The 68,386-nt window shown below is 45.4% G+C and overlaps 2 protein-coding genes across 2 annotated transcripts; both read left to right on the top strand.

The window, feature by feature from the left end:
* Window positions 1-30,775: 30,775 nt before the first annotated feature.
* LOC109754873 (disease resistance protein RGA5) lies at window positions 30,776-34,216 on the top strand. The gene is made up of 2 exons (XM_020313766.4): window positions 30,776-31,823; window positions 32,266-34,216. Exons 1-2 carry the CDS (start codon window positions 31,024-31,026, stop codon window positions 33,875-33,877), a joined length of 2,412 nt encoding a protein of 803 aa, XP_020169355.1. The 5' UTR covers window positions 30,776-31,023; the 3' UTR covers window positions 33,878-34,216.
* Window positions 34,217-35,207: 991 nt separating this feature from the next.
* On the top strand, window positions 35,208-40,974 carry LOC109754963 (protein INVOLVED IN DE NOVO 2-like). Its single transcript, XM_073504531.1, has 3 exons — window positions 35,208-35,299; window positions 38,617-39,767; window positions 39,842-40,974. Exons 1-2 carry the CDS (start codon window positions 35,208-35,210, stop codon window positions 39,404-39,406), a joined length of 882 nt encoding a protein of 293 aa, XP_073360632.1. The 3' UTR covers window positions 39,407-39,767; window positions 39,842-40,974.
* Window positions 40,975-68,386: the final 27,412 nt, after the last annotated feature.

Below are 68,386 nucleotides of genomic sequence, written 5' to 3'. Positions count from 1 at the left end.
GTAAGTAAGATGATCCCTTATAATAATTTCAAGAAAGTGTTCACCCTAACTGTGCACCGTTGCGAAGGTTCGTTGTTTCGAAGCACCACGTGATGATCGGGTGTGATAGATTCTAACGTTCGAATACAATGGGTGTTGACGAGCCTAGCATGTACAGACATGGCCTCGGAACACACGCGATACACTTAGGTTGACTTGACGAGCCGAGCATGTACAGACATGGCCTCGGAACACGGAGGACCGAAAGGTCGAGCATGAGTCGTATAGAAGATACGATCAATATGGAGATGTTCACCGATCTTGACTAGTCCGTCTCACGTGATGATCGGACACGGCCTAGTTAAACTCGGATCATGTTTTCACTTAGATGACTAGAGGGATGTCTATCTGAGTGGGAGTTCATTAAATAATTTGATTATATGAACTTAATTATCATGAACTTAGTATAAAATCTTTACACTATGTCTTGTAGATCAAATGGCCAACGTTGTCCTCAATTTCAACGCGTTCCTAGAGAAAACCAAGCTGAAAGATGATGGCAGCAACTATACGGACTGGGTCCGGAACCTGAGGCGCATCCTCATAGTAGCCAAGAAAGATTATGTCTTAGAAGCACCGCTAGGTGAAGCACCAATCCCAGAGAACCAAGACGTTATGAACGCTTGGCAAACACGTGCTGATGATTACTCCCTCGTTCAGTGCGGCATGCTTTACAGCTTAGAACCGGGTCTCCAAAAGCGTTTTGAGAAACATGGAGCATATGAGATGTTCGAGGAGCTGAAAATGATTTTCCAAGCTCATGCCCGGGTCGAGAGATATGATGTCTCCGACAAGTTCTTCAGTTGTAAAATGGAGGAGAACAGTTCTGTTAGTGAGCACATACTCAGAATGGCTGGGTTGCACAACCGCTTGACTCAGCTGGGAGTTAATCTCCCGGATGACGCGGTCATTGACAGAATCCTCCAGTCGCTTCCACCAAGCTACAAGAGCTTTGTGATGAACTTCAATATGCAGGGGATGGAAAAGACCATTCCTGAGGTATATTCAATGCTGAAATCAGCGGAGGTGGAGATCAGAAAAGAACATCAAGTGTTGATGGTGAATAAAACCACTAAGTTCAAGAAGGGCAAGGGTAAGAAGAACTTCAAGAAGGACGGCAAGGGAGTTGCCGCACCTAGTAAGCTAGTTACTGGGAAGAAGTCGAAGAATGGACCCAAGCCTGAGACAGAGTGCTTTTATTGCAAGGGAAGTGGTCACTGGAAGCGGAACTGCCCCAAATACTTAGCGGACAAGAAGGCCGGCAACACCAAAGGTATATGTGATATACATGTAATTGATGTGTACCTTACCAGTACTCGTAGTAGCTCCTGGGTATTTGATACCGGTGCGGTTGCTCATATTTGTAACTCAAAACAGGAACTACGGAATAAACGGAGACTGGCGAAGGACGAGGTGACGATGCGCGTCGGGAATGGTTCCAAGGTCGATGTGATCGCCGTCGGCATGCTACCTCTGCATCTACCTACGGGATTAGTTTTAAACCTCAATAATTGTTATTTAGTGCCAGCTTTGAGCATGAACATTGTATCTGGATCTCGTTTAATTCGAGATGACTACTCATTTAAATCCGAGAATAATGGTTGTTCTATTTATTTGAGAGATATGTTTTATGGTCATGCCCCGCTGGTCAATGGTTTATTCTTGATGAATCTCGAACGTGATGTTACACATATTCATAACGTGAATACCAAAAGATGTAAAGTTCATAATGATAGTCCCACATACTTGTGGCACTGCCGCCTTGGTCACATTGGTGTCAAGCGCATGAAGAAGCTCCATGCAGATGGACTTTTGGAGTCTCTTGATTACGAATCATTTGACACGTGCGAACCATGCCTCATGGGTAAGATGACCAAGACTCCGTTCTCCGGAACAATGGAGCGAGCAACCAACTTATTGGAAATCATACATACCGATGTGTGCGGTCCAATGAGTGTTGAGGCTCGCGGAGGATATCATTATGTTCTCACTCTCACTGATGACTTAAGTAGATATGGGTATGTCTACCTAATGAAACACAAGTCTGAAACCTTTGAAAAGTTCAAGGAATTTCAGAGTGAAGTTGAGAATCAACGTGACATAAAAATAAAATTCTTACGATCAGATCGTGGTGGAGAATATTTAAGTCACGAATTTGGTACACACTTAAGGAAATGTGGAATAGTTTCACAACTCACGCCGCCTGGAACACCTCAGAGAAATGGTGTGTCCGAACGTCGTAATCGCACTCTATTGGATATGGTGCGATCTATGATGTCTCTTACCGATTTACCGCTCTCATTTTGGGGCTATGCTTTAGAGACTGCCGCATTCACTTTAAATAGGGCTCCGTCGAAATCCGTTGAGACGACACCGTATGAATTATGGTTTGGGAAGAAACCTAAGCTGTCGTTTCTAAAATTTTGGGGATGCGATGCTTATGTCAAGAAACTTCAACCTGAAAAGCTCGAACCCAAGTCGGAGAAATGCGTCTTCATAGGATACCCTAAGGAAACTATTGGGTATACCTTCTACCTCAGATCCGAAGGCAAGATCTTCGTTGCCAAGAACGGGTCCTTTCTGGAGAAGGAGTTTCTCTCGAAAGAATTGAGTGGGAGGAAAGTGGAACTTGATGAGGTGATAGTCACCCCTTCCGAACCGGAAAGTAGCGCAGCGCGGGAAGATGTTCCTGTGGTGCCTACACTGACTGGAGAGGAAGTTAATGATGATGATCATGAAGCTTCGGATCAAGTTACTACTGAACCTCGTAGGTCCACAAGGACACGTTCCGCACCACAGTGGTATGGCAACCCTGTCCTAGAAACCATGTTGTTAGACAACGGTGAACCTTCGAACTATGAAGAAGCAATGGCGGGCCCGGATTCCGACAAATGGCTAGAAGCCGTGAAATCCGAGATAGGATCCATGTATGAAAACGAAGTATGGACTTTGACTGACTTGCCCGATGATCGGCGAGCCATAGAAAACAAATGGATCTTTAAGAAGAAGATAGACGCGGATGGTAATGTGACCATCTACAAAGCTCGACTTGTCTCTAAGGGTTATCGACAAGTTCAAGGGGTTGACTACGATGAGACTTTCTCACCCGTAGCGAAGCTGAAGTCCGTCCGAATCATGTTAGCAATTGCCGCATACTATGATTATGAGATATGGCAGATGGACGTCAAAACGGCATTCCTTAACGGCTTCCTTAAGGAAGAGTTGTATATGATGCAGCCGGAAGGTTTTGTCGATCCTAAGAATGCTAACAAAGTATGCAAGCTCCAACGCTCAATCTATGGGCTGGTGCAAGCATCTCGGAGTTGGAACATTCGCTTTGATGAGATGATCAAAGCGTTTGGGTTTACACAGACTTATGGAGAAGCCTGTGTTTACAAGAAAGTGAGTGGGAGCTCTGTAGCATTTCTCTTATTATATGTGGATGACATATTGTTGATGGGAAATGATATAGAATTCTTGGAAAGTATAAAGGCCTATTTGAATAAGTGTTTTTCAATGAAGGACCTTGGAGAAGCTGCTTATATATTAGCCATCAAGATCTATAGAGATAGATCAAGACGCCTCATTGGTCTTTCACAGAGTACATACCTTGACAAGATATTGAAGAAGTTCAATATGGATCAGTCCAAGAAGGGGTTCTTGCCTGTATTGCAAGGTGTGCAATTGAGCACGGCTCAATGCCCGACCACGGCAGAAGATAGAGAAAAGATGAGCGTCATCCCCTATGCCTCGGCCATATGGTCTATTATGTATGCCATGCTGTGTACCCGACCTGATGTAAACCTTGCCGTAAGTTTGGTAGGAAGGTACCAAAGTAATCCCGGCATGGAACACTGGACAGCGGTCAAGAATATCCTGAAGTACCTGAAGAGGACTAAGGATATGTTTCTCGTTTATGGAGGTGACGAAGAGCTCGTCGTAAAGGGTTACGTCGACGCTAGCTTCGACACAGATCTGGATGACTCGAAGTCACAAACCGGATACGTGTATATTTTGAATGGAGGAGCAGTAAGCTGGTGTAGTTGCAAGCAAAGCATCGTGGCGGGATCTACATGTGAAGCGGAGTACATGGCAGCCTCGGAGGCAGTGCAGGAAGCAGTCTGGATGAAAGAGTTCATTACCGACCTAGGGGTGATTCCCAATGCGTCGGGCCCGATGACTCTCTTCTGTGACAACACTGGAGCTATTGCTCTTGCGAAGGACCCCAGGTTTCACAGGAAGACCAGACATATCAAGCGTCGCTTCAACTCCATTCGTGAAAGTGTTCAAAATGGAGACATAGATATTTGTAAAGTACATACGGACCTAAATGTAGCAGATCCGTTGACTAAACCTCTCCCTAGAGCAAAACATGATCAACACCAGGACGCAATGGGTGTTCGATTCATCACAATGTAACTAGATTATTGACTCTAGTGCAAGTGGGAGACTGTTGGAAATATGCCCTAGAAGCAATAATAAATGGTTATTATTATATTTCTTTGTTCATGGTAATCGTCTATTATTCATGCTATAATTGTGTTATCCGGAAATCATAATACATGTGTGAATACATAGACCACAACGTGTCCCTAGTAAGCCTCTAGTTGACTAGCTCGTTGATCAATAGATAGTCATGGTTTCCTGACTATGGACATTGGATGTCGTTGATAACGGGATCACATCATTAGGTGAATGATGTGATGGACAAGACCCAATCCTAAGCATAGCATAAAGATCGTGTAGTTTCGTTTGCTAGAGCTTTTCCAATGTCAAGTATCTTTTCCTTAGACCATGAGATTGTGCAACTCCCGGATATCGTAGGAGTGCTTTGGGTGTGCCAAACGTCACAACGTAACTGGGTGACTATAAAGGTGCACTACGGGTATCTCCGAAAGTGTCTGTTGGGTTGGCACGGATCGAGACTGGGATTTGTCACTCCGTGTGACGGAGAGGTATCTCTGGGCCCACTCGGTAATGCATCATCATAATGAGCTCAATGTGACTAAGGCGTTAGTCGCGGGATCATGCATTGCGGTACGAGTAAAGAGACTTGCCGGTAACGAGATTGAACAAGGTATTGGGACACCGACGATCGAATCTCGGGCAAGTAACTTACCGATTGACAAAGGGAATTGCATACGGGATTGATTGAATCCTCGACATCGTGGTTCATCCGATGAGATCATCGTGGAACATGTGGGAGCCAACATGGGTATCCAGACCCCGCTGTTGGTTATTGACCGGAGAGGTGTCTCGGTCATGTCTGCATGTCTCCCGAACCCGTAGGGTCTACACACTTAAGGTTCGGTGACCCTAGGGTTATAGAGATATGTGTATGCGGAAACCCGAAAGTTGTTCGGAGTCCCGGATGAGATCCCGGACGTCACGAGGAGTTCCGGAATGGTCCGGAGGTGAAGATTTATATATGGGAAGTCCAGTTTCGGCCACCGGGAAAGTTTCGGGGGTTACCGGTATTGTACCGGGACCACCGGAAGGGTCCCGGGGGTCCACCGGGTGGGGCCACCTATCCCGGAGGGCCCCATGGGCTGAAAGTGGAAGGGAACCAGCCCTTAGTGGGCTGGGGCGCCCCCCTTGGGCCTCCCCCTGCACCTAGGGTTGGAAACCCTAGGGGTGGGGGGTGCCCCCCTTTGGCTTGTGGGGGAAGCCACCCCCTTCCCCCCTTTGGCCGCCGCCCCCCCCCTTGGGATCCCATCTCCAGGGCCTGCGCCCCCCCCCCCCCCCAGGGGGCCTATATAAAGGGGGGGAGGGAGGGCAGCAACTTGACAGCCTTGGGCGCCTCCCTCCTCCCCTGCAACACCTCTCCCTCTCGCAGAAGCTCGGCGAAGCCCTGCCGAGACCCGCTACATCCACCACCACGCCGTCGTGCTGCTGGATCTCCATCAACCTCTCCTTCCCCCTTGCTGGATCAAGAAGGAGGAGACGTCGCTGCACCGTACGTGTGTTGAACGCGGAGGTGCCGTCCGTTCGGCACTCGGTCATCGGTGATTTGAATCACGGCGAGTACGACTCCGTCATCCACGTTCATTGGAACGCTTCCGCTCGTGATCTACAAGGGTATGTAGATGCACTCCTTTCCCCTCGTTGCTAGTATACTCCATAGATGCATCTTGGTGAGCGTAGGAAAATTTTAAAATTATGCTACGATTCCCAACAGTACACGCGCGCTCCTCCTCCGCCGCCGCCTGCCTCGTCTCGCCACGCCTCACCTCGTTACGATGCGCGCACGCCGCGGGTTGCGGGAATGAGCCGAGCCGAAGCTTAGTTTTTTACCGGTGAGGATTGGTTAATTAATCTCGGATTAATTAACGAGTCGCTTACGGAAGTGTCACTGTCCGAGACGTTGGACCGTGGGCTGTTCGCAGACTCGGTCGTGGGCCTGAGCCCAGGCCCATCTACCCGACGGCCTATATAAGAAGGCGCTGGCCAGTGAAGTGAACCGTAACTCAGTTCACTCACTCCCTCTCGCACAACCCCAGCCGTTATCTACTGTTCGTCTCACTGTGCTGCTTCCGGCGATCCCATCCCGACGACCGCGTGCACGGTTGGTCGGGAGAGCAGGTGCCTCCAGAACCCTGTCATTCGAGATCCTGCCCGGGAGAACGGCAATAAGGTTTTTGGGGAGCGTCTCGACGCGACTGCTCCCGATCCGTCCCCGTCTCTGTCCGCCTCTGCTTCCACTACTTCCCCTGCATCGACTCCGTGGCTGACGACGAAGCCGCCAAGAAGAAGGCCTCGGCCGATGCCGAGGCTGCCGCTACCGTCGCCGCGTTGTCCTGGAGAACCGGAGGGTATGACTCGTTCATCCCCTATTTGCTCGTTCATGTGCTGACCGTATATATGATGTTGATAGATGTTTCGGTTCTATGTACTATACGCGCTCACATGCTTAGGTATTGGTATGAGGTGTATACCGTATTTGCTATGCTTACTGTTTATTCACGCATTAGATTAGTTGAAAAAGTGCTAATATTTCCAACACTTAAGACTGATTTCGCTTAGTTATCTTGACATAGGCAGTGCACCCATATGTTCAAGTGTTGAATCTTAGGCTTTTTGTTGTACCAGGCTTCGTATGGTGTCATATTTGTTACACTTTTTGTGCGAGATCTACTCAGTAAGTACACAGCTGTACTGATAGCCTCTCCCCTAAATATACTTGGAACACCTTTGCTCTTCAACGGGCTTCTTGCCATTGATACAACAGTTTGGTTCCGACGCTCTACAACGCAGTTCTGCTGTGGTGAGTACGAAGCAGTGAGGATATGCCTAATGCCATTTTCATCACAGTAGTCGATGAATTTATTTGAGGTGAACTCCCCTCCCCTGTTAGTCCTCAAAGTCTTCAGATCAGAATTCACTAACTTCTCTGCTAAGTTCCTGACCTTGTGAGTGCACGTAAAGCTTGATCTTTTGTTTTCAACAATTCTATCCACATAAATCTATTGAAATCATCTACTACCAACAGGAAATACCAAGTTCAAGCTTCACCTGCACTGCACAAGGTCAGGAAATTAGCAGAGAAGGTGTTAGTGGATGCTCAGCTCTGAAATAGGTTGTAAAACAGCTGAAATCATTCCAGAAGCTTTTCAACAATTCCAGCCACATAAATCTACTGAAATCATCTAATACACTACTAACTTCAGAAACACAAATTTTCAGTTACAGGACAGCAATAAGTTCAGAAACACCAAGTTTTAATTACAGGACAGCAACAAGTTCAGAAACACCAAGATTCAGCTACAGGACATCAACAAGTTCAGAAACACCAAGATTCAGTTACGGGAGAGCAACAAGTTCAGAAACACAAGATTCAGTTACAGGACAACAACAAGTTCCAGAAACTCCTGCGGGTGCCAAGTTACATTCACGGTGCCCGGTGTGGGTGCTCGTCGAGGAATTTGGTAGCGGCCAGCATTAGTCGACGGGTCATGAGGTGGCGCGGCAGGCGTAAAACACGGAGGAGCATGGCGCGCCCATCCAGCCCCCCATCAAGTTATTCGAGGTCTTGCTGCCCAGGCAGCCGCTCCCTGATCATCTCGGCAGCTGCTCTGAACCTGGCGTCGTCATTGTCTGGCCGTGGGAGGACGTCCCTCACATGCTCTTGGAGCGCAACCCGCAATTCTTGTTCCCGAGGTTTATCCGGGTATGTTGGAATAAAATTACCATAAATGCAGTCAGTGTTTCTAAAAAAGTCTGATTAGGAAATTCTGATCACAACCAATTTTACCGTGGCCCAGCCACTACAGCAGCTCGCTAGACGAAATCTCTGCGCATGCTGGGGGAAGGTCGTCCCACTGCAAGGGATGAGGACAGGGCCTTGAGGTGCTGAAGGGAAATCAACATGCAGGGATTCATTACTGTATTTCTCAAAAGTTTAGGAAATTCGTTTGGCTATTGCAAGTTACCTGTTCCATAAGGCTCCGGCCAGTATTTCAAACAACCGACGTGGAGGCCAGCAGGCACAAGATCTGCTGGGCGGATGGTGCCGGAACCTGCCGTCGAAGGGGGTCTCTGAAACACTGGAACCAAATGAGCAGCAATCAACAATTCAGTCACTGAAACGAAAATCAATCGACAAATATTCAGAAATTCACAAGTCATACCTTCGCCCGCAGGTGCCGGAGCTGCTGGCCGGAGGTTGTTGCCCGGTACTTCTGTTGACTGCTGGAGCCAGGGGAAGGCCGTCCCACCGCAAGCTGCTCGGGATTATGACCGGAGCAGGAGGTACTGAAATGAAATAATGGCGGAGCAATTCAGTGTTACTGAAAAGAATATGGATTCAAAAATTCAGCCTTACCGCCGGGGCTGCTGGGCGAAGGTTGTGCACGATGAGAGAAGGCGAGGCTCGGTTGGCCTGGAGGCCAACAGGCAAGGGATCTGCCCGGCGGATGATGCCGAAAATCAATCGACAAATATTCGGAAATTCGCAAGTCGTACCTTCGCCGGCAGGTGCCGGAGCTGCTGGCCGGAGGTTGTAGCCGACGGTGGCAAATGGTGCTCGAAGCCGAGGTGCCGGCACTGCTGGGCAGAGGTTTTGGGCGATTGCGCTGCGCGGCAGAGGTTGTTGCGAAGGCTGCATTGAAATGTTCCACCGAAAGTTTAGAACAGAGTTCATTGTGTAGTACGCTACATACGTCAACGGCAAGAAATAAAGAAAAGGAAAGGAGAGTTCGTCGTGTGGTAGCGCCGGAGGCGGGAGCCACGGTGGCGATGGAGTCACCACCATCATGGGCGAATTAAGAACGAGGTCACGCAAGAACACGAGACTCCATGAACGCCAAGAAAGAAAGAAAAGAACAATTAGTGGTGTTTTACCGTAGGAGTAGGGAGCCGAGGCGGTGGCGCCACCTCCGCTGTCAAACGCGCCGCCGTTGCCGCCGCAGCGGCTCTGCTTGCAAGGGGTTGCTGCTCGCTTCGGACCATGGACGGAGCTAAATGAGGACATGGGTGTACAAATGTACACTCATTATTTCTTTAAAAAAAATTAGTACATAAGTACAGCGTTTAAACAATATTCTGTTAAATTCTTACATTGTGTGTCCCTCACATATATTATTAGATATATTGTCAAATTTGTACAAGGATGCTCCAAAAACAAGTATATTGTACTTTAGAATTTTCTACAGATATATTTTTCTAATCATATAATACAACCGCTATAATTTTCTACAGATATATTTTCGTAGTCATATAATACAGCCACTACTACAATTTTTGTGAAATCATATGTTTTAGAGATATCTAACATATCTATGTATAAACTACATAAATTACGCAAGTATAAAAAATCATTAGAAAGCAGAATTAAATTCAGCGCAACACTTCAGAATTTTTCAGTGATATACAATACGAATATATGATAATTAATTAAATAATATTGTTAAGTATGCCAAATCTATAAGAAAATATAATCCTTCTATAAGAAAATATGCTCCTTAACACATTAGTGTAGTAAGTATAAATTTTCAGTATAAAATATGTATATATCAAGAGGAGCGGGGCAATAGGGAAACTAAAATTAATGACTCGAGTTATTTTTTGGAGACCTGTACATCCAAATTCGAAATGTTCTCCGCCACTTCTTCGGACCCGTCCCTTATGGGTTGTCCAAGCTCCAATCACGGTTCTCCTAGTCCTCCATATTCTGTGGGTTATCATTCATCGGCCTGCAACAAACCAAGAAAGTCGAAGAAATCAGGAAGGAAGAAGTCGAAGAATGGAGCTTGGTGAAAGGCAAAATAAACCTATCAAGTTGCTAGTACGCGGATTAGATGCGTCCCTCCGTCTCGGGTGGGCGTCTTCCTTCTCGTGAGTCGAGCTCTCCGGCAGAGGATGGTTCTGGGGAGAGAGGAGGAGAGAGAAGGCGCGGAGGAAGAAGAAGAAGCTGTTTAAAAGCTGATCGCTCGGGCTGGATATAAATGGTCTGGCCCAGACAAATTCTTCATCATTTTTCCTGTTTTCTCCTTTGTCCTACCCATATAAAAGATTACATACTTATGTATCTGAAAATGTTAAACATGCCTAAAAACATGTTCCTAATGTAAAAAAAATGTAAAATATATTAAAAAATGTACACATAAACATTTATCTGATATAACCATGTTAATCATGTATTCTTAAATTGTTGAATGTGTAGAAAAATGTTTCTACTATATATGGAAAATGTATTTTGTATATAAAAAATATAGACATCACAACATATATTTTAAAAAATGTCGATCAATTATTTGCAAAATATTAATCATGACTAAAAATGTATCACAAATGTGGACATAAACATTTATTTAAAAACTTTGATCTTGTATTTTTATAATGTAAATGTGTATAAAAAAATTTCTTGGCGTATGAAAAAAGTAGACATGTGTTGGAAAAAGAAAAAAGAAAAACAAATAAAGAAAGATTAAAGAAAAGAAAAACAAATAAGAAATGAAAAAGCCAAAACAACATAGGAAAACAAAAGAAGCCGATGTGAAACACAATAATATAGTGAAAACAAAAAAAACGATGAAACCATAAAGAAAAACATTGCAATAAGAAAGAAATAATAAACCGGAGGAAAAAAAAGAAAGACACAAAAGAAGTCCGAAGAAAATTAGAAAAAAGAAAAAGGCGTCCATAGTTCTTTGTTGATATTTTTGGTTTTAACAACCACGTCATCTATGTGGGCTTCCATAGTTTTACCAATCTGTGGTTCTAGACATGTTTGAATCATGCGCTGGTATATTGCGCATGTGTTCTTTAGAACAAAGAGCATTGTGTTGAAGCAGAAAGGCCCGTATGGAGTTATGAAGCCTGTTGCAGCTTGATCAGACTCTTTCATCTTTATTTGATGATACCCCAAGTAGCCATCCAGGAAATATAATGAATTATGTCCTGCTGTGGCGTCGATGGTCTAATCAATACATGGTAATGGGAAAGGGTCATTTGGGCAAGCCTTATTGAGGTCCTTAAAATCGACACAAAGGCTTCATGATATATCCTTTTCGGGAACCATGACCAAGTTAGCCAACCACTCGGGGTGTTTGATATCTCGGATGAATCCAACCTCCAATAGCTTGACCAGTTCCTCACCCATGGCATGTCTTTTCGGCTCGGAGAACCGATGAAGCGCATCTTTAACGGGTTTGAAGCCCTCTATGAGATTCAGGCTGTGTTCGTCTAGGTGTCTTGGAATCCCTAGCATATCCCAGGGGGTACCAGGATAAAATGTCCCAGTTTTCATGGAGGAAGGAACACAAAGCCTCGTCCACCACTGGGTCCAGTTGTGTTCCGACGGATGTCCTTTTGCTAGCATTTGTTGGGTGCACTTGAAGTTTGACTATTTCATCAGTTGGATTGAATGAGGTTGGTTTGGATCTTTTGTCAAGGATTACATTGTGTCTATCAACAGTGGCCCATAGAGCAATTAGTTCTTCGGCCGCGAAGGCTCGGCCAACGATTCCAGCTATACATACAACATAAGGATGCTGATTTTAGTTTCAAAGTAGTAGACTAATTTTCCCTTTCTTGATGTGATGTTATGTTGTCTTGAGCTTAAGTATTAATCCAAGTGATTATCTTACTTCTGTGCCAATGAATTGTTCAGAACTGTACATTTACTTTAGAACCTGCATTGTGCAAACCTTTCCACACAAAAATTATGCAGGAAAGCTTGTTATTGGCTATTTTTTGTCTCTCTTGCAATGAGCCTGTGTGTGGTATCCCTGTTGGTATGTATGTATCCCTGTTGTCTTGTCTTGTGATGCAGCTAATGATGGTATTGACTATAATGCAGCTACTAATGTAGCTGCTATGATTGTTTAACAGGACATGCCTTATGGAGATAAGGCAAACTGACACGAGATAAGAGTTGGATGGATAAGGAAAGAGATTCTATTCAGTGGCAAACTAGCATGAGGAATTTCTTGAATTTTGCTTTCGATGGTGCTCATCCAAACTCAACTGTACCATGCCCATGTAGGAAATGTCTGAATAGTGCCCAGAGAAATAAAAAGGATGTTCATACTCACTTGATGTACCATGGGATGGATCCGACCTGCACTCACTAGATATACCTGAAGGAAATATGCCCTAGAGGCAATAATAAAGTTATTATTTATTTCCTCATATCATGATAAATGTTTATTATTCATGCTAGAATTGTATTAACCGGAAACATAATACATGTGTGAATACATAGACAAACATAGTGTCACTAGTATGCCTCTACTTGACCAGCTCGTTGATCAAAGATGGTTGAGTTTCCTAGCCATAGACATGAGTTGTCATTTGATTAACGGGATCACATCATTAGGAGAATGATGTGATTGACTTGACCCATTTCGTTAGGTTAGCACTTGATCGTTTAGTTTACTGCTATTGCTTTCTCCATGACTTATACATGTTCCTATGACTATGAGATTATGCAACTCCCGAATACCGGAGGAACACCTTGTGTGCTACCAAACGTCACAACGTAACTGGGTGATTATAAAGGTGCTCTACAGGTGTCTCCGATGGTGTTTGATGAGCTGGCATAGATCGAGATTAGGATTTGTCACTCCGATTATCGGAGAGGTATCTATGGGCCCTCTCGGTAATGCACATCACAAGCCTTGCAAGCAAAGTGACTAATGAGTTAGTTGTAGGATGATGAATTACGGAACGAGTAAAGAGACTTGCCGGTAACGAGATTGAGCTAGGTATTAAGATACCGACGATCGAATCTCGGGCAAGCAACATACCGATGACAAAGGGAACAATGTATGTTGTTATGCGGTTTGACCGATAAAGATCTTCGTAGAATATGTAGGAACCAATATGAGCATCCAGGTTCCGCTATTGGTTATTAACCAGAGACATGTCTCGGTCATGTCTACATAGTTCGAACCCGTAGGGTTCGCACGCTTAAAGTTCTGTGACGATCGGTATTATGAGTTTTTGTGTTTTAATGTACCGAAGGTAGTTCGGAGTCCCGGATATGATCATGGACATGACGAGGAGTCTCGAAATGGTCGAGACGTAAAGATCGATATATTGGACGACTATGTTCGGACACCGGAAGTGTTTCGGGAGGTTTCAGACATATACCGGAGTACCGGGGGTTTACCCGAAACCCCCCGGGGAGTATAATGGTGAAGGAAATATGCCCTAGAGGCAATAATAAAGTTATTATTTATTTCCTCATATCATGATAAATGTTTATTATTCATGCTAGAATTGTATTAACCGGAAACATAATACATGTGTGAATACATAGACAAACATAGTGTCACTAGTATGCCTCTACTTGACTAGCTCGTTAATCAAAGATGGTTGAGTTTCCTAACCATTAACATGATTTGTCATTTGATTAACGGGATCACATCATTAGGTGAATGATGTGATTGACTTGACCCATTCCGTTAGCTTAGCACTTGATCGTTTAGTATGTTGCTATTGCTTTCTTCATGACTTATACATGTTCCTATGACTATGAGATTATGCAACTCCCGTTTACCGGAGGAACACTTTGTGTGCTACCAAACGTCACAACGTAACTGAGTGATCATAAAGGTGCTCTACAGGTGTCTCCAAAGGTACTTGTTGAGTTGGCGTATTTCGAGATTAGGATTTGTCACTCCGATTGTCAGAGAGGTATCTCTGGGCCCTCTCGGTAATGCACATCACTATAAGCCTTGCAAGCAATGTGACTAATGAGTTAGTTGCAGGATGATGTATTACATAACGAGTAAAGAGACTTGCCGGTAACGAGATTGAGCTAGGTATTGAGATACCGACGATCGAATCTCGGGCAAGTAACATACCGATGACAAAGGGAACAACGTATGTTGTTATGCGATTTGACCGATAAAGATCTTCATAGAATATGTGGGTGCCAATATGAGCATCCAGGTTCCGCTGTTGGTTATTGACCGGAGACGTGTCTCGGTCATGTCTACATAGTTCTCGAACCCGTAGGGTCCGCACGCTTAAAGTTCGGTGACGATCGGTATTATGACTTTTTGTGTTTTGATGTACCGAAGGTAGTTCGGAGTCCCGGATATGATCAAGGACATGAATAGGAGTCTCGAAATGGTCGAGACGTAAAGATCGATATATTGGATGACTATGTTCGGACACCGGAAGTGTTTCAGGAGGTTTCGGACAATTACCAGAGTACCGGGGGGTTACCGGAACCCCCCGGGGAGTATATTGGGCCTAATGGGCCTTAGTGGAGAAGAGGAGGGTCAGCCACGGCAAGACGCGCGCCCCCTCCCCCTCTAGTCCGAATTGGACAAGGAGGGGGGAGGCGCCCCCCTTTCCTTCCCCTCTCTCTCCTCCTTCCCCCTTCTCCTACTCCTACTAGGAAAGGAGGAGTCCTACTCCCGGTGGGAGTAGGACTCCCCCCTTGGCGCGCCTTCCATGGCCGGCCGCCTCTCCCCCTTGCTCCTTCATATACGGGAGCAGGGGGGCACCTCTAAACACACAAGTTGATCTGTTGATCTCTCCCAACCGTGTGCGGTGCCCCCCTCCACCATATTCCACCTCGGTCATATCGTAGCGGTGCTTAGGCGAAGCCCTGCGTCGGTAGCAACATCATCACCACCATCACACCGTAGTGCTGACGAAGCTCTTCCCTGAAGCTTTAATGGATCGTGAGTTCGCGGGACGTCACCGAGCTGAACGTGTGCCGAACGCGGAGGTGCCGTACGTTCGGTACTTGGATCAGTCGAATCGTGAAGACGTACGACTACATCAACCGCGTTGTCATAACGCTTCCGCTTTCGGTCTCCAAGGGTACGTGGACAACACTCTCCCCTCTCGTTGCTATGCATCACCATGATCTTGAGTGTGCGTAGGAATTTTTTTGAAATTACTACGTTCCCCAACAGTGGCATCCGAGCAAGGTTTATGCATAGATGTTATATGCATGAGTAGAACACAAGTGAGTTGTGGGCGATACGATTCATAATGCTTACCAGCATGTCATACTTTGGTTCGGCTATTTTGTTGGATAAAGCGGCCCAGACCGACATTACGCGTACACTTACGCGAGACTGGTTCTACCGATGTGCTTTGCACACAGGTGGCTGGCGGGTGTCAGTTTCTCCAAGTTTAGTTGAACCGAGTGTGACTATGCCCGGTCCTTGGGAAGGTTATAACAGCACTAACTTGACGAACTATTGTTGTGGTTTTGATGCGTAGGTAAGAACGGTTCTTGCTCAGCCCGTAGCAGCCACGTAAAACTTGCAACAACAAAGTAGAGGACGTCTAACTTGTTTTTGCAGGGCATGTTGTGATGTGATATGGTCAAGGTATGATGCTATATTTTATTGTATGAGATGATCATGTTTTGTAACAGAGTTATCGGCAACTGGCAGGAGCCATATGGTTGTCGCTTTATTGTATGCAATGCAATCGCCCTGTAATTGCTTTACTTTATCACTAAGCGGTAGCGATAGTCGTAGAAGCAATAGTTGGCGAGACGACAACGATGCTACAATGGAGATCAAGGTGTCGCGCCGGTGACGATGGTGATCATGACGGTGCTTTGGAGATGGAGATCAAAGGCACAAGATGATGGCCATATCATATCACTTATATTGATTGCATGTGATGTTTATCCTTTATGCATCTTATTCTGCTTTGATTGACGGTAGCATTATAAGATGATCCCTCACTAAATTTCAAGGTACAAGTGTTCTCCCTGAGTATGCACCGTTGCCAAAGTTTGTCGTGCCGAGACACCACGTGATGATCGGGTGTGATAAGCTCAACGTTCATCTACAACGGGTGCAATCCAGTTTTGCACACGCAGAATACTCGGGTTAAACTTGACGAGCCTAGCATATGCAGATATGGCCTCGGAACACTGAGACCGAAAGGTCGAACGTGAATCATATAGTACATATGATCAACATAGTGATGGTCACCATTGAAAACTACTCCATTTCACGTGATGATCGGTTATGGTTTAGTTGATTTGGATGACGTGATCACTTAGATGATAAGAGAGATGTCTATCTAAGTGGGAGTTCTTAAGTAATATGATTAATTGAACTCAAAATTATCATGAACTAAGTACCTGATAGTATTTTGCTTGTCTATGTTGTTGTAGATAGATGGCCTGTGCTATTGTTCCGTTGAATTTTAATGCGTTCCTTGAGAAAGCGAAGTTGAAAGATGATGGTAACAATTACACGGACTGGGCCCGTAACTTGAGGATTATCCTCATTGCTGCACAGAAGAATTACGTCCTGGAAGCACCGCTGGGTGCCAGGCCTGCTGCAGATGCAACTGACGACGTTAAGAAGGTTTGGCAGAGCAAAGCTGATGACTACTCGATAGTTCAGTGTGCCATGCTTTACGGCTTAGAATTGGGACTTCAACGACGTTTTGAACGTCATGGAGCATATGAGATGTTCCAGGAGTTGAAGTTAATATTTCAAGCAAATGCCCGGATTGAGAGATATGAAGTCTCCAATAAGTTCTACACCTGTAAGATGGAGGAGAATAATTCTGTCAGTGAACATATACTCACAATGTCTGGGTATAACAATCACTTGATTCAACTGGGAGTTAATCTTCCGGATGATAGTGTCATTGACAGAATTCTTCAATCACTGCCACCAAGCTACAAAAGCTTCGTGATGAACTAGAATATGCAAGGTATGGATAAGACGATTCCCGAGCTCTTCGCAATCCTAAAGGCTGCGGAGGTAGAAATCAAGAAGGAGCATCAAGTGTTGATGGTCAACAAGACCACCAGTTTCAAGAAAAAGGGTAAAGGGAAGAAGAAGGGGAACTTCAAGAAGAACGGAAAACAAGTTGCTGCTCAAGAGAAGAAACCCAAGTCTGGACCTAAGCCTAAGACTGAGTGCTTCTACTGCAAGCAGACTGGTCACTGGAAGCGGAACTGCCCCAAGTATTTGGCAGATAAGAAGGATGGCAAGGTGAACAAAGGTATATGTGATATACATGTTATTGATATGTACCTTACTAGAGCTTGCAGTAGCACCTGGGTATTTGATACTGGTTCTGTTGCTAATATTTGCAACTCGAAACAGGGACTACGGATTAAGCGAAGACTGGCTAAGGACGAGGTGACGATGCGCGTGGGAAATGGTTCCAAAGTCGATGTGATCGCCGTCGGCACGCTACCTCTACATCTACCTTCGGGATTAGTTTTAGACTTGAATAATTGTTATTTGGTGCCAGCGTTGAGCATGAAAATTATATCTGGATCTTGTTTGATGCGAGACGGTTATTCATTTAAATCTGAGAATAATGGTTGTTCCATTTATATGAGTAACATCTTTTATGGTCATGCACCCTTGAAGAGTGGTCTATTTGTGTTAAATCTCGATAGTAGTGACACACATATTCATAATGTTGAAGCCAAAAGATGCAGACTTGATAATGATAGTGCAACTTATTTGTGGCACTCCGTTTGGGTCATATTGGTGTAAAGCGCATGAAGAAACTCCATACTGATGGACTTTTGGAATCACTTGATTATGAATCACTTGGTACTTGCGAACCATGCCTCATGGGCAAGATGACTAAAACACCGTTCTCCAGAACAATGGAGCGAGCAACAGATCTGTTGGAGATCATACATACTGATGTATGTGGTCCGATGAATATTGAGGCTCGCGTTGGGTATCGTTATTTTCTCATCTTCACAGCTGTGATTTGAGCAGATATGGGTATATCTACTTAATGAAACATAAGTCTGAAACATTTGAAAAGTTCAAAGAATTTCAGAGTGAAGTGGAAAATCATCGTAACAAGAAAATAAAGTTTCTACGATCTGATCGTGGAGGAGAATATTTGAGTTACGAGTTTGGTCTACATTTGAAACAATGCGGAATAGTTTCGCAACTCACGCCACCCGGAACACCACAGCGTAATGGTGTGTCCGAACGTCGTAATCGTACTTTACTAGATAAGGTGCGATCTATGATGTCTCTTACTGATTTACCGCTATCGTTTTGGGGTTATGCTTTAGAGATGGCTGCATTCACGTTAAATAGGGCACCATCGAAATCCGTTGAGACGATGCCTTATGAACTGTGGTTTGGCAAGAAACCAAAGTTGTCGTTTCTTAAAGTTTGGGGCTGCGATGCTTATGTGAAAAAGCTTCAAGCTGATAAGCTCGAACCCAAATCGGAGAAATGTGTCTTCATAGGATACCCAAAGGAAACTGTTGGGTACACCTTCTATCACAGATCCGAAGGCAAGACATTCGTTGCTAAGAATGGATCCTTTCTAGAGAAGGAGTTTCTCTCGAAAGAAGTGAGTGGGAGGATAGTAGAACTTGATGAGGTAACTGTACCTGCTCCCTTATTGGAAAGTAGTTCATCACAGAAACCGGTTCCTGTGACACCTACACCAATTAGTGAGGAAGCTAATGACATTGATCATGAAACTTCAGATCAAGTTACTACCGAACCTCGTAGGTTAACCAGAGTAAGATCCGCACCAGAGTGGTACGGTAATCCTATTCTGGAGGTCATGTTACTTGACCAAGGCGAACCTACGGATTATGAAGAAGCGATGGTGAGACCAGATTCCGCAAAATGGCTTGAAGCCATGAAATCTGAGATGGGATCCATGTATGAGAACAAAGTGTGGACTTTGGTTGACTTGCCCGATGATCGGCGAGCCATAGAGAATAAATGGATCTTCAATAAGAAGACTGACGCTAACGGTAATGTTACTGTCTACAAAGCTTGACTTCTTGCAAAAGGTTTTCGACAAGTTCAAGGAGTTGACTACGATGAGACTTTCTCACCCGTAGCGATGCTTAAGTCTGCCCGAATCATGTTAGCAATAGCCGCATTTTATGATTATGAAATTTGGCAAATGGATGTCAAAACTGCATTCCTGAATGGATTTCTGGAAGAAGAGTTGTATATGATGCAACCGGAAGGTTTTGTCGATCCAAAGGGAGCTAACAAAGTGTGCAAGCTCCAGCGGTCCATTTATGGACTGGTGCAAGCCTCTCTGAGTTGGAATAAACGTTTTTGATAGTGTGATCAAAGCATATGGTTTTATATATATAGACTTTTGGAGAAGCCTATATTTACAAGAAAGTGAGTGGGAGCTCTGTAGCATTTCTGATATTATATGTGGATGACATATTGCTGATTGGAAATGATATAGAATTTCTGGATAGCATGAAAGGATACTTGAATAAGAGTTTTTCAATGAAAGACCTCGGTGAAGCTGCTTACATATTGGGCATCAAGATCTATAGAGATAGATCAAGACGCTTGATAGGACTTTCACAAAGCACATACCTTGACAAAGTTTTGAAGAAGTTCAAAATGGATCAAGCAAAGAAAGGGTTCTTGCCTATGTTACAAAGTGTGAAGTTGAGTCAGACTCAATGCCCGACCACTGCAGAAGATAGAGAGAAAATGAAGATGTCCCTATGCTTCAGCTATAGGCTCTATCATGTATGCAATGTTGTGTACCAGACCTGATGTGTGTCTTGCTATTAGCCTAGCAGGGAGGTACCAAAGTAATCCAGGAGTGGATCACTGGACAGCGGTCAAGAATATCCTGAATACCTGAAAAGGACTAAGGATATGTTTATCGTTTATGGAGGTGACAGAGAGCTAGTCATAAATGGTTACGTCGATGCAAGCTTTGTCACTGATCCGGACGATTCTAAATCGCAAACCGGATACGTGTTTACATTGAACGGTGGAGCTGTCAGTTGGTGCAGTTCTAAACAAAGCGTCGTGGCGGGATCTACGTGTGAAGCGGAGTACATAGCTGCTTCGGAAGCAGCAAATGAAGGAGTCTGGATGAAGGAGTTCATATCCGATCTAGGTGTCATACCTAGTGCATCGGGACCAATGAAAATCTTTTGTGACAATACTGGTGCAATTGCCTTGGCAAAGGAATCCAGATTTCACAAGAGAACCAAGCACATCAAGAGATGCTTCAATTCCATCCGGGATCAAGTCCAGGTGGGAGACATAGAGATTTGCAAGATAGATATGGATCTAAATGTTGCAAACCCGTTGACTAAGCCTCTTCCACGAGCAAAACATGATCAACACCAAGACTCCATGGGTGTTAGAATCATTACTGTGTAATCTAGATTATTGACTCTAGTGCAAGTGGGAGACTGAAGGAAATATGCCCTAGAGGCAATAATAAAGTTATTATTTATTTCCTCATATCATGATAAATGTTCATTATTCATGCTAGAATTGTATTAACCGGAAACATAATACATGTGTGAATACATAGACAAACATAGTGTCACTAGTATGCCTCTACTTGACTAGCTCGTTAATCAAAGATGGTTAAGTTTCCTAACCATTAACATGAGTTGTCATTTGATTAACGGGATCACATCATTAGGAGAATGATGTGATTGACTTGACCTATTCCGTTAGCTTAGCACTTGATCGTTTAGTATGTTGCTATTCCTTTCTTCATGACTTATACATGTTCCAATGACTATGGGATTATGCAACTCCCGTTTACCGGAGGAACACTTTCTGTGCTACCAAACGTCACAACGTAACTGGGTGATCATAAAGGTGCTCTACAGGTGTCTCCGAAGGTAATTGTTGAGTTGGCGTATTTCGAGATTAGGATTTGTCACTCCGATTGTCGGAGAGGTATCTCTGGGCCCTCTCGGTAATGCACATCACTATAAGCCTTGCAAGCAATGTGACTAATGAGTTAGTTGCAGGATGATGCATTACGTAACGAGTAAAGAGACTTGCCGGTAACGAGATTGAGCTAGGTATTGAGATACCGATGATCGAATTTCGGGCAAGTAACATACCGATTACAAAGGGAACAACATATGTTGTTATGCGGTTTGACCGATAAAGATCTTCGTAGAATATGTAGGAGCCAATATGAGCATCCAGGTTCCGCTATTGGTTATTGACCGGAGACCTGTCTCGGTCATGTCTACATAGTTCTCGAACCCGTAGGGTCCGCACGCTTAAAGTCTGTGACGATCGGTATTCTGAGTTTTTGTGTTTTGATGTACCGAAGGTAGTTCGGTGTCCCAGATATGATCACGGACATGACGAGGAGTCTCGAAATGGTCGAGATGTAAAGATTGATATATTGGACGACTATGTTCGGACACCGGAAGTGTTTCAGGAGGTTTCGGACATATATCGGAGTACTGGGGGTTTACCCGGAACCCCCCCGGGGAGTATAATGGGCCTATTGGGTCTTAGTGGAGAAGAGGAGGGGCGGCCAGGGCAGGCCGCGTGCCCCTCCCCCTCTAGTCCGAATTGGACAAGAAGGGGGGGGGCAGCGCCCCCCTTTCCTTCCTCCTCTCTCCTTCCCTTCCCCTTTCCTACTCCTACTAGGAAAGAAGGAGTCCTACTCCCGGTGGGAGTAGGACTCCCCCTTGGTGCGCCCTCCTCCTTGGTCGTCCGCCTCCCCTAGCTCCTTTATATACGGGGGCAGGGGGGCACCCCAAGACACAACAATTGATCATTGATCTCTTAGCCGTGTGCGGTGCCCCCCTCCACCATAATCCACCTCAGTCATATCGTAGCGGTGCTTAGGCGAAGCCCTGCGTCGGTAACTTCATCAACACCGTCACCACGCCGTCGTGCTGACGAAGCTCTTCCCCGAAGCTCTACGGGATCGTGAGTTTGCGGGACGTCACCGAGCTGAACGTGTGCTGAACGCGGAGGTGCCGTACGTTCGGTACTGAGGATCGGTCGATCGTGAAGACTTACGACTACATCAACCGCGTTGTCATAATGCTTCCGCTTACGGTCTACGAGGGTACGTGGACAACACTCTCCCCTCTCGTTGCTATGCATCACCATGATCTTGCGTATGCGTAGGAATTTTTTTGAAATTACTACGTTCCCCAACAATACCATGGTGAACAACCCAATGAGGGCATCACGTCTGAAGCTTCTAATAATGAAGACACTGTACATGATGGTGCTGGGATGTGTGACATGCTCAACACTCTCATAAGGGGCACATGCATGGAAAGTAATGCAGATCATGATGAATGTACAAGAGACATTCATGTGGATGCTTCCAGCGGTGATGGAAGGAACCAGGAGCCAAATGCAATAGCCAAGGTGTTCTTTGAACTATTGACAGAGGCAAAAAAAAAGAGTTGTACCCAGGTGGCAAGGATGTCATGAAGCTATCTTTCATTGTGAAGCTTTACCAAATCAAGTGTGTATCTGGGATGACCAATAGAGCATGTGACTTAGTTCTGGAGATGTTCACGCAGGTGCTGCCAAAGGTTCACCGCATTCCTAGTAATCTCGCAAAAGTAAGGAAGGTGATCTGGGATCCTGGGCTGGATTACAAGAAGATACACGTGTGCATTAATGATTGTGTTGTTCTATTTCGTAATGATCATGCCGATGCGGAAGAATGCCCTGTCTGTCATGCCTCTCGATGGAAATCTACTCCTACAAGTGACGAAGATAATGCTGAAGAAAATATGCCCTTGAGGCAATAATAAAGTTGTTATTTATATTTCCTTATATCATGAAAAATGTTTATTATTCATGCTAGAATTGTATTAACCGGAAACTTGATGCATGTGTGAATACATAGACAAAACAAAATGTCCCTAGTATGCCTATACTTGACTAGCTCGTTAATCAAAGATGGTTAAGTTTCCTGACCATAGACATGTGTTGTCATTTGATGAACGGGATCACATCATTAGGAGAATCATGTGATGGACAAGACCCATCCGTTAGCTTAGCATAATGATCGTTAAGTTTTATTGCTATTGCTTTCTTCATGACTTATACATATTCCTTTGACTATGAGATTATGCAACTCCCAAATACCGGAGGAACACCTTATGTGCTATCAAACGTCACAACGTAACTAGGTGATTATAAAGATGCTCTACAGGTGTCTCCGATGGTGTTTGTTGGGTTGTCATAGATCGAGATTAGGATTTGTCACTCCGAGTATCGGAGAGGTATCTTTGGGCCCTCTCGGTAATGCTCATCACGATAAGCCTTGCAAGCAATGTGACTAATGAGTTAGTTACGGGATGATGCATTACGGAATGAGTAAAGAGACTTGCTGGTAACGAGATTGAACTAGGTATGAGGATACAGATGATCGAATCTCGGGCAAGTAACATACCGATGACAAAGGGAATAACGTATGTTGTCATTGCGGTTTGACCGATAAAGATCTTCGTAGAATATGTAGGAACCAATATGAGCATCCAGGTTCCGCCGTTGGTTATTGACCGGAGATGTGTCTCGGTCATGCCTACATAGTTCTCGAACCCGTAGGGTCCGCACGCTTAACGTTCGATGACGATTTGTATTATGAGTTATGTGTTTTGGTGACCGAAGATTGTTCGGAGTCCCTGATAAGATCATGGACATGACGAGGAGTCTCGAAATAGTCGAGAGGTAAAAATTGATATATTGTATGATAGTATTCGGACACCGGAATGGTTCCGGTTTGTTTCGGGTATTTTTCGGAGTACCGGGAGGTTACCGGAACCCCCCGGGGAAAGTAATGGGCCAACATGGGCCATAGGAGAGAGGGGAGGCAGCCCACAAGGGGTGGCCGCGCCCCCCTCCCATAGGGAGTCCGAATTGGACTAGAGGAGGGGGCGCGACCCCCTTTCCTTCTCCTCTTCCCTCTCCCTTCCCTCTTCCCCCCCTCCACGGAAGGAAGGGGGAAACCTACTAGGACTAGGAGTCCTAGTGGCCCCCCCACTTGGGCGCGCCCCTAGGCCGGCGGCCTCCTCCCCTCCTCCTTTATATACGGGGGCAGGGGGCATCCCATAGCACATCAATAGTTCTCTTAGCCGTGTGCGGCGCCCCCTCCACAGTTTACTCCTCCAGTCATAGCGTCGTAGTGCTTAGGCGAAGCCCTGCGCAGATCACATCACCATCACCGTCACCACGCCGTCGTGCTGAAGAAACTCTTCCTCGACCCTCTGCTGGATCAAGAGTTTGAGGGACATCATCGAGCTGAACGTGTGCTGAACTCGGAGGTGCCGTACGTTCGGTACTAGATTGGTTGGATCGTGAAGACGTTCTACTACATCAACTGCGTTAAACTAACGCTTCCGCTTTCGGTCTATGAGGGTATGTGGACACACTCTTCCCCTCTCGTTGCTATGCATCTCCTAGATAGATCTTGCGTGATCGTAGGATTTTTTTTTTGAAATTGCATGCTATGTTCCCCAACAAATGCATCAAGCCGTAAATCAAAGGAGTGAGTGCCACATAAAGTTCTAAGGTATTTCCCACTCATTCCAAGACTGCAAAGGTTGTACATGACTGAACATATGTCGTCACATATGAAATGGCATAAGGAGGGTCGGGTGGATGATGGCGTAATGAGGCATCCTGCAGATTCGAAGGTCTGGAAGCATTTTATAAGAAATATTCTAAGAAATTCTCAAAAGATGCTCACCGTGTTTGGCTTGGCCTTGCTTCGGATGGATTCAACCCCTTTGGGATCATGAGTATATCACACACTACATGGCCTGTCATTCTTATTCCATATAACTTTCCACCTTGGATGTGTATGAAACAACAAAATTGTATTTATTTCAATGATTATTCCAGGACCAAAGTCAGCAGGAAATAACATAGATGTGTACTTGCAGCCCTTAACTGATGAACTGAATGTTCTATAGGAGGATGGTGCTTAGACATATGATGCTGCAACTAAAAAAAGTCCAGATGTATGCATGCTTGTTGTGGACCATCAATGACTACCCATCTTACGCAATGTTGAGTGTTTGGAGCACAAAAGGCAAGCTAGCGTGCCCGTATTGCCACAAACATACATATTTTCTATGGCTCAAGTATGGTCGAAAGCATTGCTACATGGGACACCGTCATTTTCTGCCCAGGACCCACAAATGGCGTTGAAACAAGTGTTTGTTCAACAACAAGACAAATAATAGTGAAGCTCCAGTGGCACTTATAGGTGAACAAGTTGTGTAGGAACTTGATAGCATTCAGCATGCACCATTTGGAAGGTGAAATAAGAGAAAGCGACCAAAAACTAATAGGTGGCATAACTGGCGGAAGAAAAGTGTATTTTTCCAGCTCCCATATTGGAAGCACTTGCTTGTTAGGCACAATTTGTATGTTATGCACATCGAGAAGAACATTTGTGACATCATTCTGTGGACTTTGCTTGAGATGGATAAGAAATCAAAGGATGGTGTGAAGGCTCGTCTTGATTTGGAGGACATGAAATTTAGGAAGGACCAACATCCAAAGCCTGGTAAGCATAACTGGATAAGTATGAAATAAAGAAAGGTTGCTATACTTTGAAAAAATGAAGAAAAGATAATGCTCCTCAAGTTTCTGTAGAGCATTAATATGCCTGATGGCTATGCTTCACACATTAAGCGATGTGTAGTCCTTGATTAGTGCAAGATTAGTGGACTCAAAACTCATGACTGTCATGTTATATTTCAGAAACTTCTTCCTATTGCATTGCGCAAGCTTTTGCCAGAGAATGTTGTTAACCCATTGCTTCAGCTGAGTAAATTATTTTCTGATTTATTCTCCAAGGAGTTAAGGGCTGAAGATTTGGAGAGTTGAGAAAAACAATTCCATAAACTCTATGTCAGCTCGAGATGATCTTTCCATCAGCATTCTTTGATATTATGATGCATCTCCCAATTCATCTTGCTGAAGAGGCTCGATTGGGAGGGCCTGTCTTGTACAGATGGATGTATCCAATTGAGCGATAATTGCGTACCTAAAAGGATATGTGCGTAACAAGGCTCAACCAGAAGGCTCTATTGCAGAGGGGTACATACTTGAAGAGAGCATAACTTTTTGCAGTCGATTCCTTGATGGAATGCCTACCAAGCTAAGTCAGTCCGAATGTAATGGAGGTGCAGATCAACCACCAACAGGGATTAGCATAATGAGTACAGTTGATTACTCCAAGAAAGGTTTTGTTTGTGAATCATTCTCTTTGGCTAAGATTAATCAAATGAGGCATTTCATAATAACAAACTGTGAGGAAACCGCACCATGGATTGAGTAAGGATACTTATGTATTTATTTCACATCATGATATGCATTAATACTTTCCTGTTCAACTAACAACCATTTCTCTTTGAAGTGAACATCTTGAGGAGCTCACAAGTAACAATTCTCCTAATCCTAAAAAGCAGCACAAGAGTTTGTTCGCTGGTTTGAGAGACGGGTAAGTTTCTTTTGCACTTTCACTAATGTTCCTCGTAATAACGTACCAACGCCGTACATTACACTCACACATATTCTGTTCCATGAAACAGATCACAGAGCTCCACAATGATGGGAAGGTCAGCAATCTTATTTATGCACTAGCTAAAGGACCCGATCACTTAGCTCGTGTATACAACCATACAATTATGAATGGATATTTCTTTTGGAATTCCTATATAGAGCAGGACTTGAGTACCCAGGGCCGGTCCTGAGATTTTGGGGGCCCGGGGCGAGACTAAAACTCGGGGCCCTTAATATAGACATAACAATAACAATGAATACACATATGAATATGAAATATTATCAATAACACTTGAATGCATCCAAAAACTGTATGCATATCAAATAATTTATACATATTACCTTTCTTCCAACATTCCTTGATGCAATGTCACTTACGGTGGGGTCGATGTCAATCTCATCGATAATTTTTTCTTCATGCATAATGTTGCCAAACCATTTAACCTCTCTTGAGTTATTGTTGACCTTAGATAGATCTTCATAATTTCAACTTTGAAAAACTTCTTTCGGCCAGTTGACGGTCACATGCACAACAAAAAAGATGTAATAAGCAATGGCGATAATAGGATACCAATGAGCTTCTCGGACATGCTTGAAAAATCTCCATAGCAGACACTACGCTATCTAGTAAAGTGAATCTCATATAGATAAAGATCATATACCTCAACATTACATGAAGCATTAAGAGAGAAAGTCTGCAATTTTTTGTTCCTCAAGATCATTGTGGTTGTACCCACTCATCCACAATTTTCTTCCTTTTCCTTTTAGATGCATGCTTTCTTTCGAATAACATGATAAAACACACTGATGAAAATAAACAAAAAAATTGCATCAGTTGTTTAACAGTGCCGCCGTGCCGTCTATGCATCCACGGAACTGCAAGAACCACAATAAGAATATAAGATATACCTTGGATGGTCGAATCGGTGATGAACGGCGAGCAAAGCGGGTTGGCGGCGACTGGGCGTCGATGCCCCATGGATTGAAATCGCGGCAAACTGACGATCTGAAGTACTAGGAAGGAAACTAGGATTTAGGAGACAAGGGAAAATGAGCGCTGAGCACGCTTTCGCGAACAGAGGAAGCGTCGGTGGCCGCTGGGAATCGCTCCGTGAGTGCGTGATTAGGAAGGGGATCAATCATTCTTTTTGACGTGAATCACTCCTTTTTTCTGGACGTAAACAAAGGAAGGGATCGATCGCGGCGTTCCGTGCCTCATTGATTGCGACCTACTGCGTGCGTACGAGCGCTGCCTGTGACCTGCTCGTGTTGGGTGAGGCCGAGCCAGCCAGCCCATACAAATTTTCGCTGACCACCGGAAATTTTTGGGCCATAGCTAATCTAGGGAGGGGCCCCTGGATTCCGGGGGCCTGGGGCGGCCGCCCCCCTCCCCCCCACAGGGCCGGCCCTGTGAGTACCCAAAATGGTGGCGTCATAGTCAAGGGCGATGCAACAACATGCAATATTGATTATTACAAGGTGATCAAGAAAATCATATTTCTTGATTTTCCTCCTGATAAGGAGGTTGTTCTATTCTGGTGTGACTGGTTTGATGTGCCTCCTACCAACATAACTGAGAGTAAGGGGTATAAGAAGGACAAATATGGAATTATTGACCTTGACACTACTCTACACTGGTTCCAGGGAGGCCCTGACATTCTAGGCCTCCAATCTCAACAGGTTTTCTATGTGAGAGATGTGAAGAACCCTAATTGGGCAGATGTTATTAAAATGAATCCACACAATTTGTTTGCTCCTTCCGTTTTAAATGGTGTAGGCCTTGATGAAGCTGCTGAAGCCGATAAAGGTGGTGCGGCAGACGTATTTGATGTCGTCGATGTAGAAATTACAGTGCCAGAAATTACAGTACCTGAAGGGATAGATCACTAGTTGGTGCAGTAATGATGACGAAGGATCCAACGTTGGTGTTTCAGTCATAAAAAATATAAAACCCGTTGAGTTTGAAGATGTCCAATTCGAATCTAATGATGATACGGACGATGATGAGGCTTACGTAAATGATGGCTATGTTGCTCCTTTGGGACAAGAAGAATTGGATAATGACTAGGGGTTCTTTGTATAGTTTTTAATCTCTTGGTAAGGTGCTTTTCACATGTTTAAGCCATGAATATAAGTTCCTGAACTTTTTTGATGTCACCTACGAGTAGTATCTCTCCTGAAGTTTAATCTGATGTGAAACAGGTTCAAACAAGGCACTCCTGCATAGTGTCATCTGTCGTGGCAAATGGGAACAGAAGCTAGTGCTCAGCACTAACAGTTTGGTGATGAAGAGAAGAGAAGAGTAGTTGTTGTTCTTTTAGCGTTGTTGCTATTTTGACAGTGCTATGTACACATTGTTGCTATGAACTTGTGTTCTTTTAGTGTTGTTGCTATTTTCATTACTTTGTCGTGACCTTATGGTCTTTTGTGTGAACAATCTACACAAGTATGGCTGATGAAACTTGTGTGTTGTCATGTTGAAACATATGTCATATATCTTGCTGAGATGGTTTGTTATATCCTACTAAAATCTTGTGTCATATGTCCTTATATATATCCTATTTAAAAGCGACCACACCCGGCTAACTCCACACCATAACACAAGCCGCTCCTCATCCTCCTCCTTGCATTGTATCTGCCATGACTACAGGCAACGAAGCTCTGTGGGAGAGCCTTTACAGGGAGATGAAGGACGTCGTGGCCGCCCTTGCCGCCGCCAGGCAGAGCGGCCATGCCAAGCGGATCGAGGCCGGCTTGCCGGTCAGCTCGCCCGGGGTCTCCAACGATGAGGACGAGACCACGATGGATACGGGCTCTGATGACTCCGTCCAGGCTCCCGCGCCTCCTGTGCACCATGGAGCAGGAGCGGGCGCACTACAACGTCGCCATGGTGGAGGTGCAGCTTGCACCGACGCCTTTGTCAGTGTTCCAGCGGGCGTAGAAGGAACAACAATACAACATGTTCCTCCTGGCGCAACATCGGCTGGCAGAGGGCCAGATCTACGACGAACGCGCGAGCGAGAATGCCGTGGTGGCCATGAACCCCAACTTCGTCGTGGAGTAGCGTGTCATCTACAATGCCGTCCGCGCTCAAGTCGCCGCTTGCCAAGAAGCGGCTGCCGCCAAGGCGCGACTCCAGGCGATCGTGGAGGAGAACAACGCCAGCTACTCGTCCTACGCGCCGTTGACGAACTATTAGGTAGCCCGGTGGGACGACGACAGTGTCGGCGCCACCATTCCCACCGTGGACCTCACGATCACCGGTGATGGATAGGTCGCGGACTCCTACGAGGATGAGTAGGCCACAGGAGGCGGCGGGTCCTGGTCTCCCATGTGGGCCGATCCATCTCCCGTGGTCTACTCTTCCTCGCCGGAGACCACACCTTCGCTTCACGGGTCATATCGTCGGTGATCATGGAGACGGCGGATGGAGGACGACAGGGGCTTGGATGCCGGGTGCTGCCGCCCTAGGTAGGTTTGGGGGCAGGTCTTTTTTCTGTTCTAAATGTTCAAAGTGTAATGAAAATCCATCGTATTTGTATGAAATCCGTCATGTTTATAAGAAATTCGGCCGCGTTTGCATGAATTTCATCCAGTTTGTTGAAAAAGAGTTTGAAATGTATGCGGCTATGATTGGATGGCGACCTCCCGCATCCGTGTCCGTGGACGGATGCGGGAGAAATTTTGCGGGTTACTGTTGGAGATGCCCTTAGGCATAACTTTGGTCTTATATGACTTACTATTTATTTTTTGTGTGCGTGTGCATCCTACATATGCAAAGACCAGATGTGTGTTTATTGTGTTTGTACCTTTTGATCCTTTATTTTGAATGAATAAAATCGACACTTTGTCGGAAAAGAGACGTTGTTTGAAGCGATGAGTGGACCATGTTTGTAAGAAAAACAGTTTTTGATTTGGACATGATTCTTGTGATTAAAAAATAGATATTTAAAAAGTTAAAGAAGTATCGGGCCAACACAGTTCGTGCTCTCTGTTGACCAAATGCGGTCTTTTTCTAGGATTTTTTATTCTGTTTTTCTAGGGAGATTTTTCATTCTGGGGATGCTGCTGTGAAGTGTGAAGTAGCCTACAGAAATATTTGCGCACCCACCACGAAGACAACAGCGGCCACCAGGCGACGAGGACTTGGCTGCAAGTCCACGCCCATCCTCGCCGCCGGCGACGCCCACAAATCCAGATCCAGAGAGCTAGAGAAGGTTGTTCTCAACCGGCCGGCGGGATGGAGATCGCGGTGGGCGCGCTGTCGGGCATGGTGGAGGCGCTGCCGGGCAAGCTGGGCGAGCTGCTGCAGCAGGAGTACGAGCTGCTCTCCGGCGCCCGCGGGGACGTTGCCTTCTTCCAGGACGAGCTGAGGACCATGAACGCCGCCGTGCTCCGCTGCGAGGCCCTCGAGGAGCCCGACGTCCAGACCAGCAGCTGGATCGCCCAGGTCCGCGACCTCGCCTTCGACATCGAGGACTGGGTCGACCTCTTCGCCCACCGCGTCGACGCCGGCACCCACGACGCCACCTCCCACCGGTTCTCCCGCTGGATCCGCCGGCTCACCACCATCCCCGACCGCCACGTCATCGCCACCGAGCTCAAGGAGCTCCGGGCGCGCGTCGTCGAGGTGAGCGAGCTGCGGAAGCGCTACAGCCTCGGCCCGCAGATGCCGTCCCATCACGCGCCCGCCGTCGACCCCCGCCTCTTCGCGCTCTACGCCGACAGCGCCGACCTCGTCGGCATGGACGGGCCGCGGGACGAGGTGGCGGGGATGGTGACCGGACAGGGCTCGGGCGGGCTCAAGGTCGTGTCCATCGTCGGGATGGCCGGCTCCGGGAAGACGACGCTTGCCAGGGAGGTGTACCGATTGGTCAACGCGGGGTTTACGTGCCGCGCATCGGTTTCGGTCGGCCGGAGCTCGGACGTCGCCAAGGTGCTCGGCGATATGCTGTCCCAAGTGGACAGCAGGGGACGAGGTGATGCTGGCGATGTGAATCAATTGATTGGGAGGCTGAGGGAGCATCTGCAAGATAAGAGGTACAACCATTTATATTGACAATCATCGACCACCATTTATGCTGAAAATTTTGCTCCAGTACTGAAGAAATGTCTTCAGTACACTGTTATTCTGTGGCATATTACTCTATTTGCTAATTCGATCAATCCACTTTGCTATTACTCTACTCCATCAATCCATTTCAATTGTTACTGACAAGAGTTAGTTCAGTTAGTTCCACCATTTATACTGAAAAGTTGTTGCTGGATTGACAATCATCAACCACCATTTATGCTGAAATTTTTATTTTGCTCAACAATCCTGTTATTCTGTGGATCATCATTTATACTGAAAAACTTGTCTTCAGTACACTGTTATTCTGTGGCACTTCCTATAAACATCTTCAATAAAACTTAGTCCTGCTTCCTCTTGGTTGAGATAAATGTATACTCTCAGACTCATTTCCCTCTCGTCATCAAATAGGTATCTTCTAATGATTGATGACCTGTGGAGTGTTCAAACCTGGGAGATAATCAAACACTGTTTTCCAGCGAACAATCTCGGGAGTCGGATAATCACTACAACAAGAATTGAGGCTGTTGCGAAAGCAGGTGCAGGTGACCATGTTTACAAGACATGTCTTCTTGGCAAAGACGATGCCGAAACCTTGTTTACCCGAAGAGCTTTTGGGAGTGTGGGTGGATGCCCTGCCCATTTGAAGGATGTCTCAGCTCAGATCATGAAAAAGTGTGGTGGTTTGCCACTCGCTATAGTGAGCGTGGGTGGCTTATTAGCCAGTAAGGCGCGCACAAGAGATGAATTTGAGCGGTTAGGACTGGAATGGCGCACAAATTCAGAGCTACAAGGGATGAAACAGATCATCAAACTCAGCTACAGTGATCTTCCTGCCAATCTCAAGACATGTCTATTACACCTAAGCATATTTCCTGAGAACCATGAGATCGAAATAGAGCGCCTTGCGAGGCGTTGGGTTGCAGAAGGGTTCATCAATGAACAGCGTGGCACAAGCTTGGAGGAAACAGCGAGAAACTACATCAACGAGCTCATTGGCAGAAACTTAATCCAACCATCACAGATGAATCATGATGGCACCCATAGGAGCTATGTTCTTCATCCAGTAATACACGATTTCATCATTTGCAAGTCCATGGAAGACAACTTTGTTGCTCTGGTACATGCTCAACAGCAAGATGTTCCACCTGGTAATGGCACTGTCCGACGGCTATCTTTGTTGAATAGCAGTAAGCATGATCAGGCCACTGCACAAATCGATGGGGCAAAAGTATCTCGTGCTCGCTCGATCACCGTATTTTCTCACACCGGTCGCACGCCTCGTCTGAATGAACTCAGTGTACTGCGGGTTCTTGACCTTGAAGGCTGTCAAGGTCCACTGTGCCTTGATGGTCTCTACAAATTGCTGCTTCTGAGGTACTTGAACCTCAAGGGAACAGATGTCAGTGAGCTCCCAGAACAGATTGGGGAGCTAAGATGCCTGGAGACATTGGATGTGAGATCCACAAAGGTGAAAGTACTACCTCCTAGCATTGTCAAGCTGGAAAAGTTAATGCATTTGCTCGCCGGGAACGCCAAGTTGCCGAGTGGGATAACCAAGATGAAGTCACTGCTGACACTTTCGTGCAGCAATATCGGGAAGAGCGCTGATGCGGACATCATTCAAGAGCTCCGTAACATGGTAAGCTTGAGGGAAATGGAATTATTTTGTAATGTTCCTCGGACGTCTGAGGATAAGAAACAAGTCACATTTCCGAGTGATGGATTTCAGAGTCTTAAGAAGCTTTCGATAAGGTGCAGCTTGCCATCAGTGACCTTTGTGACCGATGCTTTATCGAAGGTTGAAGTGCTTGAGCTAAAGTTTGAAGAAGGCCTTTCAGAGGAGTCGAGTGGTGTGTCTGGTATAGAGCATCTGTCAGGCCTGAAGCATATGATCATTGAGTTTTCACAGCATGATGCGGGTGCTGCAGCAGCAACTGCTGCAGTCAAGACGACTGCTGAGAAGGTCCATCCTAATTGTCAAGTGATCATCGTGAATGTTGATAAGAAGACCAACGAATAGACTTTTGGAGCATTGTGCACATCTGATTCTGAGCAAGCATGAGGGATGTGACATACCTTCTACCGGAGACAGTCAAGGGCATTTGATGATTCGTTTCAACACACTTCCTTAAACAGCGTTCTCGTGATTAATGTAGTGAATTGGTGCTTGAATAAGTGATGCCCCTAGAACTAGGCATTATCGTTCCTCAAATTAAATGTATGATGTTTTCTGCCATTGTTACTTGCTTCTATGCCAAGTGTTTTGATGGGAGGGTGTATCTTACAGAAACTTTATGTTGCTTTCAGTTTCAGTCTGAAAACTATACTAGCAAATGACCCTGCACGGAGTTCGTGTGAATACCTTATATGTAAGTCGCCTGAATCTTGAATTTGGGTCATTCAATTTCTAGACCGTTGATTCTTGCTCTGAGATTTGTGTTGTGTTTTTTTTTGCTGGGCTGTTATATGAGATGGTTTGGGCTATTTTTTTTTGACTGACCACATATTTGGGCCAGTCAATTTGCTACTGGGCTTAAGCCCATTACCTATCACGCCCAGCCCATCCCTCTTTCCCTTTGTTTTTTTCTGTTTTTATGTGTTTCTCCTTTTGCTTTTTGTTTATCTTTATTAGTTGGTTTTAATTTTTTTATTTCTAAGTATCTTTGGGATGTTGGGTGAGTGTAAATGTATACACACAAATTCTGTGCAATATGTGCAAAAAGTACAGTATTATATGATTGTTGTTTGCATACTACAAAAAGTGAAATTTTAAAGCAATGTTGTGTGCAATTGTTAACTTTCTTACATTATTTTTATTCTTAAAGATTAATATCATTGGCACTAATTCATTGTTCCTTATAAAACTTCCTTATTTTGATTTTCATTTAGTTATTATTTCATTTTATTTCCTCCCTAAGGGTAGTACATTTCCACTAACTCATTCCTTTTTAGGATTTGTTTTTGAAAATTCCTCTATTATACGTCAATTCTTGCATTTAAAAAAAAATGTATATTGTGTGCAAATTTTGTCATTGTTTGATTTAGATATTTATTTTATTTTATTTCTTCTTAAAGGGTAATACCAATGCCACCAATTCATTCTCTCTTAGAAAACCTCATTATTTTGAATTTTTTAGTTTTTATTTTATTTTCTTTCTTCTTAAAGTGTAAATCAATGCCACTAATTCATTTTTCCTTAAAAACTTCATAAAATTTTCACTTTGTTTCAATCTTATTTCCTTGACGTCATTGGAAGTGGATGAGCCCCCCCCCCCCCCCCCCCCCCCACCATATGACCGTGTTTGGTTGTTGGCCGGCCGCCATGTTGGACCGCGACGGACACCGAGGAGATGCGCGACGCATCCGCCACCCCGCCCTGCCGGCTGATCCCTCTCTTCTCCCGCCGGGATCTGGTCCCTGCTGCGCCATTGGGCTTGCTCCGGTGAGCTCGGTCGAGTCCTTGCCAGCGGGCGTGCACGCGCCTCTCCCTCGAGCAGGGCTTCCTGCGCCGCGCCTGCCCACCACCGCCTCCTCCCATTCTGGGGCCGGGCGTGCCGCTGCCGCCGGGTCACCTCATGCTCTGTTCTGTGTGTGCCTGCGTTTTCTGAATTTTTTGGTATAGTAGTAGAATAGGGCAGTGTGTGCTTTCTTTTTCTGAATTTTTGGGAAGTACGTACCAGAGCAGAGAAAGTGTGATGTAAGCATACTTGAGCATATGTAAAGAAAGTCAGCTTGTACATGCTCTTGGAATTCCATACCTGAGCATAGACGTAGCGGTAGTCGAACAGAGCAAGCGGGTTCGACAGTAGGTTCAGTCGCCCTGGGTTGTACATCAGCCTGGTATGATGTTCCTTTCGACAGTTAAATTCAGTTTCAACGGCTCCACACCAGGATCAGTTTGATTGCACTATTTTAGGGCAGCTGTTGCAGACGGCTATGGTTGTTTGTAAAAAAAGGCTGTTTTCAGGTCCAATTTTCTTTTACAACACCTTGTTTTCGTGCGAAAGATAGGCCAGCTATTGAAGATGCTCTTATGTGTTGGAAGGGTAGTCAAATGTCATGCAATATACAGGTTATGGTGACGTTGTTCTATTCTAATCTTTATCGAATCGTTGGCGGTACATCATATTAGAAAAATTACTCTGTAAATGTACATCTTTATTTTTTAGATGGATTTTTTCAATAGAGAGTTTTGTTAATTAAAAGAGGAAACATTGTTCTTACAATCTTGCAAGGCCACACTCAACACACAGATTGACACCGTCCCTTGCATAACACCACCACGCAACTTTCTATGTCCAAACTCGGCAAGACTATGAGCTAAACTATTGACTGTTCTATCTACTTTTCGAACTTTAACCTCTCTTCTTCCTTGCTTGATGGCTTGAAATTCCCTTGCAGTCACTCCGATTTCGAATGTATCCTTCCATTAGGGGTCGAGTGCCTTTGCCACCATGCTGTTGTCCGTCTCAACAACTAAAGGTGGGTCCGCACCCGGCATCGCTTTCCGTAGTCCTTCTAGACAAGAAGTAGCTTCTGCAAAGTCTGCTCCTTTATATCATCAAATTTGAGGTAGATCTTAGTCATAGGTAGTACTCTGTAATTGCAGGATTCGGTAAGAGCATCTTCAATAGATGATGTATTTTACATCATCAAAAGGAGATTTTTGTTACATCACGAAAAACGTCAAACTCCAACAGATGATGTAAAATAGGGCCACGACAACCGTTCTAACAACTGATGTAAAAATAGGCCAGCCGCACCCGCACAACAACAACCAACAACAGCACACCAGCAGCCAAATGCAGCACATATTTGAATCGAAATCATCCCAAATTAATCCATAAACAAACCTAATAATAATTTCATCAATCCACAACATCAAATTATTACATAATTCATCAAATCACACAACATGGAATGCAACACAAATACAACAAAGTTCTCACACAATACAAGAAACATAGATATGGAACTAGGAGGCTTGTTCCCCATGCCATGTCCACCACTCCACCATTATGTCTTTTTGAAGATCAATGTGTGTGTCGGACTCTCTAATGTCATGATACACCTCCATGAAGCGTATGATTCGGCCTTCCCTTCTTATCGGCCGAACGCTTTTTCCCATGAGACCATAGAGTGTGTAATCCGAATTTCGTACATGCTCATTCTCAATGATCCATAGTCTTTGCAAATTGTTTGACATAAAAAATAGAAGTGCTCTCTGCCATTGACAAATCATCAATGTAATCTGCCAGAACACCATAGGCCATCATGCGCAATGCAGTAGTGACCTTCCGCTCAGTGCTATGTCCAAGCAAACCGGTGCAATTCCTCCTCAGCTCGAAGGCTAAGTCATGTTGCTTCACAGAATTGCAAAAGTGAATATATACGCAAATCATTGGACATCCTGAAACGGCGACGAAAATACCTCTCTGAAAAAATAGGTGGAGTAACAAAATAGTTGCGCATCAATCTTTTGTGCGCCTCTACCCATTCTCTCAGTATGTACTCACGGTCAAACACAAAAATGCCATGCTTTGGCTTCTTCCTCTTGCACATCACTAAGAGCAAAGCAATGTCCTCTTCCTTAGCCAAGTCGAATTCATCATCCGATAAGGAATCGTCCAAAAATAAAGGAGTCGCATGATCTCATCTACAATACGAAAATCTCCATCAAACAACATTTCGTGCATGGTAAATATTCGACAAGTTTCGCCAAATTTTTAACTTGGGGAAAATTTGTTGAACACCCTGTGTGCGAGGAGGAAGAAACCGTTTGGCTGCATGTCGAAGCGTTGATGGTAGTTGCACCGACTGGTGGGGTTGGCCGGTTGGGTCCCTACACCTCCTTGACAGTTGCCGGTTGGTGGCTGAGCCTAATTGCGGCGGCGATGGCCAAAGCAGTGGCCGCTCAACTCGGTCGTGGTGGTCGCACAATAGGACGTGGTAGCTCCGGCGGCCAATAGTCCTATTCCGGACGGCGGCCATGAGCTGCGGGAGCCATCACGAAAGCCGCCGCACCGGCCAACAACCAAATTGGATGGCGGATCCAAATCTGCTCATCGGCAAGGCCTCCAAAGGGGTGGCTGGCAGACTCTAGTGACGCAATGATGGTAATTTAGTTGGCACACACGGCAATTTATAGTAAAAAAATAAACTAAAGCATGAAGCTACCATGTAGCGAGCTAAAATTGACATCCTCGCGTTACTAAACTTGACATCGAAAATGTTCGATTTGCCATTGTAGCTGACGTTCGGTCGTTATCAGATTTCAAAAGCTACGTCAGACAAAGCATCACCTTTGACATAGATGCTGTAAAAACAAGTTACTCTATCTATGGGAGATGCTCTAAGATGTCGACACGTGGACGGGAGCAGAGGCTTCAGGAGTGTGGCAGAGACAGTAAGGTTGGCTCCGGCTGCACCATGGGTCGGGCGCTTACCATTTCGTCCTCTCGCCTGCTCGATCGATCACGTGATCATCATTCATTCACCTCCTCCGCCTCTCCGCTTTGCTTTGCCCCCCTGTTCTGCTCGGCTACAGAAACCTGCTGTTCGCCGGCCCTGAGGCAAGGTGAGCCCAACCTCCGAACGGCATTGGACTGACTGACTGATCCTCTCCGAGCCGTACGTAAAACCTACTGTAGGTTGGTTGGTTCGTTGGCGGCGGTGGCGCCGTCGGTCTGGACTCTGGACAGCAATTTTTTTTTGCTGGGCAGCTCCAATTGACCGTCTCTGCTTTTCCGAATTCGGTAGGATTCGCGAGGAAGGGGGTTTCCGGAGGAGCCACCGGAGCGCCAGCGATACCCTGCCTTGGCGTCACGCAGATGGAGCAGTCACCAAGCGCGTGAAGGACGAAGTGGCCGACTCACTGGACCCGCCGCCGGCCGTGGAGCCTCGCACTGTCCAGATGAGCAGAGAGGAGCAATTCGTGTGGCCGTGGATGGGGGTGCTGGCCAACGTGCCCACGGAGTGGAGAGGCGGGCGGCAGATCGGGGAGAGCGGGAACCGGCTCAAGGAGCGGCTCGCCGCCTTCTGCCCGCACAAGGTCGTCCCTTTGTGGAGCCACAGAGGCCACACGGGGAACGCCATCGTCGAGTTCGGGAAGGACTACGCCTCTCTCCGCAACGCCTTCAGCTTCGAAAACCACTTCGAGGCGCAGGGCCACGGCAGACGGGGCTGGGAGGCGAGCAGGTGCCGAGGTGGGCCGAAGATGTTCGGGTGGGTTGCCAGGGCCGACGATCGACGGACGCCGGGGCTGGTCGTGGAGTACCTGCAGAGGAATGCCGACGTGAAGTCTGTTGCAGAGCTTGAGAGCGAGGGGACGCGCAAGACTGACAAGCTGGTGGCCAATTTGGCCAGCCAGATTGATGTGAAGGCCAAGCATGCCCAGGAGCTCGAATCTAAGTACAGTGTGAAGACGACCTCACTTGAGAACGTGATGGAGGAAAGGGAACTCATCTTCCAGAGATACAGCGATGGTCTGTTATTATGCTTTCAAACTCTTGCTGTTTACATGCTCTGTTATTATGGCAGAACAACATAGATGCATTCCTCTGCTTTCAACTTTCAGTTATTTAGTGCCTTCTGAACTTGCATTGTCACCAGAAATCCACAAGATGCAGCAACTTGCTGTTTATATGCTCTGTTATTGTGTATAGAACAACATATTCTCTGCTTTAACCTTTCAGTTATTTATTGTCTTCTGAACTTGCATTTTTACCAGAAATCCACAAGATGCAGCAACTAGCTCGTAGGCACTCGCAGATGACACTACGGAGAATCAGAAGGTCCGTTCGGAGCTGGATTGCAAGATGCAGGATCTTGAGCTCAAATCCAAGAAGCTTGATGAGCTTGCTGTGCGTAGCGAATCTGACAGAAGGAATCTAGAGAAGGAGAAGGAAAAGGTACGTGCCAAATGTCTGCCGTAAAAAATAAAATCATATGGATGATGGTTGATTGTTTCCGTGCTTCTTTCTAGATTACGCTGAAAGAAAAGACCACCACAAAATTGTTTCTGCATAACACTCATGTCAGGCCGTTGTGGTGAATACAGAACATGATCAAAGCAAAAGGACGAACTATGGATGGCGGCAAAGCGAAGGTCATAATCTCTTCAATCTTGCTTTTATTCACTTGCTGTTCTCTAATACAGAGTAGCTTGTAATCTTGAGTTGTCAAGTTCACAGTGAATTTCCTGTACTACAAACAGTAACAAGGTACATCTATGCATAAGTAAATTGTGCCAAAGCTTAGAATTCGAGATACCTAGTTTAGTTTACTCCCCTAGATATTCTTACATTGATCTAAGGGACATAAGTAGCAGAAAGTCTCATATTAGTAAGAAAAATGGGAAGTATACCTAATCTGCTGATCAAAGTATTGTCAATGGTAGAATACTGCCATAATACAAACATATGGTGGAAGTACCAAGTTAATGGCTCCAAATAGTGTTAGTGGCTTTGAATCAAGCTGTATTTGAGCCTGTCCCAAAAAAAATTAGCTGCATTACCAGTACATATCCTTGCCCTTTCATCCATTTCCTACGTCCTTGTTCCTTCATTAAATGCAAAAAAGAGAGGAGGAAAACAAGAAACTGTCAGCCACCAACGGACACGAACCAAGGAATTAGGTTGTGCCAGAAATGATTTTATTCTTGTGCAATAGTTCATATTTGATGGATGGTTGATGAAGGGACAATATGATAATATAGCCATGTGTGTGTATGCTGACAGTAACAGGTTAGCTAAGTTTCATCTACTTAATTTGGTACCTTGTGGAGATGTGCGTAGCATCGTATTGAATAAATGGCGATTTGTATTTACCAAATATTTGCTTTTGTCCTTTTATCACTTTTCTCTGAAGATGACAGTTAGTTATATGCCAGCCAAGTTATCTGTAATTCGTCAGCTTTCAGAACAGAGTCCATCTAGCATTTGCTCGTGGAGTTATGTGTGGGGCTACCAAAGCTTTTACAGATAAAAAGCTTGCCGCTCGGTACAAAGTTACCCACATCGCCGCATGCTAATAACTCCTAGAAGTATGTGATGTTCCTTAGTCAGTTAAATTGAGAAAATTAAATGGCATTCTTTGCTTGGACTCAACTGAGGCAAGTTTGTTTTATCTTGTCTTTTAGTACAAAAGAGCGTTCATCTTAGTTCCTTGCTTGGCTAAGTTAGGCACATCGCATGTCTTGGCTGCTCAGATTTGACCTGATATATTGATACTTGTAGTTCAAAGCTCTGCTGTCATCTGCAAGAGATGGGTTTTTCTAAACTTTCTGTAGCATACTAGTGCTGCAGGCATGGAAAGGTCCCCGTGTATGTATATTTAATTTGTCATATAGTCTCCTGCAGTGATGCATTACGATACACTAGTAATGAAGTAGGCGTGTCTTGCTTTGATTGTAGCACACATAAACAGTTTTCGTTCGCCGTGTTTTTGCTGTACTTTGGCTCAGACAGCATCTGGAGAGTATGAATGCTTTGCCAGCACAAGGTCGTGGGCGCCAAGTTCTGAGGTTGTTTCTTAAACAATTTATTCATCTTCCATTTTGGAACCGACTAGTATCATCTATCTAATGTTGTGCGTGCATTGTTTGTCAGGAAATCCTCCATGAGGACGACGAGAAGCTGCGGGAGCTGAAGGAGAAGTACCGCGAGGAGGTGTACGCCCTGGTGAGGAAGGCGCTGCTGGAGGTGCACGAGTACAACCCGAGCGGGCGCTACTCGGTGCCGGAGCTGTGGATCTTCAAGGAGAACCGGAAGGCGACGCTCAGGGAGGTGGTGGAGTTCATCCTCAAGCAGTGGCGCGCACTCAAGAAGAGGAAGCGCTGAGCCGAGCATGCTGCTGCGACTGAAGCAGAGTAGTGAACTACTGAACCTTGAGCAGCTGCTGCTGCACTGATGTCCCCTGTTGTCGTCTGATGAACAGTTTAGACCTGATAGTGACTGAAGCAGAGCAGTGAACTGAACCTTGACCTCCTGCGCTGATGCCGTCTGTCTGTTGTCTCATGAACGGTTGGATGGTTATCGGAGTTTGGTGCCCGGATTATTATTCAGCGTTGACATGAATGCTGCTAATTTGAGACCGAGAACTGCCATTTTAGGACCATGCATTTTGTGCTAGACTTCTACTTTGGATGGGTGATGATTTTTTTTTTGAGATTGCATTGACTGGTTCTCTTATTCGTTCGCATCCATGATGTGATTGCCTGGTGCTCGGCATGCGTAATAAAACGCTATATTTTTCATGGAAGGATGACTAACAATGGTCATGACCCTTTCTGGATCGGCGCAGATTCAATAGCTAGGGTTGGTTGCAAATCTCAGAAAAGGGGGGAAAAGTGCAGCACACATGAACCATGGCATATTCGCCATAAGAGGAACTGCATGTGTTTTGATTTGGTTCACAGAAGATGGATGCTCATTACAGGTAAAGCCGCTGGCTTATATATGGCTCAGCTGAAAACGGCAAGAAGGTGAACAGTACGAGACGGTGAAATGGAACAGTAATAACTGTGAATAACGCTTCAGTGGTATAGGGGAGCGAAGCGAGCCGCTGGATCGTGTTTTGACCCCCTCCTGCTCCCGCGACGCGCCCTGCGCGCGCGTCATGGGAGTCCCAGATCCGCCGCCGGCGAGAGGGCCCTTCCCCATCCCCTCCTTGTCGGTGTCAAAACCGGCCGATCTCGGGTAGGGGGTCCCGAATTGTGCGTCTGAGGATCGAAGGTAACAGAAGACAAAGGGGACACGATGTTTACCCAGGTTTGGGCCCTCTTGATGGAGGTAAAACCCTACACTACTACAGGATGCTGCTAACGCGACACTACGATCAGAGACCCTTCGAGAAACTGTGTGTGATGCAATAATCGCAAACGGTGGTGTATGAAAACCGTCAAAAATGTATAAAACGTTTGCGATGACGGATGCATCAAACACGGTTCAGATTTTAGTTGAGTGTGCGATGAAGGGCATACGGTTCAGTTCAATTAACTGTTTGCGATGTGGAGGAACAAAAGAAACGGGCAGCTAGATGAAGGCGTGTGTGATACACAGCATACGGTTCATTGGGATGAACTGTTTGTGATTAGGCAACACAAAAGAAACGGGCAGCCAGATGAAGGTGTGTGCGATATACAGCATACGGTTCACTCGGATGAACTGTTTGTGATTAGGCAACACAAAAGAAACGGTCAGCCATATCAAGGTGTGTGCGATATACGCATGCGGTTCACTCGGCCCTTGTCGTTAGTGTGTGACCTCTGTGGCAACCGTTCGCTCCCCAGGCGCCTCTTCGTGTACCGTGGCAACCATCCACCGCCTATTCGTCTTTCCCTCTCGATTTGGAACCGCTGTCGCACACTCTTCCTCCCTCCTCCATTTGCCTTCACCCTTCCTTCTGCCATTGTTCGATCGTCTTCTCCATGGAGGGAACAGGCCGGAAACGACCCCGTTATTCTTGCCCCGATCTGAATGATGACGCGGTGGAGGAACTCATGGATCGGTGCGATGTCATCACCTCGGCTAGCATGGCAGGTTCATTCAAGACCATTCTCGACTCAACTAATAACATCATTACAAGCAACCCAAGGGTCCAGGAGCGGTTTGATCTCCCCTATCTTGTTCGCCGTGACCCTGCTGACTGGCGCAGGGACGACGGAAGCCTCACCTTGTACAAGTTGATGCCGCTTGATAATGATACGTGTGATGTTAAGATGCCATCGCTTGAGGGCAAGGCTTGGGCAGGCGCAAATGAAGATTGGGTTGTTTATATTGGGTACAACTGCGAGTAGGAACTTGTGAATGTGTACACTCGTCATCGGGTTCCACATCCAAAAATACCAGGTTGCCCAGAGGTTGAGCACACAGATGATCTACGTGAGTTCAAATACGATCATGGCTGTCGTCTACGGAAGATAGCAATTTGTCGAGTTCCCAACCGCTCTTGGGATTACACGAACTATGAAGTTGTTGCTATCTTTGACAAGCTTGTTGCCTTTCTTACTTCCACGCCTCGATGGATATTGCTCAAAAATCAATTTCTGTACATGGATGAGTACTGTGATGCAATTCAATACGAGGGTTTTGTGTTTGCTGCCACCACTGGTGGCACTGTTTTTGCATGGAATTATCATGCTTTCGGTATGTTTGTATTCCACCGTAATTATAATTGTTTCATCCACATGCATGCGGGTAGCTAGTTTCCCTTTACTAATTAATTAACCTTCTTGTGTTTCCAAGGTCCTGTGAACATTCCGCCACCTATACTTGAAAATTTTCATAACCAAGGGGGAGATGACGATGCTGATGATCACGAGCAGGACCCATATACTCAGTGGCACCTGGCAACTGATTCCGATGGATCACCTCTTCTTGTTTGTATACAGGGCACTGCTGATGTTACTAAGGAAGCAGGTGTTGTCTCGCATGGTCGCACTCTCCGGACCTATTCCAACATCCGTTGCAGGGTATTCGGGATGGATACTAGTGTACTAGCGCCAACACCTTCTCCCTGGTTCAGTATTGAAAGTCTCTCAGGAAACTCGCTCTTCCTTGGACAAAACTATCCAATGATGGTGAAAGGCGATCCAGCTGCTGTTGACACAACGTTACTACCATTTATGAGAAGCAACTGTATCTATACCTCGGTCATTGCTATGCTTCCCTACCATCGCACTATGGGTCCTGACATAGCCCGCTTCAGCCTGGATGATCAGTCCTGCGTTGGTCTTGAGATTGACAGTAGGTGGCCCTTCCCAGAGAATCACTTCTGGTTCAAAGCAAGCGTTTCCAACGCCGACCAGTGGTTGAGCTGAAGTTCATTTCATGAATTTGTTATTTGTTGTGTGAGAAAAACTTTACTAGAATGTTTTGTTGGAAATGATCTATAATCCAACGTGTATCCTCGTTGTCGTTGTGGATTGATGACTTATTGTATGTAATCAATGGTACATTTGCATATGCGTTCATCAACTCACACCTGCTAGTGGTGTCCATATGAACAGTGCTAGTGATTTTAGTTGCAAAAATTAGATAGTGCTAGTGATTTGTAGCTGCATATTTTGACAAATCGCAGTGTTACAAGGTTGACAAATGGCAATGTTACCAGATAAACAAATGTCAATCTTTCCAGTTTAACAAATGGCAACATACCCAAAATGACAGATATGCAAATCTTACCCAATTGTTTGTACGTGGTTGCACACGGGTCATGCAAAACAACCGTTTGCGTTGAAGGGATGCAGAAATCCTGCTCGGCACATTTTCCCTGGGCTTCCTAGGGAAGCTGTCGGTTTGCATACATGTGTTCTAACTAAAACATTTGTGATGAGTTTTTTATATTTAAAAACCATTGATGTTTTTTCCAAAAGAAAATCGTTTGATAAGTCTGTACATTAAGAGAGAAAAACGCAAGTTCGTTCAAACCATATCTTTCATTCAGTCACACTGCAAATTTATATTCATATGATCGAGAATTCGAGATACAGTATTAAACCCCCAAAAAACTATTTCCGGCGGCGGCGTGCCGCGCCGTTGTTGTCGCTGTCGTCCTCCGAGACGCCGTTGTTGAAGTCTTCAAGGCAGCACAAAATGTTCTTCACTTGTAAATCAAACATCATGTCGTCGCGCAATCGACGGGCGGGGCGTGGGAGGACGGCAACTGGCGCCGCTGAGAGGTAGCGGTCGACGGCAGCATCCCATGCCGCTGAGGGGGGCGCGCGCACGGGCACGGGCACGGGCGCGGCGGGTGCAGCCAAACGCACGGGGACCGGCGCCGCGGTGGGTGGAGGGGCGCGCACGGGCGCGGCGGGTGCAGCCAAACGCATAGGGGCCGACGCCACGGTGGGTGGAGGGGCATGCACGGGCACGAGCACGGGCGCTGGCGCTGGCATGTACATGAGCTCGCGTGGGTCTGTGGAGACCTCGCTGACGCCCGCGGCTTCCAGCTCTGTGATAGTGTTCGGCGATCAGCCCGTCAATGCTATGGGGATGGTCACTGGCGCGGGCGCGGGGATGGGAGCTGGGACGGGAGCGGGGGCAGCAACCACCGCAGCCAGCTCATTCCGGGCCATGCCCATGAGGCCCCATTTCTCCTTATTTTCTATCTCCTCTGGCTCGAAGTCGACTTCACCAAACTTGAAGACTAGTGGCAGATGATCATTCTACGGCATGGCGTTGGTGGAGGTCTGCGGGAGGGAGAGGAATGGGAGGCGTACAGTAAGGCCGCCCGTATTAAACAGCGGCTCGGGTGCCATTAATGGAGAGGAAGGCGGGCGACCATTGAAGTCAAAGGGCTCGCTTCCCAGTGAGCCTGCGCAGCGTACAGCTCGCACGCTTCCCGGTGAGCCTGCGCATTGGAGGACAGCTTGCACGCCTCTCGGTCAGCCTGCGCACCGGACTGCGCTCGCACGCCTCCCATTCAGTCAATGTCAAGCAGCTGTCCGCACGGCACCTCCTACAGCCATTAAAACCAAGACATGTAGCGTCACGTGAATGGTTAACAGAACGCACACGGGTTGAATTATACAAACATTTGAGATATTAAAGTGGCAGCTATTTTTTCAAAATGCCTTTGTTGGCTATCATTATTCGAGTGCGCCTTCTCTCAAAATGGACACGAAAAATACCACATCATGTCGGGTGCCATTCCATGATAGCATGCCAAGTTTCATTAATTTCAGACGAGTTTTCGATTTACTAGAATTTAAAAACTAGGCATCTCAATGTTTTGCCGGCAATCAACGGTGCCGTGGTGTTTCAAATTCATTCCATTTCTTGCATGGGACCTAAGCATGCACCCAATGACACAGTTTTAATTTTTCAACCAATTTATATGCACTGGAGCATGTGCATTTCGTTCAAATTTGAATTATGCACAAAAATGCATTGAAAACTCAGTTAAGGCATAAAAATGTCCAAAAGACCCCAAAAAATCACAAAACTTTACACAACACTCCTGTTGTTCTATGTTGACACGAGAAATTTTTTGGAAGCAATAAGAGGCAGTGGATATCGTTTCGTCCCCAAAGGTGGGACGTTCCCTACCGAAACCATGATGCTTGTTGTGAGAAGCTCTGGTTTGTGAGAAGCATATACCCAAACCTGCCCCAAACGGGACAAATTTTTTACCACGGCATGTTGATGCCGCTCCATGAAAGCATGCCAAGTTTCATGAATTTCAGACGCCGGGAATCAACGGTGACCTGGTGTTTGAAATTCTTTCCCATTTCTTGCATGTGACCTAAGCATGCACCCAAGGACATAGATTTGATTTTTCAACAAATTTATATGCACTGGAGCATGTGCATGTAGTTCAAATTTGAATTATGCACATAAATGCATTGAAAACTCATTTAATGCATAAAAATGTCCAAAAGAACCCCGAAAAATCACAAAAATTGACACAACACTGCTGTTGTTCTATGTTGACAGGAGAAAATTTTTGGAAGCAATAAGAGGCAGTGGATATCGTTTCGTCCCCAAAGGTGGGACGTTCCCTACTGAAACCATGATGCTTGTTGTGAGAAGCTCTGGTTTGTGAGAAGCATATACCCAAACCTGCCCCAAACGAGACAAACATTTTACCACGACATGTTGATGCCGCTCCATGAAAGCATGCCAAGTTTCATGAATTTTAGACGAGTTTTGGATTTACTAGAATTTAAAAACCAGGCATCTCAATGTTTTGCTGGTAATCAACGGTGCCCTGGTGTTTGAAATTCATTCCCAGTTCTTGCATGGGACCTAAGCATGCACCCAAGGACACATGTTTGATTTTTCAACCTATTTATATGCATTGGAGCATGTGCATGTAGTTCAAATTTGAATTATGCACGTAAATGCATTGAAAACTCACTTAATGCATAAAAATGTCCAAACGAACCCCGAAAAATCCCAAAAATTGACACATCACTCCTGTTGTTCTATGTTGACACGAGAAATTTTTTGAAAGCAATAAGAGGCAATGGATATCGTTTCGTCCCCAAAGGTGGGACGTTCCCTACCGAAATCATCATGCTTGTTGTGAGAAGCTCTGGTTTGTGAGAAGCATATACCTGAACCTGCCCCAAATGGGATAATTTTTTTAACACGGCATGTTGATGACGCTCCATCATAGCATGCCAAGTTTCATGAATTCTTCAGGCGAGTTTTGGATTTACTAGAATTTAAAAACCAGGTATCTCAACGTTTTGCCGGCAATCAACAGTGCCCTGGTGTTTGAAATTCATTCCCATCTCTTGCATGGGACCTATAAATTCACCCAAGGACACACATGTGATTTGTCAACCAACTTTAGTGCATTGGAGCATGTGCTTGTAGTTCAAATTTGAATTATGCACATAAAATGCCTAGATAACCCAGTTAATGTATAAAAAAGGCCAAACGAACCCCGAAAAATTCATTTCCGTTTCTTGCATGGGACCTAAGCATGCACTGAAGGACACAGATTTGATTTTTCAACCAATTTGTATGCACCAGAGCATGTGCATGTAGTTTAATTTTGAATTGTGCACCCGAAATGGCTAGAAAACCAGTTTAATGTATAAAATGTCCAAATGAACCCTGAATAATTCCAATTCTTTTACGACACACATATAGTTGCATGTTCACTGCAGATAAAAGGTCTAGCAATTCAAACAGCGTCCATTGCCGCTGTGACCCCATTTTGTAATTCAAATCAAGTAGATCCCACACAGTTTATTATCACCAACCGTGTGAGATGTAGTACAAAATATCTTGGAGCACGTCGGTGTATAGTACGCCTATGGCTTCTGCGAGAAGGTGCGTCGGCTACAGTCCACAGCTGGCGTGTCAAACACACTAGCTCGCTCCCCAAAAACCCCCGCCTATGCATCCCTCGCAATCTTAAAAATATCTACCTCCTGGAAAGTTTTAATGTTTGATAGCACATGATTAGTATGTGCGGACCGTGTGCGATGTCTGTTACTCCCGCTCTGCTTTAGTCCCTGGATTCAAATTTTCAGTAGCCCCGGCATTTTACTCCCGCCTCTACATCCCTCGCAATCTCAAAAATATTTGCTCGCCCTTGATCCAAATTTTCAGTAGCCCCGCCTTGTTACTCCCGCCTAGTAAAATTTTTAGTTGCCGCAGTATTTCCTCAAACACAACCTCCGCTCACACATACACACACAACCCTCGAAACCATTGGTAGGTCGCCGCCATCGCCGGCGCCTCCATCCTCAACCTCTGCCTGTGTGCTGGGGAGCTCGAGGAGCCAATGGCCAAAAAGAGGTTTATCATAGCCTTTTCGCCCGACGCTAGAGAGGTGGCCGCCAAGGTGTCCCCGTCGTCATCCGCGGGCCCGATCCGCCGTCGCTGGTCCCCCGATCCGCTCGCCGCCGCACCCCTACTCCGGTTCGAGGACTTCCCCGTCCTCCCCCGGACCCAGCAGTCGACGAAGTCCTACCTCGGGGTCCGGCAGCGGTGGTGGGGGACGTGGGTCACCGAGATTACAGATCGAGAGACCCACACCCGTCGGTGGCTCAGTAGCTTCCACACGGCTGAGCTCGCGGCCATGGAGTACGACCACTGGCAGGTCCGCTACCACGGTGTGGCGGCTAGGCTCAATTTCCCCTTCGACACACGTCCGGTCCACCTCGTTCCGCCGGAGCCAGGGGTGGTGAGCTCGGCTATGGCGCGGGAGGACCGCGAGGCATGGGAGCGCCTCGAGGCCGAGGCCGCCGACAAGGCCTACATGCAAGAGCTCCACGGTAGCACCCGGAGCTCATGGAGGCGGAGCGGGCGATCTTTGCCGACGCGGAGGGCGGGGAGGTTATCACGCTCTCCTCCGATGACGAGGTCGAAGGCGGCGAGGACGGCGGCGCAGAGGGCGGCGAGATTATCGCGCTCTCCTCTAATGACGAGGTCGAAGGCGGCGGTGACGGCAGCGCGGAGGGCATCGAGGTGGGCCCCGAGGATGAGGAGATCGATGTCGACGAGTGGAGGAGTGCCTTCCCCAACGACCCCGACGACAGTACTGGCCCGGAACCGGCTCGCGGCACACCGTACATGACAAGGAAGGATTGGCTCGACCTCTACTTCGACCGAAAGTAGTTTAGCTTAGTTTAAGTTTATGTTTTATGTTCGGTTATGAAAAACTATCTATGTTTATGTTTGAATGCATGCTACTTTCGGTTGAACCTGCTTTGAACTTGATTAAATTGAAGTTTACAACCTTAAGTTTAGGGGATCGACTAGAAAAGGCAAAAAATTACTGGAGTATATATATATATATATATCCACTAAGGGTTTTAGTCCTTTAACTTTTTAAGGATCGCCTAGAGATGTCCTTGTGACTTGTTTATTTCAGTTCTTCACAATGTGATGCTCTATATGTGTGACTATTTGCCGTGTAGTTCAATTTCATCAATAACAGTTTCAACAATACCACTATGAATTACGATATTTGGTTGCTGTTAAGGATATTGCAGTTAACATGCCTTTTCGTTTCTCAATTATTGTTTAGCAACATGCATTGTACTGAATGACTAAATATGCAATCCCAGGCTATATAGCAACAAGGAAGAGTGTTACCTTAATATTCGGATGATGTCTAGATATACATGTAATAAAATCTTATATAATGGGATGGATGGAGTGTTGTACTAAATCATTTTTCAATTGTTGTTTAACTTCTAATATTAACTTGGTGCTTTTAGGTACATATATCATTGCCAAAGATCCACACTTCGACCCTTTCTGCGTATGGGGCAATGAGATATTCATGAACCAGCATCAAGTGAGGAAACTGATAAAGATTGTTATTAAAATGGGTCAAAAGATGTCAATCAAACTATTTGTTTACACTTTATGCAAGACAACAGTGAACTGCAGGATGGTAAGTATGAACCCTGTAGCCTTCTTTTTGCTGCCCGTAATGAGTTATGTTAGATGACAATATCTGAATCTTTTTTATTTTACAGTGGATCCTAAAGAAGTTTACTCAAGATTACCTCTCAAACTACATGATTGGCGGCCGGCCATCACAAGGGGTTGGACTAGAGTCCTGCATGCCTTCTGCATCCAGGAGAGGACACTAGGGCCATTCCGCTTCACCTTGTTCAGCAACTGGAATGTCTGTTGCCTCTTTCTTTACCATCTATAATAGTACAAGTATAGAACCCTGGTACATCATTCTTTATTTGGTGCTTCTGTAATTGTTAAACATATGTACCTGTGAATCGAATAATGCATTGGTTGTTTGAACCTGATGGATGTGAATAAAGCTATAGCCTACTTTCAAGTTTAAATTAGGTACAATTTTAAATAGCAGCAATTAAATTAGGGTGAAATTACGTTGTGCAGGTCATTATGGCACACACGGTTGGTAAAACATAAACGTTTGCGATATACACCATAACCCGAGACGGTTCACAGAGAGGAAACGTGTGCAAGCATGCACACAGTTGCCGTTTGCAAAGCGTGTGTGATGTCAGACACTATCACATACGGTGCGGGAAAACTAAATGTGTGTGATTATCTACCTATCATACACGGTTTATAATCATGAACTGTTTGTGATGTGCCTGGCATCGTAAAACTCCCGTGCCTAGAATCTGCCTGGAAAACTCCCATGCCTGGAATCTGCCTGGTTTTAGGCAGAAGCACAAAACTCCGACTGCAATGATAATGCGAGCACAAACAAGTAGCAAGGATGAAGCATTTGGGATATTCGAGATATCGGAAACGGTTATATAGGGACAAATGTATGCATCAAGGCTCCCTATCCCCGACGGTTTCTGGGTCGTGTGGGAAGGACCCCCTATCGCCCACACTCTTTTGGCGACGGTTCCATATGCCGTCGCGGAAAGGGGTTAAAAACCGTTTGTTTAGGACCGACGCGTACCAGTGCTACTTCCTGCTTGATTGTCTTTGATGAGTATATGGTTACAAGAGTTGATCTACCTCGAGATCGTAATGGCTAAACCCTAGCCGTCTAACCTATATGAATTCCGATGATCTCTATAGAGTAACCCCTCCGGTTTATATATACACCGGAGGGGTACAAAGTCGGTTTACAAAGGAAGGAAACATTACATCCGGACTCCAATATCGCCGTCCACGCATCAGGAGTCCTACCCGAATACGGGGAATGATCTTCCGTTTAATCCACACGGACTATTAGCATGGCCCATGTTCGAATAGGACGAACACCTGAGGACCCCTGAATCCAGGTCTCCCTCAGTAGCCCCGAACTTGCCTTCAATGATGACGTAGTATTCGGCTTATGTCTTCGGCTTTGCAAGGCGGGTTCTTCATCATACTTCGGACTGATGACAGTCAGGTTTTGACCTCTAGGTTCTGCCTTTATGATTCCTTCCTGCTGTCACCTCGATTTCCATGCGCCGGGCGAATGCGAACGGTCCATGATTTTTTGCAAATAAGCCCCTCATCACGCTCGAGCGGCATCTATATAAGGAGATTAGATCCCCAAATGCCATCTCACATCGTGCAAAGAAAAATCGTCAAGATTAGCTATGGAAAAAGCCTTCCAACATGGCTAGTGCCCCAGGCTCCTCTGCACGCCCCCATGGCCCTCAAGAGGGCGATTGGCAGAGCTGCTCAGTGCCTCATCTCCAGTTGAATCGACTCCAGACGCAGGGCTATCTTCCCCTCGCAGATCTAGTCTCCGTTTGACTGGCCTCCATTGGCAATGATGTAATGGATGAAAATTTCCCCAACCCCAATAAGGAGGAGAGGGTGTGCTTCGTCCCATTTCTGTTACAGGGCTTAGGATTTCCAATCCATCCATTTCTCAGGGGCCTATTGGAATTTAATGGCATTCAACTACACAACCTTACCCCAGGTTCGATTCTGCACATCTCAGGTTTCGTTGCTCTTTGCAAACTGTTCTTAGGCACCGAGGCCCATTTTGAACTATGGAGGAAGTTCTTTTGCCTCATTCCCCGCCATCGAGGAGGCTCTATATTTGAAGTGGGCGCTGCCGAAGTATGGCGTATTGTCGGATCCGGATACCTTGTAGGAACTCCCAAAGAGGTATACCCATAGTGGTCTTTGGAGTGGTTCTATATGGACGACTTCCCACTGTCGGACCCAGTCCGACGCGGCCTTCCTGAATTTTCCAGTGCTCCTCTAAGGAAGCGCCTCAACTGGCGCCCCCGAAGTCCCAAGGAGGAGGACATTGCGGAAATAAAATGATTAGTCAGCAAGGTCAGATTATTGGCCAACACCAAGCTCTTGATAGTCGAGGTTATGGCCATTGCAATAAAAAGATGCGTTCAGCCTCTCCAGTCCAGGGTAACTCCTTTATGGTGCTACAACGGAGAAGATGACGCTTCTCGTTACAGACGCAAGGGTCCGGATACTCCGGCCGAACTGGCCGTGATCTTGGCCGATCTATATAAGGGCGAAAAGGAAGACTTCCTCAGCTTAAATTGTTGGGAAGGTTACTCCATGTACAACCCCATTGAATGGGTAAGATTTCGATTGCCTGTGCTGCCTTATTGCTGTCACAACATGCTAATCCAATTTGTTCTTTGTTAAAACAGTCATGGTAGAAGATGATCGAGGATGTTCATTGTCCTGCCCCATAGCCAGAGGATCACAATCGCGCCGAAGACCCTGGCTTTCACGAGGATCCGGATATATACATAGAGTTTGATGACGGGTTATTTTATCAAGCGATCCTTGATGGTTCGGAGGTGGCCATCACCGCCGACTACCCCCGCCCCTATCCCTTCTCCATTGTAAGTATTCGGAGGGCACTTAAAAAGAAATCCCTACTTGCACCTTTGTCCATTATACTGATCCGGACTTTAATTGGATCGGCGCTCGGCGGACCGTACCTCCTCAAGGGCGGCTCCTACGCAGGGTAGTCATTCAAAGCGAAAGGGGACTGGGAGCGCTGTAGAAACCTCACAATCTTCCAAGAGGTATGTCCGCTTAATACATGCCTAGGCACGAGTCCGGATTGTCTAAAGTCTCCATTTATCACTACTGGAATCCACTTCTTTGCCGTCTGCTGGCTAACGACAAAGAAGGTCTTTGCCGTCCGCTTACATAAAACGGACGGCAAAGAACTGGTGATGGCAAAGTAGGTCTTTGCCGTCAGCAATTCTTTGCCGTCCGCTAGCGGACGGCAAAGAATCTTTGCTGTCAGCTAGCGTACGGCAAAGAGAGAGGTGGGCCCCACTAACGAGCTGCATAGAAAAAACCTAACAGCCCCCCTCTTTGCCGTCTGCTAGCAGACGACAAAGAGCAAAAAAGCGGACGGCAAAGGATGGCGGACGACAAAGAGTTGACCTAACTAACGGGCCGAGCCCCACCCCGGCCGCCCCACTTTCTCTATCTCTCTCTCTCTCTCTCTCTCTCTCTCTCTCTGTGTGTGTGTGTGTGTGTGTTTCTCTCGTCCTCTCTCCCCGACGACCCGCCGCCGCCCCCTCGCCCCGTCGCCGCCGCCCCCTTGCCCCGTCGCCCCTTGACCCGCCGCCCCCTCGCCCAGCCGCCGCCACCCCCTCGCCCAGGCGCCCCGCCCCCTCCCCTGCGTCGCCCCCCGCCCCGTCCCACCGCGGCTGTCCGGCCTCCCCCTCCACCGGGCCGCCGCCTCCTCCAGCGGCCGCCCTCCCATCCACCGGCCTCCCCGCGCCTCCTCCACCGACGATCCCCTGCAGGTGAGTTCTTCCCCACTGTTTTTTAGTTTCTTTTAGTTTAGTTTATGTTTTAGTTTAGTTTTAGTTTTAGTCTATTTAAGTTTATTTTTATTTTAGATTAGTTTTAGTTTTAGTTTAGAAGAAGAAGAAGAGTAGAAGGAGGAGGAGGAGGGAGGAAGAGGAGGAGGGAGAAGAAGAAAGAAGAAAGAAGAAGAAGAAGAAGAAGAAAGAAGAAGAAGAAGAAGAAGAAGAAGAAGAAGAAGAAGAAGAAGAAGAGGAAGAGAAGAAGGACTCCCCCCACCAACTTAGTGTCTATGTGGATCTGTAAAGGATTGGTTCAAGGAGGCTAATATTAAGGAACCTTATAGAGACAGATTCATCATTTCCTAGCCAACTTATCTGCAATATGCATGATGTCATTCGCTCATTTGCTCAATTTATGGCTAGGGATGAAACATTAGTAGCTCATAGTGGAGATACTGTTAAAAAAACCTTAGATCATCAACTTTTCTTAGATTGTCTATAGAAACCAAAGGAGTGGGATCATATGTATTTGAGTAGAGAGCAGAAATTGCTTAGGTCACTAATATTAACTGGAAGCCTCAAAATTCAGCCTGGTGATTCGTTGATTAACTTCCAGATAGCATTGTCAGGCTTCAAGGGTTGAGATTTCTTGATATTGAGGACACTTGTGTAAACTTTATTCCTAGGGGTTTCCGGGCTCTTACAAATTTGAGGGTACTATGTGGGTTTCCAGCCTATATTGATGGTGACTGGTGTAGTATGGAAGAGTTGGGGCCTCTTTCACAGCTCAATTGCCTTTCACTATGGAGCCTAGAAAATGTACTTACTGCCTTGTTGGCTGCAAAGGCGAGGGTAAATGCAAAGAAACAACTCACCTCTCTTGCTTTAACATGTGGTGGTAGGGTGGGAGATGGGTTGGTCCAAGGAGGAGTCTCTGAGTTCAAGGAGGAGGAGCAAAGAAGAGGGAAAGGGAAATGAAGAAGAAGAAGAGGAGGAGAAAAAGAATAAGAAAAAGAAGAAGAAGAAGAAGAAGAAGAAGAAGAAGAAAAGGAAGAAGATGAAGAAGAAGAAAAGGAAAAAGAGGAAAAAAGAAGAAGAGGGGAAGAAGAAGAAACAGACACGTTTTTATACTTTCTTATTTAGGGTTCCGCCACGTTTTGCAGTTTCTTTCTTTTCTTTAGTTGAATGTTTTTATACTGCTAGCTAGTTGCCTAGTTTGCTGACCCAAAGAAGTTAAAATAGTTATTATATGAAATTCAACTAAAGTCAACATTTTTGACGACTAGTGCTACTAATAAATTCAACTAGAGCCATCATATGTCCACAAGTGCATTGTTTTTTGAATGAGAAATGATAAAGTGTAGTTGATTATCTTCTGCTCAAAATTTCTTATGTTATAATGTTGTATGATAATGTTTAAAGGGTACTAATTGGTCTCTTCTGCTGCTTATTAGAGATGGGGGGAAGCCGCCACCGCAGACTCCGCTCTGCCACACTAGAGTATGAGTTGGATGCTTTCGAGTTCTTCAGTATCATACTTGGGACTTCAGTATCATCCACGAGGCAGGTATATAAAAGGAGAGATCTCCCCTTCACCCATCTCATTATGATAACTCTGTTGTTTGCTACATCACTCATTGTCCCAAACTGCAGAGGCTGCCTGACACTTTTATGAACATGCTGGGTGAAGATCCGCCAAATAATGTGAAGCTGCGACAGGCCGGCAGCGGGTTTCGCAGGCTGTGGGACGTGGAGTTGGTGATCAAGGAGGGCCACATGTACTTGTGTCGTGGCTGGGAGAAGTTCTACCGTGCCTACGACCTGCGGCGGGGGTTGATGAAGCCATGTACCTAGGGTAGGGTCATAGGCCTGACCTAGACACCCTCCCCAAGGGCATCGCCCTAAAGACAAAAGCATTCGAAGGGTACCATCATCCACTCGGCCATGAGGCATTCCAGTCGGAAGACTTGAAGTCACTCGACCATGGAGATTGTCACTCGACCGCCAGAAGATCTAAAACCACTCCACACTGCAACGGTCGGACATTACATCATAGCTTTAATGGTCATTATGTCTCTTTATTACTAGCGTTATTGGTAAGGCCTCCCTCTTGATGTACATTGAACCCTGTGTAACGGAGGGGAGTTGGGGTCCTGGCGCACTCTATATAAGCCGCCCCCTCCTCTAGGAAGAGGGTTCACACCCCCTGTAACACACACACACACACGCATAATCCAGTCGACCGCCTCCGGGCTCCGAGACGTAGGGTTGTTACTTCTTCTGAGTAGGGCCTGCTACCTCTTGAGCACTGCGTTGGTTTCCCCTTGAAGAGGAAAAGGGTGATGCAGCAAAGTAGCGTAAGTATTTCCCTCAGTTTTTGAGAACCAAGGTATCAATCCAGTAGGAGGCTACGCGCGAGTCCCTCGTACCTACACAAAACAAATAACTCCTCGCAACCAACGCGATAAGGGGTTGTCAATCCCTTCACGGTCACTTACGAGAGTGAGATCTAATAGATATGATAGGATAATATTTTTGGTATTTTTGTGATAGAGATGCAAAGTAAAAATAAAAGCAAAGTAAAAAGCAAAGGAAATAACTAAGTGTTGGAAAATTAATACGATGAAGATAGACCCGGGGGGCATAGGTTTCAGTAGTGGCTTCTCTCAAGAGCATAAGTATTTTACGGTGGGTGAACGAATTACTGTTGAGCAATTGACAGAATTGAGCATAGTTATGAGAATATCTAGGTATGATCATGTATATAGGCATCATGTCCGAGATAAGTAGACCGACTCCTGCCTGCATCTACTACTATTACTCCACTCATCGACCGCTATCCAGCATGCATCTAGAGTATTAAGTTCATGAAAACAGAGTAACGCCTTAAGCAAGATGACATGATGTAGAGGGATAAATTCATGCAATATGATAAAAACCCCATCTTGTTATCCTCGATGGCAACAATACAATACGTGCCTTGCTGCCCCTAATGTCACTGGGAAAGGACACCGCAAGATTGAACCCAAAGCTAAGCACTTCTCCCATTGCAAGAAAGATCAATCTAGTAGGCCAAACCAAACTGATAATTCGAAGAGTCTTGCAAAGATAACCAATCATACATAAAAGAATTCAGAGAAGATTCAAATATTGTTCATAGATAATCTTGATCATAAACCCACAATTCATCGGTCTCAACAAACACACCGCAAAAAGAAGATTACATCGAATAGATCTCCACGAGAGACGGGGAGAACATTGTATTGAGATCCAAAAAGAGAGAAGAAGCCATCTAGCTACTAACTATGGACCCGAAGGTCTGAGGTAATAAACTACTCACACTTCATCGGAGAGGCTATGGTGATGATGTAGAAGCCCTCCATGATGGATGCCCCCTCTGGTGGAGCTCCGGAACAGGCCCCAAGATGGGATCTCATGGGTACAGAAGGTTGCGGCGGTGGAATTAGGTTTTTGGCTCCGTATCTGATCGTTTGGGGGTACGTAGGTATATATAGGAGGAAGGAGTACGTCGGTGGAGCAACAGGGGGCCCACGAGGGTGGAGGGCGCGCCCTGGGGGGGGGGGTGGGCGCGCCCCCTACCTTGTGGCCTCCTCCTTTGTTCCTTGATGTAGGGTCCAAGTCTCCTGGATCATAATCTTCCTAAAAATCACGTTCCCGAAGGTTTCATTCCGTTTGGACTCCGTTTGATATTCCTTTTCTTGCGAAACTCTGAAATAGGCAAAAAACAACAATTCTGGGCTGGGCCTCCGGTTAATAGGTTAGTCCCAAAAATAATATAAAAGTGAATAATAAAGCCCAATAATGTCCAAAACAGTAGATAATATAGCATGGAGCAATCAAAAATTATAGATACGTTGGAGACGTATCAGGCATCCCCAAGCTTAATTCCTGCTCGTCCTCGAGTAGGTAAATGATAAAAACAGAATTTTTGATAAGGAGTGCTACTTGGCGTAATTTCAATGTAATTCTTCTTAATTGTGGTATGAATATTCAGATCCGAAAGATTCAAGACGAAATCTTAGTTTTGACATAAACAATAATAATACTTCAAGCATACTAACAAAGCAATCATGTCTTCTCAAAATAACATGGCCAAAGAAAGTTATCCCTACAAAATCATATAGTCTGGCTATGCTCTATCTTCACCACACAAAGTATTTAAATCATGCACAACCCCGATGACAAGCCAAGCAATTGTTTCATACTTTTGACGTTCTCAAACTTTTTCAATCTTCACGCAATACATGAGCGTGAGCCATGGATATAGCACTATATGTGGAATATAATGGTGGTTGTGGAGAAGACCAAAAGGGAGAAGATAGTCTCACATCAACTAGGCGTATCAACGGGCTATGGAGATGCCCATCAATAGATATCAATGTGAGTGAGTAGGGATTGCCATGCAACGGATGCACTAGAGCTATAAGTATATGAAAGCTCAACAAAAGAAACTAAGTGAGTGTGCATCCAACTCGCTTGCTCATGAAGACCTAGGGCATTTTGAGGAAGCCCATCATTGGAATATACAAGCCAAGTTCTATAATGAAAAATTCCCACTAGTATATGAAAGTGACAAAATGAGAGACTCTCTATAATGAAGATCATGGTGCTACTTTGAAGCACAAGTGTGGTAAAAGGATAGTAACATTGTCCCTTCTCTCTTTTTCTCTCCATTTTTTATTTGGGCCTTTTCTCCCTTTTTTATGGCCTCTTTTCCTTTTTATTTATTTATTTTTCGTCCGGAGTCTCATCCCGACTTGTGGGGTAGTCTCCATCATCCTTTTCCTCACTTGGGACAATGCTCTAAAAATGAAGATCATCACACTTTTATTTTCTTACAACTCAACAATTACAACTCGATACTTAGAACAAAATATGACTCTATATGAATGCCTCCGGCGGTGTACCGGGATATGCAATGAATCAAGAGTGACATGTATGAAAGAATTATGAACGGTGGCTTTGCCACAAATACAATGTCAACTACATGATCATGCTAAGCAATATGACAATGATGGAGCGTGTCATAATAAACGGAACGGTGGAAAGTTGCATGGCAATATATCTCGGAATGGCTATGGAAGTGCCAAGGTAGGTAGGTATGGTGGCTGTTTTGAGGAAGGTATATGGTGGGTGTATGATACCGGCGAAAAGTGCGCGGTATTAGAGAGGCTAGCAATGGTGGGAGGAAGAAAAGTGCGTATAATCCATGGACTCAACATTAGTCATAAAGAACTCATGTACTTATTGCAAAAATCTACAAGTTATCAAAGCAAAGTATTACGCGCATGCTCCTAGGGGGATAGATTGGTAGGAAAAGACCATCGCTCGTCCCCAACCGCCACTCATAAGGAAGACAATCAATAAATAAATCGTGCTCCGACTTCATCACATAACGGTTCACCATACGTGCATGCTACGGGAATCACAAACTTTAACACAAGTATTTCTCAAATTCACAACTACTCAACTAGCATGACTCTAATATCACCATCTTTATATCTCAAAACAATTATCAAGCATCAAACTTCTCATAGTATTCAACACACTCATAAGAAAGTTTTACAAATCTTGGATACCAAGCATATTAGGATTATTTAAGCAAATTACCATGCTATTTAAGACTCTCAAAATAATCTAAGTGAAGCATGAGAGATCAATAGTTTCTATAAAACAAATCCACCACCGTGCTCTAAAATATATAAGTGAAGTACTAGAGCAAAACTATATAACTCAAAAGATACAAGCGAAGCACATAGAGTATTCTAACAAATTCCAAATCATGTATGGCTCTATCAAAAGGTGTGTAAAGCAAGGATGATTGTGGTAAACTAAAAAGCAAAGACTCAAATCATACAAGACGCTCCAAGCAAAACACATATCATGTGGTGAATAAAAATATAGCTCCAAGTAAAGTTACCGATGGAAGTAGACGAAAGAGGGGATGCCTTCCGGGGCATCCCCAAGCTTTGGCTTTATGGTGTCGTTAGATTATCTTGGGGGTGCCATGGGCATGCCCAATCTTAGGTTCTTGCCACTCCTTGTTCCATAATCCATCAAAATCTTGAAAACTTCACAACACAAAACTTAACAGAAATCTCGTGAGCTCCGTTAGCAAAAGAAAACAAAAGACCACTTCAAGGTACTGTAATGAACTCATTCTTTATTTATATTGGTGTTAAACCTACTGTATTCCAACTACTCTATGGTTTATAAACTATTTTACTAGCCATAGATTCATCAAAATAAGCAAACAACACACGAAAAACAGAATCTGTCAAAAACAGAACAGTCTGTAGTAATCTGTAACTAACGCAAACTTCTGGAACTCCAAAAAATCAGCCAAAATAGGATGACCTAGACAATTTGTTTATTGATCAGAAGCAATTGGAATCACTATTTTATCACGTTCTGGTGATTTTTAACAATTGTTTTCATTAACAGAAAGTTTCTGGAAATTACAGCAAGATCAAATAACTATCATCCAAGAAGATCCTATAGGTTTAACTTGGCACAAACACTAATTAAAACATAAAAACACATATAACCAGAGGTTAGATCAAATAATTATTCCTAAACAGAAGCAAAAGCAAAAAAACTAAAAATAAAATTGGGTTGCCTGCCAACAAGCGCTATCGTTTAACGCCCCTAGCTAGGCATAAAAGCAAGGATCGATCTAGGTATTGCCATCTTTGGTAGGCAATCCATAAGTGGCTCTCATGATAGGTTCATATGGTAATTTTATTTTCTTCCTAGGGAAGTGTTCCATGCCTTTCTTTAATGGAAATTGAAATCTAATATTCCCTTCCTTCATATCAATAATTGCACCAATCGTTCTAAGGAAAGGTCTACCAAGAATAATAGGACATGAAGGATTGCAATCTATATCAAGAACGATAAAATCTATGGGCACATAATTACTATTTGCAACAATAAGAACATCATTAATTCTTCCCATAGGTTTCTTAATAGTGGAATCCGCAAGGTGCAAGTTTAGAGAGCAATCATCAAAATCACGGAAATCTAGCAAATCGCACAAAGTTTTGGGAATAGTGGAAACGCTAGCACCCAAATCACATAAAGCATAGAACTCATGATCCTTAATCTTAATTTTAATAGTAGGTTCCCACCCATCATAAAGTTTTCTAGGGATAGAAACTTTCATCTCAAGCTTTTCTTCATAAGATTGCATCAAGGCCTCAACGATATGTTTAGTAAACGCTTTATTTTGACTATAAGCATGAGGAGAATTTAGCACGGATTGCAACAATGAAGTACAATCAATCAAAGAGCAATTTTCATAATTAAATTCCTTGAAATCCAAAATAGTCAGTTTATTAGCATCTAACATTTTGATTTCTTCAATCCCACTTTTATCAAATTTAGCATCAAGATCTAAAAACTCTGAATTTTTGGAACGCATTCTAGGTAAAGGTGGATCATATTCAGTCCCATCATTATCAAGATTCATATTGCAAAACAAAGACTTAATAGGGGACACATCAATAACTTTTAGATCTTCATCTTTATTTTCATAGAAATTTGAAGAACACGCTTTCATAAAGCAATCTTTCTTACCACGCATCCTAGCGGTTCTTTCTTTGCACTCATCAATGGAAATTCTCATGGCTTTGAGAGACTCATTGATATCATGCTTAGGAGGAATAGATCTAAGCTTTAAAGAATCAACATCAAGAGAAATTCTATCAACGTTCCTAGCCAATTCATCAACTTTAAGCAATTTCTCTTCAAGCAAAGCATTGAAATTCTTTTGAGAATTTATAAACTCTTTAACACTAGTCTCAAATTCAGAGGGCATCTTATTAAAATTTCCATAAGAGTTGTTGTAGGAATTTCCATAATTATTAGAGGAATTACTAGGATAAGGCCTAGGATTAAAGTTTCCTCTATACGTGTTGTTACCAAAATTATTCCTACCAACAAAATTCACATCCATAGATTCATTATTATTCTCAATCAAAGTAGACAAAGGCATATCATTAGGATCAAAAGAAACACTCTTACTAGCAAATAATTTCATAAGATCATCCATCTTTCCACTCAAAACATTAATTTCTTCTATCACATGCACTTTTTTATTAGTAGATCTTTCAGTGTGCCATTGAGAATAATTAACCATAATATTATCTAGGAGTTTGGTAGCTTCTCCTAAAGTGATTTCCATAAAAGTGCCTCCCGCGGCCGAATCTAAAAGATTTCTAGAAGCAAAATTCAATCCGGCATAAATTTTTTGTATAATCATCCACAAATTCAAAGCATGAGTAGGTCAATTACGTATCATTAATTTCACCCTCTCCCAAGCTTGTGCAACATGTTCATGATCAAGTTGCTTAAAATTCATAATATCGTTTCTAAGAGAGATGATCTTAGCGGGAGGAAAATACTTAGAGATAAAAGCATCTTTGCACTTGTTCCAAGAATCAATACTATTTTTAGGCAAAGACAAAAACCAAGCTTTAGCACGATCTCTAAGCGAAAAAGGAAATAGCTTCAACTTAACAACATCATTATCAACATCTTTCTTCTTTTGCATATCTCACAAATCAACGAAGCTATTTAGATGAGTAGCGGCATCTTCACTAGGAAGGCCGGCGAATTGATCTTTCATGACAAGATTCAACAAAGCAACATTGATTTCACAAGATTCAGTATTGGTAAGAGGAGCAATCGGAGTGCTAAGGAATTCATTATTGTTGGTATTGGTAAAGTCACATAATTTGGTATTATCTTGAGCCATCGTGACAAACAAGCAATACAACACACGAGCAAACAAAAAGCAAGCAAAAAAGAGGCAGACGGAAAAAAGAGAGGGCGAATAAAACGGCAAGGGTGAAGTGGGGGAGAGGAAAACAAGAGGCAAATGGCAAATAATGTAATGCGGGAGATAAGGGATTTGTGATGGGTACTTGGTATGTTGACTTTTGCGTAGACTCCCCGGCAACGGCGCTAGAAATCCTTCTTGCTACCTGTTGAGCATTGCGTTGGTTTTCCCTTGAAGAGGAAAGGGTGATGCAGCAAAGTAGCGTAAGTATTTCCCTCAGTTTTTGAGAACCAAGGTATCAATCCAGTAGGAGGCTACGCGCGAGTCCCTCGTACCTACACAAAACAAATAACTCCTCGCAACCAACGCGATAAGGGGTTGTCAATCCCTTCACGGTCACTTACGAGAGTGAGATCTGATAGATATGATAGGATATTATTTTTGGTATTTTTGTGATAGAGATGCAAAGTAAAAAATAAAAGAAAAGTAAAAAGCAAAGGAAATAACTAAGTGTTGGAAGATTAATACGATGAAGATAGACCCGGGGGCCATAGGTTTCACTAGTGGCTTCTCTCAAGAGCATAAGTATTTTACGGTGGGTGAACGAATTACTGTTGAGCAATTGACAGAATTGAGCATAGTTATGAGAATATCTAGGTATGATCATGTATATAGGCATCACGTCCGAGACAAGTAGACCGACTCCTGCCTGCATCTACTACTATTACTCCACTCATCGATCGCTATCCAGCATGCATCTAGAGTATTAAGTTCATGAAAACAGAGTAACGCCTTAAGCAAGATGACATGATGTAGAGGGATAAATTCATGCAATATGATAAAAACCCCATCTTGTTATCCTCGATGGCAACAATACAATACGTGCCTTGCTGCCCCTACTGTCACTGGGAAAGGACACCGCAAGATTGAACCCAAAGCTAAGCACTCTCCCATTGCAAGAAAGATCAATCTAGTAGGCCAAACCAAACTGATAATTCGAAGAGACTTGCAAAGATAACCAATCATACATAAAAGAATTCAGAGAAGATTCAAATATTGTTCATAGATAATCTTGATCATAAACCCACAATTCATCGGTCTCAACAAACACACCGCAAAAAGAAGATTACATCGAATAGATCTCCACGAGAGAGGGGGAGAACATTGTATTGAGATCCAAAAAGAGAGAAGAAGCCATCTAGCTACTAACTATGGACCCGAAGGTCTGAGGTAAACTACTCACACTTCATCGGAGAGGCTATGGTGATGATGTAGAAGCCCTCCGTGATGGATGCCCCCTTCGGCGGAGCTCCGGAACAGGCCCCAAGATGGGATCTCGTGGGTACAGAAGGTTGCGGCGGTGGGATTAGGTTTTTGGCTCCGTATCTGATCGTTTGGTGGTACGTAGGTATATATAGGAGGAAGGAGTACATCGGTGGAGCAATAGGGGGACCACGAGGGTGGAGGGCGCGCCCTGGGGGGGTGGGCGCGCCCCCCTACCTTGTGGCCTCCTCCTTTGTTTCTTGACGTAGGGTCCTGGATCACAATCTTCCTAAAAATCACGTTCCCGAAGGTTTCATTCCGTTTGGACTACGTTTGATATTCCTTTTCTTGCGAAACTCTGAAATAGGCAAAAAGCAGCAATTCTGGGCTGGGCCTCCGGTTAATAGGTTAGTCCCAAAAATAATATAAAAGTGAATAATAAAGCCCAATAATGTACAAAATAGTAGATAATATAGCATGGAGCAATCAAAAATTATAGATACGTTGGAGACGTATCAGGGCTTGAACTCGTAAAACTCGTGTGTACAACTTCGCCATAGCTTGGATCTTGCCTCCTCATACCTACCCCCCATTCTACTGTCAGTCTTAGATCTACGACAGTTGGCGCCCACCGTGGGGCAGGTGTCTTAGCGACTTGTTGGAGAAGTTGCAATTTGTCCGATCCCCATCATCATGGTTTCTGGCGGAGGATTGGCCGAGGGCCGCAAGATCCGTCGCAGCGCACTCATGTTCGTCGCCGATGACTCCGCTTGGCTCCAAGAGGCTCCACTCGACGTTGAGGCGCTCCCCGTCCGCGGGGCAACGCACTTTCGCGCGTGCGTCCGCGGCGTCCTTCTGCGGCAGCCGTCGACTCAGTATCGGTCGGCTCCTGTGGCGTCCACGCTCCCTGCTGTTCGCCGGTGCAAGCTTTCCGGTTGGTCGCGGCTCCAACGGTGGGTGAGGCACGCGGTGGCTCGCCAGTCGGCCGCCCCACAAGTCGCGGCAATCGAGCCCGATGAAACTCTCTACGGCCTGTTCGATTTGTCGACTGGCTCCGTCGAGACTGCATCCGAGTGCGACAGCAGTGACCCCGCGGCAGAAGTCCTGATGGTCAATAGGCCACGCAGTCCTCCTGGCTTCCCCCGTGACGACGGTGGCGATGGCGGCGGCGATCCGTTGCACGTCCACGAGGGAAGAGCTTCGCCGCCGTAACATGGATGCACTTCACACTCCAATCGTTGGAGAAACCCCCGAGGCCCGACCCTTGGAGGAGGCGCTGCTGGCCAACTTGGCTGAGCGCACTCGATTGGAGAACCTCCAGCACGCACTCGACGAGCGTGCTCGGCGGCGGATTCCTGAGTCCAGTCGACGACAGCTTTTTCCGCCTCCAACTCAGGTATACCGAACTCCGATTCAAAATCTCACAGCTGCAGCCCGAATAGCAGAGTCGATTCAGCCTTCCCAGTCGGAAGCTGGCAGAGGTTTGATGCAGATCCGGGCTTTACTCCGGGCTGCAGGAGAGCAGAACACAGCAGTATCACAGTCACGGAATAGAATTCAAAGCAAGTCTGTGGTGGCAGACACAGTTCAGTCGGCTCACAGCCCAAGATCGCCCCCACGGCGTGAGGGACATGGGGACCGGCGAGATCAGTACAGAAACCGTGAGCAATATGATCGCCGACTCGACCACGATGACCTTCGTCAAGTGCCCACGCCTCCCCCGAGGAGTGGCTCATATATGCCTCGGCAGCATGATGACAGGTGCCCTCACAGTGGCGGGCGAAGAATTCCAATCGACCCAAGGGAACCAGGCTTTGACGCGAGATCTATTCTCGTTCAAGGTCTGGTTGACAGGAACAGAGCACACAGAGGAGGCCATGACAGAGATTACCCGACTGGCAGCAGAGTGCATGTTTCAGGTCTCGAGTGTTTCAGCAGAGCCATCAGAGCAGCAGTGATTCTTCCCAACTTCAGGTTGGCGACTGGAGTCAGCAAGTTCACTGGTGAGTCCAAACCTGACACTTGGCTTGAGGACTACCGAGTGGCTGTGCAGATCGGTGGTGGCAATGATGAAGTGGCCATGAAGCACCTTTCTCTGATGTTGGAAGGCTCAGCCAGAGCATGGTTGAATCAGTTAGCACCTGACAGCATATATAGTTGGGAAGAACTTTCCCGAGTGTTTGTTAGAACCTTTGAAGGTACGTGCAAACGACCAGCAGGCTTAATGGAGTTGCAGTCCTGTGTGCAGAAACTGAATGAGACCTTGAGAGATTATATCCAGAGATGGCTCACATTGCACCACACAGTGGAGAATGTGTCGGATCACCAAGCAGTTTGTGCCTTCAAGGAGGGTATTAAGTATCGAGAATTGAACCTGAAGTTTGGTCGGACAGGAGATATGTCTGTGAGTCGGATGATGGAGATTGCCACCAAGTATGCCAATGGTGAAGAGGAGGACCGACTCCGGAGTGGCAAGCACAAAACAGTCGCCCAGGAAACCGGAGGAGGGAATTCCAGTCGGAAACAGAAACGTAAGGCCGAGCCAGCAGCTCCTGGTGAAGCTTTAGTTGTGGCCCAAGGGAAGTTCAAGGGGAAGCCCAAAGGGCCATGGAACCCTAAGGAAGTGAAAGATCAAGATGGAAATGATGTGTTGGATTTACCATGCCACATTCACACCAAAAAAGATGAAGAGGGTAATCTCATTTACCCTAAACACACCACTCGATAGTGTCGGCTCTTGATCCAGCAGTTCCGAGAGAAAAAACCCAAGGAAAAGGAAAAGGAGTCGGACAAGGGTGAGGATAGGGAAGAACATGATGGTTTTCCCAATGTCAATTCCACTCTGATGATTTTTGCTGATGTTGAAAGCAAAAGTCGACTGAAAGTTATAAACAGAGAGGTGAACATGGTTGCTCCAGCAACACCAAGTTATCTGAAGTGGTCCCAGACTGCCATCACATTCGATCAGTCTGACCACCCGACACGTATAGCCACCCCTAGGAGGCAAGCGCTGGTGGTCGACCCAGTTGTTGAAGGCACTCGACTGACTAAAGTGCTGATGGATGGTGGTAGTGGCCTAAACATCCTGTATGCGGAGACCTTGAAGGGAATGGGCATTCCGATGTCCAAGCTCAGTGAAAGCAATATGAGTTTCCATGGCGTCATACCTGGCAAGAAGGCTGAATCCTCGGCCAAATCGCCCTTGATGTGGTTTTCGGTGATTCCAAGAATTACCGCAAGGAAAAGTTGACATTTGAAGTAGTGGATTTCTAGAGTACTTACCATGCTATTCTGGGTAGGCCTGGTTATGCACGCCTTATGGCTCGACCATGCTACGCGTATCTCAAATTGAAGATGCCTGGTCCCAGAGGAGTGATCACTATAACTGGCAATCGGCAGAAGGCAGAAGAGTGCTTCCAGAAGGGCTCAAAAATCGCCGATGCACAAATGGCAGTAGTAGAATTGCAAGAGTACCAGAAAAATGCAGATCCGAGTGATTTGTTGCGAGCCAAGAAGCCTGCCACAGACTCTGCATTTCAGTCGTCCGGTGAAACGAAGCCGATTCATATTCACCTGACCGATCACAATGCTGATCCGACTCATATCTCAACAACACTCGACAACAAATAGGAAGAAGCGCTCATCCAGTTCCTCCGTGAGAATTGGGACATCTTTGCATGGAAACCTTCTGACATGTCGGGTGTACCCAGGGGACTGGCTGAGCACCATCTGCGAGTCGACCCGAAAGTGAAACCGGTCAAGGAACATCTTCGGCGGTCCACCGTACAGAAGAGAAAAGCAAT

The sequence above is a fragment of the Aegilops tauschii genome, chromosome 7 (genome assembly GCF_002575655.3).
Source record: "Aegilops tauschii subsp. strangulata cultivar AL8/78 chromosome 7, Aet v6.0, whole genome shotgun sequence".
Classification (NCBI taxonomy): Eukaryota; Viridiplantae; Streptophyta; class Magnoliopsida; order Poales; family Poaceae; genus Aegilops; species Aegilops tauschii.
The sequence above is the reverse complement of the archived record's forward strand: the minus strand, read 5'-3'. Positions and strand labels throughout refer to the sequence as shown.

What these genes read in the sequence shown, in the direction of transcription:
- LOC109754873 (XM_020313766.4), top strand. Translation starts at nt 31,024, where the DNA reads ATGGAGATCGCGGTGGGCGCGCTGTCGGGCATGGTGGAGGCGCTGCCG. An exon ending in GAGCATCTGCAAGATAAGAG is followed by an intron (nt 31,824 to 32,265) that starts GTACAACCATTT and finishes GTCATCAAATAG; the next exon opens with GTATCTTCTAATGATTGATG.
- LOC109754963 (XM_073504531.1), top strand. Translation starts at nt 35,208, where the DNA reads ATGCGCGACGCATCCGCCACCCCGCCCTGCCGGCTGATCCCTCTCTTC. An exon ending in GCGCCATTGGGCTTGCTCCG is followed by an intron (nt 35,300 to 38,616) that starts GTGAGCTCGGTC and finishes CGAATTCGGTAG; the next exon opens with GATTCGCGAGGAAGGGGGTT.